This window comes from Notamacropus eugenii, chromosome 2, assembly GCF_028372415.1.
Source record: "Notamacropus eugenii isolate mMacEug1 chromosome 2, mMacEug1.pri_v2, whole genome shotgun sequence".
Taxonomy (NCBI): Eukaryota; Metazoa; Chordata; class Mammalia; order Diprotodontia; family Macropodidae; genus Notamacropus; species Notamacropus eugenii.
The window spans coordinates 4,648,658-4,711,694 of record NC_092873.1 but is presented as its reverse complement, the minus strand read 5'-3'; the positions used below and the strand labels follow the sequence as shown (position 1 = coordinate 4,711,694).

The 63,037-nt window shown below is 38.7% G+C and overlaps 3 protein-coding genes and 1 pseudogene across 3 annotated transcripts; all 4 read left to right on the top strand.

Annotated features, from left to right (window-relative positions):
- LOC140523365 (olfactory receptor 5B21-like) overlaps positions 1–1,013 on the top strand; it is a 5,951-nt pseudogene extending 4,938 nt beyond the window's left edge.
- Positions 1,014–13,111: 12,098 nt separating this feature from the next.
- Positions 13,112–22,981, top strand: LOC140522070 (olfactory receptor 5B21-like). The gene is made up of 3 exons (XM_072637111.1): positions 13,112–13,159; positions 15,171–15,315; positions 21,987–22,981. The coding sequence occupies exons 1-3, from the start codon at positions 13,112–13,114 to the stop codon at positions 22,979–22,981; spliced, it is 1,188 nt and encodes a 395-aa protein (XP_072493212.1).
- A 13,644-nt stretch (positions 22,982–36,625) lies between these two features.
- On the top strand, positions 36,626–45,473 carry LOC140523364 (olfactory receptor 5B21-like). The gene is made up of 2 exons (XM_072638277.1): positions 36,626–36,635; positions 44,506–45,473. Exons 1-2 carry the CDS (start codon positions 36,626–36,628, stop codon positions 45,471–45,473), a joined length of 978 nt encoding a protein of 325 aa, XP_072494378.1.
- A 15,988-nt stretch (positions 45,474–61,461) lies between these two features.
- Positions 61,462–62,433, top strand: LOC140522069 (olfactory receptor 5B21-like). The gene has a single exon (XM_072637110.1). It carries the CDS (start codon positions 61,495–61,497, stop codon positions 62,431–62,433), a length of 939 nt encoding a protein of 312 aa, XP_072493211.1. The 5' UTR covers positions 61,462–61,494.
- Positions 62,434–63,037: the final 604 nt, after the last annotated feature.

Below are 63,037 nucleotides of genomic sequence, written 5' to 3'. Positions count from 1 at the left end.
TAATGACCATATTCTGATTTCATGGGCATCCTTTTCTTTCTCCCCATAGGTAGGAGAAATAAGAAGGAACCAAATCTCCTGGGAAATGGCACTGAAGTGACAGAGTTCATTCTCATAGGTCTGACAGATGACCCCAAGCTTCATCTCCCACTCTTCCTGGTGTTTTTGTTCATCTATCTTCTCACCCTTGTAGGGAACTTGGGAATGATGGTGCTGATCCATTCTGACTCCCGCCTTCACACTCCAATGTACTTTTTCCTCAGTAATCTTTCCTTTGTAGATCTGGGTTACTCCTCAGCTGTAGCTCCCAGGGTGGCAGCTGCCCTCTACTCAGGAAACAAGGTTATCTCCTATTCAGAATGTGCTGCCCAGTCCTTCTTCTTTGCTGGTTTTGCCACAGTGGAATGCTACCTCTTGGCTGTCATGGCCTATGACCGCCATGCAGCTGTGTGTAAGCCCCTCCATTACACCACCACTATGACAACAAATGTGTGCATTTGCTTGGTCATTGGTTCCTATATCTGTGGCTTTGTGAATGCTTCCATTCATACAGGAGATACCTTCAGCCTCTCCTTCTGTAACTCTAATGTGGTCCATCACTTTTTCTGTGATATCCCCCCACTCCTGGCTCTCTCTTGTTTTGATGCCCATGTCAGTGAGTTGGTTGTCATCTTTGTTGTTTTAATGTCTTCTTTACTCTCCTGGTCATCTTGATCTCCTATCTGTTCATTTTCATTGTCATCCTACGGATACATTCAGCTGAGGGACGCCAGAAAACCTTCTCCACCTGTGCTTCCCATCTTACTGGTGTCTCCATATTCTATGGGACAATCATCTTCATGTATTTACAACCTGGCTCCAGCCACTCCATGGACACTGACAAAATAGCATCTGTGTTTTACACAGTGGTGATCCCCATGTTGAACCCCCTGATCTATAGCCTGAGGAACAAGGAAGTAAAAAATGCCCTTAGCAAAATGATCAAACAGGTGAGGCTTTCTAGTAATGTTTAAACTTTCCAGCAAATAGAGCAATTTCATCTCTGGCATTACTAAGTGGTTTTGACTGAATGGGACTGCATTTCTTCATCTCTAAATTGGAATGGGATTGGACTAGAGTACCTTTGATTTCCCTTGTGGGTCTAGATGAATGATCCTATAAATCCTATAAATGACCTCACTGAAGCAAGAATGAGAAGTCCCTCCACTGCCATAGATTTGTAAATCATGACCAGTCTAAGACTTAATAGTTATGTCCTAATGTTTTTCCTGGGGCAACATGGAGTTTAAATGACTTGATCAGGGTCCCAAAGCAAAGCTACCCCAACTTTTCTGGACTCCAAGCTCAGCCCTCTGTCTACTACACAAGACTCTCCTTACATGTAAGATTAATTAGGCAAAAAACAAGAACCGTATTCATCAGACCTTCCTAACCATCTACAGTCTTGAGGCCTGAAATTTCTACACTTTTTACTCTGGCAAATCATAGAATAGAGACACCAATAATTCATATAATTGAGATATATGAAGCAAGAAGAATAACAGCTTATGGAAACTCAAGAAGAGCTTTCAGCTGTGTCCAAGGCACAGGGCAGATCAGTGCAGGCTGGCAGTGGTGATGTGTGTTCAAGGAAGAAAGTGACCTGGAGCAAATACATTGGTAGAATCCAGGAATTATTTTGCCACTTATACTCTCCAGTGAATGTGTTTTCCAATTCAGCCCTGCTAGAATCTGTGCATCTGAAATTAGGGTTAAATATCTTTGCTACATGCCAACCCAATGTTGCTTCATATAATTCTTTTTTAGGACTTCAAAACATCTGTCCATAGTCTGTGCCTGCTTCAAAACCTCATTCTAAGTCCTTATTCAGAGTTTGGTATCTGGAGTAAAGCTCATTTTCCTCTGCATAAAATCATTCCCGTTGAACTTTCTACTAACGTGCTGAGCTGGATTTGTGATAGGGGTATGGAAGGCTCTTTCTTGGACAGGAACTCTGTAGGCTAGAACATTAGGGGAAAATCTAATTAACTGCCACCATAATAGCAAACAAAAGTATATAACAATGAGATTTGCAAACTATTTTCCATTTATCTCATTTGATCTTCCACTAGCTGCGGTATAGGTGCTTTTATTATAATAATAAGGTCCAATTTAATAGGAATAAATGTCAACAATGATTGGCTCTTTGTATGGTTCTTGATTATCCGGAAAGCCCTCTAAAACCATTATCTTGTTTTGAGTCTACCACCTTTGTGAGGCAGATATTAGATACACTCACAACCCCATTTCATGTTAATTATACTCATTTTATATATGAGGACATAGAGATTCAGCAATGTCATAGGATTATAGATTTGGAGCTGGAAGAAATCTTAGAGGTCATAGAGTTCCACTCCATCTCCCATCTCCAGATGGTGAAACTGAAGCTTAGAGAGATTAAGTGATTTGAACATGGTCACATAACTAAAGTCTCTGAGATAGTCTGAAAAGAAATCTTCTTTACTTCAAGTCCAGTGCCTTGTCCTCTTTGGCATCTTCCTTCTTATCTCCTCTCCTTCTTTACTTTTGATTTCCCTGATCTACAACACCCCATGTCCTCTACAAATGCAGATCAGATAGTGCCCTCAGCTCAAAACCTTAGAGAACTGTCTGAGATCAAGCACATTTCCAAGAGGAATTTGAATCACAATTTTCCTGACTTTGAAGTTTTCTTTCTCCACTCCATTATGCTGCCCATCATGATTATTAACACCATTAAAAATGTAAAAATCCCCATATTACAGATACAAATTCCAAAAACTCCAGTCAATGATCAGGACTAGAACTGGAGCATCAGCACAGACAGAACTATCCTCCCAAATGCTCATACAAAATATTGACTCAGAAAGATTTTATGGATATTTTCAGTAGATGTCATAATAAAGAAAACTCATAACTTCCAAACTACATGGAAAGAAAAACTTTTCAAAGCCAGATTCCACAAGGAAGAAATCAAAACCACATGGGAGCAGAAAGACAAGTATGTCATTTCCTTCATCCTGGCTGCTACTGGAGGCAACGTAGAAATACCTTCTGTGAGTCTAAAGAAGATGAGTTTATATAATAGCACCTATATTTAATTACAAGAAATAGTCATCTAATCTGGTAGCATAATGGTTCACCAAATATTAAAAGTCAAAGCATAGTGGTAGGGTAACAATTGATATCAGGACCTTTCCTGAGTTCAACAGTACATAAAAATAAAAATGAAATAACTATAATATCATACATGGGTTCCCAGTTCTCCTAATTTGTTGTTCGTGGAGTATGGCCATTGGATAGAGAACTGGGCTTGAAGTCAGGAAGACCTGAGTTCAAATCCTGCCTCAGACATTTACTAACTTTGTGACTCTGGGTAAGTCATTTAACCTATATCAATCTCATTTTCATTATCTATAAAATGAGGATAATAACAGCACCTGCCTCCTTTGGGTGGTCATGAGGATCGAATGAGAAAAAAAATTATATATGTAATATATATATCTTCTATAAAAACACTAATGGCATTTACATAACTCTTTAAAGTTTGTAAAGCACTATGTACATGAAACCTATATATATATATATATATATACATACATACATACATATATGTTCATATATAAAGAAAGACCCTTTCATGTACACATACACACACACACAAACAAACATGTATTAGCACTAGAACCCCAGGGTTATTGGAAGGATCAAATGAGATCTTTAAATATACATGTATGATATTATTTTAATAATAATATACAATATATAATCTTATGTGAGATTACATATCATATGTAACAATGTATAATACTATGCAATATATAATTATAGATAACAAATAATCATATATCATATACATCACATGGTATAATATCATATGATACATATAGAATCTGATATCTCATCTATCTATCTATCTATCTATCTATCTATCTATCTATCTATCTATCTATCTATCTCGTTTGATCCATACAATATACCCTTGGAAGCACGTGCTATTATTACATATACATGGTTATATAGTAAGCCAGATGTTGGCAATAGTGTTTTGCAAACGTTAAAATGTTATGTAACTGCTAACTATTATTTTTTTCAGAAAAGAAAAATTGATCAATACTATGCCCAGAGGTCTACAAAAATGTGCATACCTTTTGACCTAGCAATACCACTTCTAGGACCGTATCCCAAAGAGATTGTAAAAACAGACAAAGGACCTACACATACAAAAATATTTATAGCATTTGTAATTATAATATTATAATCTTTTTGTGGTGGCCAAGAATTAGAAATTGAGAGGATGCCTATCAACTGGGGAATGGCTGAATAAGTTGTGGTATATGAATATAATGGGATACTATTGTGCCATAAGAAATGATGAACAGTCAGACTTCAGAAATACTTGGAAAGACTTATTTGAATTTATGCTGAATGAAATGAGCAGAACCAAGAGAACATTACACACAGTAACAGCCACAGTATATGAGGACTGTTTCTGATAGACTTAGCCCTTCACAGTAATGCAAGAACCTAAAACATTCCCAAAGCACTCTTGAGGCAAAATGCCATCCACATCCAGAGAAAGAACTATGGAATCAGAATGCAGAATGAAGCAGACTCTTTTCTCTTGTGTCATGTTTTGGTTTGGTTTGGTTTTTCTCATGGTTTCTCCCGTTCATTTTAATTTTTCTATGCAACAAGACTAATGTGAAAATATGTTTAATAAGAATGTAAGTTTAGAACCCATATAAAATTGCATGCCATCTAGGGGAGGGAGGGGGGAAGGAGGGGGAGAAAATTTAAAACTTGTGGAAGTGATTGGTGAAAACTGAAAACAAATTAATTTAATTAAAAAAGAAAAATTGATAATTGATGTTTCTTCATGGCCCTAATGCATCTAATCTCCATCTCAAAGAAAAATAATCTACTATTTTTCCCTTTTGGAAGGCCTTGAGTTTGCTGTTTTATACGAACAACTGGCATTAGTTTTAACCCAGAACATCAGGCAAAGCTTTTCCATTCACACCTCTGGTCAAAACATTAGGCTGAGTAAATATAAACTCTTCCAGGCCTTTGGTTTCAGCAGGCAGATTTGACAAGGTCATCCAAGAGTGATTCTCCAGGGAGATGCTTGAAAATACAGCCTTCACACAAACCTGTTAGCTCGCACCAGCTGGAATTAGCCAACCCTATTCCACATACACACAATGACATGTAGGACTCTTTTGCTCCCATCCATCAAGAATTCTGTTCATTTTCAGATCCCTGCTGCATCTTGATGTTATCTGCTCATTCTAATTAGCTGCTACCAGGAGGCAGAGGACAAGTTGGAAAAGTACCTGCCTATTAAGATAATAATGACTTGGTGATTTAATTCCCAAATCCTGCTACTGTACTGCTGTGGTTTTATACTTGAAAGAGTATGAGTAAACATGTTGGGAGAGGTAATGCTGAATTGTGCATCTCATTCATGAACTGACTGATGAAACTTCTAATTTATCTCTAACCCCAAATATTTGAGGATTTCGATAGTAGAGAAATAAGAAGCTAATTCTTATTTTTAATTACACACAGCCATAAGAAGCCACTTAGGTGCACAACACCATAGAGAAAGAAATCATAAGACTGGCTTGGGTTTGAGTCTTGTCCCTTCCACTTAGTAGATGTATGTCCTTAAGCAAGACCTTTAACCTCTCTGATACTCAATATTCTCATCTGAGCCTTAGTTTTCACAATGCAACAAGCAAGGAGGTAATGGTTAAATAAAACAAATATATGTGAAACATTTTATACTTTTTTCTTCTTGTTGAGAATAGGTCTCAATGGGTAGACATCGAGAAATCTGAGACTCCACGTTGGAATTTTCAGTAGTGGGGTTTTTGAAAGCTCTTTCACAGGAAGAAGACTGATTGTGTGTAGTGAAGTCACATCCTGGAGAGAATAGAGAGCCACATGAGATTGAACAACAGGTTCAGGGAGGGAGCTTTTGTGGTCATCTCTTCCACAAGCCAAGAATCTTTAAGGAGTCCTTTCATGACAACTATAACTTTAAGCATGGGGCCTTGCATATTTCGATTCCTCTTCAGTCCACCACAGGCCCCATCACTGTCTAAGGTCCATTACCTGGAATGCATAGAAGCCACTTTATTACAAATGGGAGGTTTAGCCTAGGTATCTCCTATATTCAAGAAGATGTAGAATGGCCAGTCAGCCAACAAGCATTTATTAAATACATGCTATGTCTAAGTACTGGGAATACAGAGAAAGATAAAAAATATGTCCATGTCCTCAAAGGAGCTCACATTAAAAAGAGGAAGGCAATAGACAAACAGATATGCACATATAAGATACATACAGTATCAATGGGAAGTAGTCTCAGAAGGAAGGTACTAGCAGTAGAAGAAATGGAAAAAGACTCCTTGTGGAAGGTAGGATTTGAACTGAGAATAATGACTCTAAGCAAATTCCAGAACAACAGAATCCACAATAATACAAGGTGAAACAATTTTCTAGAGGAAGACAAGTTAGAAGATCAGCAGGAAAGGTTTGTTGCACCTGGGTGAGAGAAGAAAGCAGTCTTGCACAGGTCATGCCAATGCAGACTGAGTTCCAGCAAACCAGGAGCAAAGCCTTGTGAGCCACCGAATCAACATTCACAGTAGCTGCTTTCAGAGGTATCAGCCCACAGAAAGTAAAGAGGTTTACCAAATGGTCAGAAGAGATTATAGGGTTCTCTGCTTTGCCGATACTTGGATCTGGGTCACAGTTCTGGGTGGCAGTCCCAGGGCAAGAAGGAGCACTAGCACAGCAGAGCTTGCTATCACAGTTTAGGGGGGGAACATTTCTCACAGTTTCAGGGCAGAAAAGGGTGCTTGTGGTCACTCACAGATCCCAGACCCCAGATCAGGAGAGGAGTAAATAGCTCTCCTTTAGATCATACCAGCTTGGAAGAGCTGAAAACTTACAAGTTCCTAGAAGTTTCTCTGAAAACAGCTAGAAAGCAGCTAGAAAGAAACAATTTGAGTATTGTGGAAATACAATCAGGATAACACAGGGTCTGGCAGCTTCAACATTAAGGGACTGCAGGGCTTGGAATGGGATATTTCAGAGGTCAAAGGAACTGGGATTGAAACCAAGAATCACCCACCCAGCAAATCTGAGTATAATACTTCAAGGAAATAAAAGGTCATTCAATGATATAGAGGACTTTCAATCATTCATATTGAGGAAAAGACCAGATCTGTATAGAAAATTTGACTTCCCAAGACAAGAATCAAGAGAAGCATGAAAAGGTAAACAGGAAAGAAAAATCATAAAAGACTCTTCAAAGCTGAACTGTTTACATTACTATATGGAAAAAAATATTTATAACTCTTGAATTTTTTCTCAGTATTTGGGTAGATGGACAGATTGTACACACACACACACACACACACACACACACACACACACACATATAGATAGAGAGTATAGGGTGTGTTGAATCAGAAGAGATGATATCCACACACAAAATAAAATAAAATAAAATAAAATAAAATAAAATAAAAACAGGAAAATACTGGGAAGGGAAAGGGAAAAATGGAACAGGGCAGGCTATAACTCATAAAAGAGATAAGAAAAATCTTGTTCAATGGAGGAGAAAAGGGAGAAGGGGAGATGGGAAAAATGAAGCTACTCTCTCCACATGTGGCTGAAGGAGGGAAAAACATGCTCACTAAATTTGATATGAAAATTTATATCACACCACAGGAAAGTTGGAGAGAAGGCAACAAGTGGGGTGAGGGGAATGTTAGAAAGGAGGGCAAATGGGAGAAGGGAGTCACTATATAAGTACTTTCGAGAAGGGACAAAGTCAGTTGTGGGGGGAAAAACAAGGGGGGATAGAGTAGGACAGAGGGCAATATAATTAGTATTACAAGACATGATTATTATGGAAGTCTTTTGCAAAACAACACATATTTAGTCTGTATTGAATTGCTTGCCTTCTCAGTGGGGCTGGGGAGGGAGGGGAGAGGGAGAGAAGTTGGAATTCAAAGTATTAGAAACGAATGTTGAGAATTTTTATTGCATATAATTGGGAAATAAGAAATACAGGGAATGGGGTATAGAAATTTATCTTGCCCTACAAGAAAAGAGAGAAATTGGGGATAAGAGAAGGATGGGGTGTGATAGAGGGGAGGGTACATTGAGGGAAGGAGTAATGAGAATGCAAGGTATTAGGAAGTGGGGGAAAGGGAGTGATGGGGAGAAAAATTGGACATGTTACCAACTGAGGTAAAAGCAATTAATATTAAAACAATTGGCTGAATTAATTGCTGAGAATAAACCAATGACATCTTTAGTTTGGGGAAAAGAATTTTAGTCTAAATTTCCTAGAAGAAGGTAACCTTGGGTAAAATTTGGCATTGATGGAAAAGTTAAGGTTCTAATGGTAAATTTGATTTTATGATTGCTATTTAATCAGAAACTAGAACATGTATAGAAAGGTATATTAGCCACTTAAGACTTGCCTCAAAAGATGTTCCTTAGCCAAAGTGAAATTATAATCATATTTGAAACCTGGTTATTGGAACCTTCCATTTTTAGAAGCTATGGGACTATTAAGTGACTATTCTTCTGAGTCTAACTCCAGGTATGGATAACAAGACAGGTGGTCTGAGCTTCCAATCCGTGATGCCAGGGAGCTGGTGAGATGCTGGTATGAACTGCAAAAGGTGATCTCATGGGAAGGGTGGGAGAGTGGATGTTTAGCCTGGACTGAGGTAGGATTCTCCTGACTCAATTTCCCCACTGACACCTGGCAGACTTTAAGCCTGACTGAATGCAAGTGGACAATCTAATCCTGCCTGGAACTGACATGAAGTTGGGGAGATGTTGTATCCCTGCAATGTCCCTACTCTTAATGGCAATTTCCTATAGTCAAAAGGTTTGTAAGCTTAATACCAGATCTATTAAACTATAGATTATTGGTAGGGGAACATCTGAGGTTAAGTCTAAAATTAAGCTATTAGGCATAGGATTTTAGACCAGTAACAATAAGTTAGGGTCCTTTAATTCTTAGTAATATTGTGGAGACAATTAGGTCAAGAGCTTGTGAAGTTAGTAACATAAATATTATTTGTGTCTCAGTTGGTTAGTGTTTAAAAAAGTTCTTTTGTGGTCCATATTGTAAATGCTTTAAAAAGAAATATCACCTGACCAAAAGTTTGAATTATTTTATCTGTTACAAACTGTGTTAAAAATGAAAAATAAAATTAAAAAAAAGCTAAAAAAAATGAAAAGAGCTGCACAAATGCCCTAAAACTTGGGGACAGTGTGCTCTTCACCCTGGAAGCAGAAGAGTCCAAAGTCAAATAATAGGCTGGAAAAATAAGCAAAGAACAGAAAAAAATCTAATCACAGAAAGTTTCTATGGTGAGAAGGAAGATCAAAACGTTCACTCAGAAGAAGATATAGAAGTCAAAGTTCCTACATCCAAAGCCTCTAAGAAAATATGAACTGGTCTCAGGCCATGCAAGAGCTCAAAAAAGATTTTGAAAATTAAGTGAGAGAAGTCGAGGAAAAGTTGGGAAGAGAAATGAGGATACAAGAAAATCATGAAAAATGAGTCAACAATGTGGTAAAGGAGACACACACAATACTGAAGAAAATAACAGCTTAAAAAGCAGACTAGACTAAATAGTAAAAGAGGTCCAAAAAGCCAATGAGGAGAAGAATGCTTCAAAAAGCAGAACTGACCAAATGGAAAGGGGGACAGAAAAGCTCACTGAAGAAAATAATCCCTTAAGAATTAGAATGGAGCAAATGGAAGCCAATGACTTTACAAGAAATCAGGAAACAATAAAACAAAACCAAAAGAATGAAAAAAAGAAAACAAGGCGAAATATTGAAAAACAACTGATCTGGAAAAGAGATCCAGGAGAAATAATTTTAAAATTATTGGACAAAATGAAAGTCATGATCAAAACATGAGCCTAGACATCATCTTTCAAGAAATGATCAAGAAAAGCTGACCTGGTATTTTACAACCAGAAGGTAAAATAGAAATGAAAAGAATCTGCCAATCAGCTCCTAAAGGAGATCCCAAAATGAAAATTGCCAGGAATATTATAGCCCAATTCCAGAGCTCCCAGGTCTAGGAGAAAATATTGCAAGTAGCTAGAAAGAAACAATTCAAGTATCATAGAGCCACAGTCAAGATAACACAAGATTTGCTAGATTCTCATAAGATTAGAGGGCTTATAATATGATATTGTGGATGGCAAACAAACTAGGATTATAACCAAGAATAACCTATCCAGCACAACTGAGCATAATCCTTCAGGGAAAAAAAACCGACATTCAATGAGATAGAGGAAAACACCAGAGCTAAATAGGATATTAGACTTTCAAATAGAAGACTCAAGAGAAGCATAAAAAAGTAAAAAGGAAGGGGAAACCATAAGGGAATAAGGCTAAACTTATTAATAAGGTTAAACTGTTCTCATTACCTCATGGAAAGATGATACTTGTAACTCACAGGAACTCACAATTACTGAGGCAGAATGAAGGAGTATACATAGATGGAGGGCATGGTTTAATATGAAGGGATGATATCTAAAAAGTAAGTGAAATAAAATTAATAAATGAGAGAAATGTACTGGGAAAGGGGGAATCGGAGACTAGAATAGGGTAAATTATCTCACATAAAAGAGGCAAGAAAAAGCTTTTACAGTGAAGGGGAAGATGGGTGAGGTGAAGGAGAGTGAGTGAACCTTACTCTCATTAGAATTGGATCAAAGAAGGAATAGCATACACACTCAAAGGAGTACAGAAATCTATCTTACCTTGGAGGAAAGAAGGAGGAGAAGGGAATATGAAAAGGGATAGGGATGATAAAAGGGAGGGTGGATTTGGGAAGGGGGTAGTCAGAAGGAAAGCACTTCTGAGGAGGGACAGGGTAAAAGGAGGGAGACAATAGAATAAATGGAGAGGGGGGATAGGATGGAGGGAATTACAGTTAGCAATAGGAACTGTGAAAAAAAAATTGTAACAAATTTTTCTGATAAAGACCTAATTTCTCAAACATATAGAAAACTGAGACATATTTATAAAAATAAGAGCCATTGCCCAACTGATAAATAATGAAAAGACATGAATAGTTTTCAGATGAAGTAATCAATGTTGTCTATAGCCATATGAAAAAAAAAATCCTCTAATTCACTACTGATTGGAGAAATGCAAACTAAAACAATTCTGAGGAGCTATCTCACACTATTAGGCTAATACTGGCTAATAGGACAGAAAAGGAAAATAAAAGATAGTGGAGGAGATATGGGAAAAAATGAGATATTAGTGCCCTGGTGGTGGAGTTGTGAACTCATCCAACCATTCTGTAGAGCAATTTGGAACTATGCCCAAAGGACTATAAAACCGTGCAAACTCTTTGACCTAGCAATATCACTACTATGTCTGTTTCCCAAAGGACCTATATATACAGAAATATTTGCAGCAGATTTTTCTGGTGGAAAAGAATTGGTACCCATCAATTGGGAAATTGCTGAACAAATGGTCATATGTAATTGTGAAAGAAGACTGTTGTGGTATAAGAAAGGATGAGTAGAAGGCTCTCAGAAAAAACTCAGAGAGATTTATATGAACTGATGCAAAATAAAATATACTATGTACAAAATAATATTGTAAGATGAATGACTGTGAATGACTTAGCTATTCTCAACAATACAATGATCAAAGAGAAATTTGAAAGGACTTATGTTGAAAAATTCTTTTCATCCCCAGAGAAATAGCTGATGTATGTGAATACAGACTAAAACATATTTTTTTTACTTTATTGTTCTGGAAAGTTTTTTTTTAGTTTTGGTGTATGTTTTCTTTCACAACATGATTGTTATGGAAATGTTTTGCAATTTGCACATTGCTTGCCTTCTCAATGAGATGGAGTGGGGAGGAAGACATGGAAAGAATTCAGAAATCAAAGTTTTAAAAATGAATGTAAAAAATTGTTTTTACATGTAATCGTGGAAAAATAAAATCATAAAGAAAAAAGAAAACAAAAAGTCATGAGTAAGGATGTGATATTAAAGGAAAAATTTGGTGTAGTATATTAAGGAATAAACTGGGAGCAAGGAGACTATGGGTCTGGTCCTGGTGCTGCTGCTCCTAACTTCCTTTGTGACCTCAGGCAGCTCATTTCCCCATTCTTGGCTGTAGGTTTCTGTCTCTGTGAAATGAAGGGATGGCTTCTTAGTTCCCTTTAAGTTTTCATGGGATACAAGACTTTACTTGGAATCAGAAAGACCCAGGTTCAAATCCTACCTTTGACCATTACTAGCTATAGTATCATGGGTAAATCATTTCACCACCATAAACCTCATTTTCCTTGCCTTTAAAATAAGGATGCCAGTTCCAACTATCTGGGAATGGTGATAAGTTTAACAATTGGTTCTCAAATTGTTTCTATGCTCAGCACATTTTTAAGTTTAAACTATATTCTTACTGTTTTCTTCATCACTTTCTTAAGTCTAGACAACCAACAAAATAACAATACAAGGGCAGATTTGAAGCATTTGCCCAATATCACAAAGGAAGCTGGCAACTTCACTAGGAACAGAGTCATGGTCTCCCAGCTCCCGGTTCAGTTCTTAATGTCCTAGCCCATTCCAAGTCTTAGACCATTGCCACTGGTCAGATTACTCTTCATTGTTTTTCCTGGGGGCTCAGATAGAAGAATGGACATGTCAAGGTCACACATCTACCCATTACTCCTCTTTTAAAAGCAGGGGTTGACCTAGCCCTAGATAGTCTAAAATTCCTTCCAGTACTGACATCATATGACCAGATGACTGGAACCTCTTGGCAAATATCAAATGCTGAGGACTGATCAGTTCTGGCATGTGTACAAAGTAAAGAGAGGCATAGGTGTAATTACTGCTCTAAGTGAAAATGATCTACCTCTTCCTCCCAAACAATGCCATGCCTTCATTGTTCCTGGCTTTGATTAGAGAAAAAAATACACCTTCTTTTTTTTTGTACAAAGATTATGGGTCTTGGAGGCAAAGAGCTCAGGGTTGGTCCATGGTGAGACTTGGGGAGTAGAATGGCGCTTAACAGCAGAGATGAGATTTGGGCTAGTCTTGAAGAAAGGGTAGGAATCAAAGGACAAGAGAGGATGGGGCAGGCATGTCAGAGGACTGGCAAACAAATTTCGTCAGAATGTGCATTTATAGAATGCTGGTTGGAGGAAGTTGGGAGAAGAAAGAAGGTTATAAGAGTGGGCCACTCTGGCAGGAGTCAGATGATCAATACATTTTTCAATATATTAATTTTATACATAATTACAGGAATGTTTCCTTCAAACTGAGTCTATTTGAAAACTGATTCTCTCTTGAAAATACCCAAGGACTATGTCCCCATGGAGTTCTAGTGAATTTTTATAGATAGTCTGGCATGATCCCAACAATGAACCTGAATTCCATCTTGCACATTTTGTTGTGACTTCCTGTAAGTGGAGACTTAATTATGGAAGCCACAGCTCTGTTGAATTAGGCTATGGGACACCTGGTAGTCCTTGAAGTTTTAAGTGTGGACAGGATGAGCCAGTAGATTTGGTCAGTGGATCTGGTCTGTCAAACTAATGACTAACCAATGAGGCCATTTAGAAGCCAGTAATGTCTGAAACCTGTCCTACAGATCAAGTCTGATTGTGGGAATTTTCATCCAAAGCCTTTGTAAAACACCCATCTACAGAGACATTATGGACAGCATAGAAAATTGATATAATTTCCCTATAGATAAATAGGAGAGGATCAAATATCTTAAGCAGTTGGATTCAATAAATGTTTGAAATTCTAATATGAATACTTATGTTAGGGTAAAAAAAAAGCCAAAGTACACATCTTAGAAGAATAGTTAAGAGGTTCACAATTTGTTGTTTTTCTCAAGAAATGAAGAAATGGGATGTGAAAGGAGGAAGTCTCATACATTGCATAAAGGATTAAATTTATTGGCAGAGATTAGAATCAGGGTCTTGAAACTACCTGGCTGTGTGACTTTAAGTAAGTCATCTGTCTGGATCTCAGTTTCCCTATCTGTAAAATTAGGGGTTTAGATTAAGTGATTTATCTTCTTAATATTCTCCGACTATGTCACCTTCAAAGTACTTTGTGGATGTAAAGTACTGTATAATTTTAATCTGATGGACATCGGGCATCTTCTTTGTACATTTCATTTGTTGGGGATGGTGTTAATTCTACTAAACAATTGAAAACCAATTGATAAAAGAGTTACTTCTTGATATAACCTGATTTGTGAACAGGGGAGTGGGGAGAATACTGGACAAACTATGTGCCCTTGAGCTCTTTTTTTTCTGGATCTCAGTTTCTTTTTTGTAAACTGAGAGGCCTGGACTAAATAGGTATCAAAGGTCCCTTTCATCTCAGATCATAGAGCATAGAATGTCAGAGGTAGAAGAGACCTTTAGATATGTGATCTGGGAGACACCTTAGAACATAGAATGTTGGAGCTGAAAGGGACCTTAGAATATAAACTATGGCAGGTCAAAGGTCCCTTCTAGTTCTATGGTCCCATGTCCCAAGGTCCTTTAAAGTTCTATCATTTTTCATTTTAAGACACATTTGGTTTTAACATGCTATGACTATGATCATATAATCCTTCCTCCTTCATCTATGCTTTTCAGTCTCCCTCTGTGCAACAGTTAGGGTTCCATCACCCTGGATCCCGAGAATTAACAGTTTAATTGCTTGTGCTAATTATAAACAAAACTCTGAACCTGGAGACTCAACCATAAGAGACCTCTGCCCCAGAGGACTGAAGTACATAGACATATGCAAGTTTTTGTCTGATCTCAGCCCCAGTGATCAGTGGTGTGTGCCTCTCCTGCCCTGGAAACCCATAGCAGGTCCACCTTAGCTTGTACCCTGATGCCTACCTCCACCCCATAGCAACTTAGTTTAGGTCAAACCATCTTGCTAGTACAACCTGCGCAAATATTTTGATATCTGAAACCTCTTGATGATCAGAGACATTCTGACTCATCTGTGCCAAAAATTCAAATTCAGGGTCTGACAAAGAATGTACATTTTGCAAAGATTGTTTTTATGTTTTTAAGACTACCTTCTTTTCTTGACCTTGGAAAGCATCCTGGAAAACTGAGACATTTGCCATCTGAGAGCTATGAATCTATCTCTTTGCTGGGCATAGATCCCTTCATTTTCATACCAGTAGGTGGAGGCCCCTGCACGTTAACCATCACAGAAGCCTCCCAAATTCTCATGGAGTCAGGTATGTTGGTCCTAATAAACAACCATTAGTGGGCAGTAGTCACAACCTAGGTAGAAGAGGCTCATAGATGGGAGCCAAAAGTTTCCCGACTCATTCTTAAACAAAATACAGAAAGAGCATTGGTTTTCAAAAATTTTTTAAATTTATCTATTTATTTTTATTTTTCACCTTTCATTTCCACAAGATTTTGAATTCCAAATTTTCTCCCCATCTCTCCCCTCCACCCGCCCCAAGGCAGGATGCATTCTGATTGCCTCTTCCCCAATCTGCCCTCCCTTCTATCACACCCCTCCCTTCCCTTATCCCCATTTCAACTATCTTCTTGTAGGGCAAGATAGATTTCTATACCCCATTATCTGTACATCTTATTTCCCAGTCTCATGTAAAATAAATTTTTAGCATCTATTTTTAAATATTTGAGTTCCAACTTCTCTCCTCTCCTCCCTTTCCACCCATCCTCACTGAGAAGGCAAGCAATTCGATACATTTTATACATTTGTAGTTATGCAAAAGCTTTCATAAAAGTCATGTTGTGAAAGACTATTTCCCTCCATCCTATCTTGTCCTCTATTTACTTCATTCTCTCTTTTGACCCTATCCCTCTTCTAAAGTGTTTGATTCTCATCATCCCCTCCTGCCATTTGCCCTCCCTTCCTTCATTCCCCCACACACCCCTCTTATCACCTTCTCCCCTACTGTCTTGTAGTGTAAGATATATGTTATTCCCTCCTTAAGCCAAGTATGATGAGAGTAAGGTTCACTTTTTCCCTCCCTCTTCACCTCCATTGAAAAAGCTTTTTCTTTCTCTTTTGTGTGAGAGATAATTTGCCCCATTCTGTTTTTCCCTTTATCCTTCCAATATATTCCTCTCTCACCTCTTAATTTTATTTTTTAAGATATGATCCCTTCCTATTCAACTCCAAATTATCCTCTTCCAGATATACCCTAGTTTACCAATTATATTCCTAAAATATGATGCCTCACCTTATGCCCTCTGTCTCTATGTATATAATCCCTCCAACTATCTTAATACTGAGAAAAGTCTCAAGAGTTACAAATGTGATCTTTCCATGTAGGAATGGACACAGTTCAATTTTAATAAGTCCCTTATGATTTCTCTTTCCTGTTTACCTTTTCATACTTCTCTTGATTCTTGTGTTTGAAAATCAAATTTTCTATTCAGCTCTGGTGTTTTTGTCAAGAATGCTTGAAAGTCCTCTATTTCATTGAATTTCCACAATACTTGAATTGTTTCTTTCTGGTTGCTTGCAGTATTTTCTCCAGGTCAAGGAGAAAAATTCAAAGAAAGCTTTGAAATTTCTTTACAATATTCCTAGGAGTTTTCATTTTGGGATCTCTCTCATGAAGTGATTGGTGGATTCTTTCAATATTTATTTTGTTGTCTGGTTCTAGAATATCAGGGCAGTTTTCCCTGATAATTTCTTGAGAGATGATGTCTAAGCTCCTTTTTGTTGATCATGGCTTTCAGGTAGTCCCATAATTTTTAAATTGTCTCTCCTGGATCTATTTTCCAGGTCAGTTGTTTTTCCCATGAGATATTTCACATTGTCTACTATTTTTTCATTCCCTCGGTTTTGTTTTATAATTTCTTGATTTTTCACATAGTCACTAGCTTTCATCTGCTCCATTCTAATCTTTAAGGAATAATTTTCTTCAATGAGCTTTTGGTTTTCCTTTACCATCTGGCCAATTCTGCTTTTTAGGGCATTCTTTTCTTCATTGACTTTTTGAATCTCTTTTGTCATTTGGGTTAGTTCATTTTTTAGTGTTATTTTCTTCAGCATTTTTTGGGGGTCTCCTTTAGCAAGCAGATGACTCATTTTTTATATGTTTCTTGCATTACTCTCACTTCTCTTACTTGATTTTCAAAATCCTTTCTGAGCTCTTCTATAGTCTTCCTCCCTCTGTAATGGGTTCTTTCTTGGGGTATGTGAATTTAAAAAAATATATGTATTTTAGTTACTATATTTCCCCATAATTGCTTTTTTTTGTAGTTCTATGTATTTTATTTTATGAATTTAAAAATATTACTCTAGAAATGAGTTCATAAGCTTCATCATATTGCCAAAGGTGTCCTTGACACCAAAAAATATTCAAAACCTCTATCCTATAGGGTCCCACCCCTTTGCACTCTACCTTCATTCCAAATGCTCAACCAATGGTCAGCTTAAGGACATCTTTCAAACTCTTCATCTCACCTTCATTGGAAAGGCAGCACCTGTAAGTAAAAGTCTTAGTACCTAGGATGGAAGAATTTCTAGATAATTTGGAGCCTGTCTCACATTATGATCTTGTTAAACTTTCCTAGATATCCTTTCCCCCTTTTATAGGACCCATGTTTGCCAATAAACCCTCATCAGAAATAGCATATTTCACCTGTTGAAGACTTGTACTCAGATTTTGTTGTTTGTCCTTAGTTCTCAAAGAGGACCATGATATCAGGAAGATGATATGACTTATAAGTGATTTGGTTTTAAGTGAGGGAGGTTTGTGTCAAGTCACCAGGTCATCCCTTTTCTCTCTGGAGCCATCTGGGTCCAATGTCAAGATGGAGATGGCCCCATCTTTTTTTAAGTCGAGGTCTTACCAAGTTCTCATTTTGAGTGAGACAATTGCTATTCAGCGATTATGGCTGATTGAGAAATTAGCCACAGAATGGCCCCTTTTACCTAATTAAAAACATAATCTGAGAGGAGAGTTTCTGACCAAAACAGAAACAATTACTAGTTACATGCACTGGGAGCCACCAGGCACCACTTAGATGACTACTAAGGGGTACTTGGTCTGGAACCTATTATTGGCCAATCAATGAGAGCCAGAATGAATTGGGTTTAAGGCATGGTCTTTAAGAAAGAAATCTAGCTAGTAAACTTAGTTTCAGCCATCAAAATTTCCATTCCTTTGGGCAGTGTACCCCCAGATAAAGGCATGACACCCCATGTGGAGAGAGAGGAAGGAGGCAAGTGAAAGGGAGAAGGAAGGATATAAGAGGAAGGAGAAAAGAAGGAAACAGAAACAGGAAGAAATGAAGGAAGGAAGGAAGGAAGGGAGGAAGGAAGGGAGCTGAGTTGCCCAAGGAGAAATGGCATTTGGGTCCCCAGTGGGTAGCTTGGACTATTCCAACAAAGTTGTTGTTTGTCCATCATTCTTGAAGAGGACCATGACATCAGAAGATGATGCCATGACTTGCAAGTGAATGGATTTATGTGAGGGAGGACTGTGCAAGGTCACCTGTCTTGCTTTTTCGGCCAGAGTTACCTGTGCCCAGTGGTAAGATATAGATCAGGATGCCTGGAGATGGTCCCTACTTGAACTCAGATATAAAGTCCTGAATCACCCAGCTATTTTCCCCATCCTACATCCAGTCCCATTTTATTAGTTCAGCTATGGTATGATCAAGTTCTTTTTAAAGATTTGTTATAAATTCTTTGTTTAGTGAATCTATTTTGAATTTTGAATATTTCTTGAACCTAGATTTTTTTGATAAATATGTATCTAATATTATTATCAAGATTTTGTTGTGACATAAAAATAAGCAAAATAGCTGAAAACAACTATTGTTATTTTATCTTCTTTTGAATCTTTTTAAAATTTTTTGATATTGTTAATTTGATGTGGTTCTATGAAATTAGCTAACATTTTGCCTCTTTTATTAGTGTTTTCAAAACAGTGACTTGAGAATTTTACTTACAAATACTACAATTGTTTTGAATTTTGCTATTTCTTTAATATTTTTATTCTTGTGCTTAGTTTTTTTAAATTGCACATCCAGTTCTATTCTCTCTCTCTCTCTCTCTCTCTCTCTCTCTCTCTCTCTCTCTCTCTCTCTCTCTCTCTCACTCTCTCTTTCTCAATGTATAAAATATTTGACATTTTCCCTTCAGTTCTATTTTAGCTATTCCTCATCTTCACCTTCTGACTTCCCTGTCTTCCTTCAATTTCAGCTAAAATGCCACCTTCTGTAGGAAGCTTTTTCTGATCCTCCTTAATACTAGTGCCTTCTCTCTGTTGAGTATTTCTAATTTATCCTGTTTGCACATAATTGTTTGTATGCTGGCTCACCTGCTAGATTGTGGTCTTTGTAACCCCAGGGCTTAGCACACAATGTGTCTGGCACATAGTAGGTACTTATGAAATGTCTATTGACTCACTGACTTCAGGCTGAACGACTCTCAGTATCTTTTTCCTCTGAATACTGATTTTGATATCCATTAAGTTAATTTCACAGGTATTACAACCATTGGTCCTATTGGGGATACCCATAATGATTTCCCTTGGAGTCTTAGCCCATGTACAAATGGTCTTTTTTAAAAAAAATCTTACTACCAGCTAGTAAAGTTATTTCTTTTTCCCTCTCTAGTATCCTCCCAGAATCACTACCCAGATTTCTCTCTTCTGCCTTTCATTTGGGATCTTTTATTAATGCAATATAGTGTGGAAATATTTTCACATCAGGAAAGCACAGAGTACCATGGATCAGGGGCCTTTAATATTAATGATTGTTGGATGATGATGACAGTCTGTGGGTCTAGAGCTCCAGAAACAGTCACTGTCTCTGCCCCTGCTGCTGCTGTGGCCACTGTGGGTTCCTCCACCCCCTTCCCCCTCTGCCACCCTGGAGCTGGGGCCTGACCACTCCACTCTCCCTCACTGGTCCCACAGGCCTTTTCCACTGACCTTGCAATTTGTTCTTGGTGTTTTGGGGTCCTGAAGTCTTGAAACTGGCACAGGTATGAGAGATTCAGAATCCCCTAGGCCTGTGCCTGTGCGGCCTATGCTGGACTGAGCCCTGCCCCCTATGTGGCACGATAGACACTTGCCTATGACTTTACAGGCTGTCTTTGACTGGAGATTTGCTTAACTCCCTCATTCTGTGGGTTCTGCAGCTCCAGAATTTCTTTAGAGCCATTTTTTATTAGGTATTTGACTGGGCTTGGGAGCAACATTCTAGAAAGTTCCTACTGTTATTCTGCCATCTTGGCTCCTCCCTGTGACTTTTTTTTCAGTAGATTAGATTGTAGCAATTTCAGTTAATATGTTGTAACGGTCAGTTTTAGCTAAAGGAAATTGCTCAATTAAGAGTCAAGAAGAGTCTTAGAAACCCATTTACATTGCACACAAAATGAGGTTCCTGACTTTTTTGGAATATTTCCAGTTCAGTATTCCTGACCCACATTTGGGAATGGTGGCCATAGTAAATCCATCATGAGATACCATTGTTAATATGGAGATAGGAAGCATGATGTCTCCTCTGAGCTTTTATTAGGCACAAAGATATCTTGATTTACTACCAGAAAAGTTACCATGTAGAAAAAGTTATAGTAGAAAGAGCACTGGCTTGGGATTGGGAGGTCTTACTCCTTAAAAGTTGTGTGACCTTGGACAAATCCCTTAGTCATCCTGTTCCTCAGTTTCCATAGCTGTCAAATGGAGATGCTATCAGCTGCCCTACTTACCTCACAGCTATTGTGCAAAGTCAATGAGACAACATCATATGCTCTAAGATCCCTTTTCCTTTTTCCACCAAAGGACTTAACATTGTGTATTTCATAGAGGTCTTAAAATAAGAGAACCTGGGTTCAAACAGTAGTTTTGAAACTTAGCAAGTTTCTTCTTAATGGGCCTTGGTTTTTTTCTACAGTACAAGAAAGAGTCTAGTTGGACTAGACACTCTCTTCTATCTCTACATCCTGTAAGCCTTTATTATTAGCAACAGTATGACTTAGACAAACTCCATAAAATAGACAAAGAATTCCCTGAAGCCAATCCACTGAGTGGAGGTTTTCAGGCTAGAAGTTCACTGTGGCTGCTTTAGAGTATCCCCAGCCTTCCACTCTTTCTATGGAAGTCTTATAACCAGCAAAGCTTTAATATATCTCTTGCTCTCTTTCCCATCCCACTGTCATTCCTTCCCTAAAGTACGAAGGAATGAAATTTCAAGGGTCCCTTTTTTTAGGAGTAGAACCCTAGTCTGCCCATCCTGTCACTTCATTTTACCCTGTGAGTAATAGCATTGTGCCTCAAACAGAAAAAGGGGAGAGCAGAGAGCTCAGCTGGAGTGTAATCCTGGGGAAACTCTTGCCTTCTTTTTCTCTTTGAGGCTTCTTCTTGCTAGTTGGGGAGCAAGACCATTGTAGTTATCAGGAGAAGCACTATTCTGGGACATTTAGATTTCATCGCTGATAAAAGGAAAGGAAGAATGTCCTGGTAGGCTTCAGTGCTGCTGGTTGAGGTAAGCACTGGGGAAGAAGTTTGCTCTGGGAGGTTCTTGCCTTGTCCCTTTTACTTTTCCACCTTGATCCCACCCTGCTTTTAGCTGTACCTAGAGATCAGTATAGCTACAGTCAAAGAAAAGGCACAATTCCAAGGGAAAAAAAAAATCACATAGAAAATAAAACTTTGTTTAAAATACATTGTTTTAAATTAGGAGTAAGATCTTTCCTAATCAGTTAACTCTCCCCCTGGTGGTAGAGCTTAGAGCACTGACTTTTCTGAATAAAATTTCCATACAACTGTTATATGTTTCATAGAATAACAACCAGGTAGAGAGCATAGACCAGAATCAAAGATGTCTGCTTGAGAATAACAGCTAGCATTTATTTAATACTTGAGATTGGCAAAAACTGTATATTTTCTCATTTCAAACTCAGTCTTTATTTATGATTTTCTCCTCATAGGTAGGAGAAATAAGAAGGAGTCACATGTCATTGGAAACAGCACTGAAGTAACAGAGTTCATTCTCTTGGGACTGACAGATGATCCCAAGCTTCATCTCCCACTCTTCCTGGTGTTTACGTTCATCTATCTTCTCACCCTTGTAGGGAACTTGGGAATGATGGTGCTGATTCATTCTGACTCCCGCCTTCACACTCCAATGTACTTTTTCCTCAGTAATCTTTCCTTTGTAGATTTGGGCTACTCCTCAGCTGTAGCTCCCAAGGTGGCAGCTTCCCTCTACTCAGGGAACAAGGTTATATCCTACTCAGAGTGTGCTGTCCAGTTCTTCTTCTTTGTTGGCTTTGCCACAGTGGAATGCTACCTCTTGGCTTCCATGGCCTACGATCGCCATGCAGCTGTGTGTAAGCCCCTTTACTATACCACCACTATGACAACAGGTATGTGCATTTGCCTGGTCATTGGCTCCTACATTTGTGGTTTTGTGAATGCTTCTATCCATGCAGGAGATACCTTCAGCCTCTCCTTCTGTAACTCTAATGTGGTCCATCACTTTTTCTGTGATATCCCCCCACTCCTGGCTCTCTCTTGCTCAGACACCCACATCAGTGAGTTGGTTGTCTTCTTTGTTGTTGGTTTCAATGTCTTCTTTACTCTCCTGGTCATCTTAATCTCCTACCTGTTCATTTTCATTGCCATCCTAAGGATGCGTTCAGCTGAGGGACGCCAAAAAGCCTTCTCCACCTGTGCCTCCCACCTTACTGCTGTCTTCATTTTCTATGGGACAATCATCTTCATGTACTTACAACCTGGCTCCAGCCACTCCATGGACACTGACAAAATAGCATCTGTCTTCTACACAGTGGTGATCCCCATGTTGAACCCCATGATCTACAGCCTGAGGAACAAAGAAGTAAAAAATGCCCTCATCAAAATGATCAAACAGGTGAAGTTTTCTAGGAATGTTTAAACTTTCCAGCAAATAGAGCTGGAATTTTATCTGGGGCTCTCCTAGTTGGCTTTGACTGAATGGGCCTCAGTTTCTTCATCTCTATATTGAAGGGTGATTGAACTAGATGACCTCTGAGTTCACTTGTAGCTCTAGGTGGATAGTCTTATGAATCTTATGGTGTAACTTCAGTGAAGCAAAAATGAGAACTCTCTCCACTGCCATAGATCTAAAAATCATGGCTAGGCTATGACTTACTATTTAAGTCCTAATGTTTCTCGTGGGGCAACATGGAGGTTAAATGACTTGCTCAGGGTCCCAAAGGAAAACCAAATCCAATTCTGAATTCCAAGCCCTGCCTTCCATGTGCTGTTCCATTCACACTTTCAGTCCAGATTTTATGCTGGGTAAATATAAACTCTTCGAGGCCTTTGCACCTTGGGTAGCAGATTTGGCAATGCTCTCCAAGAATGATTCTCCAGTAGGTGCCTGAGAAAACATCCTTCACACAAGCCTGTGAGCTCACATCACCTGAAATTAGCCAGACCTATTTCACATACACACAATGGATTGTGGGACTCTCTTTGGTCCCATTCATCAAGAATTCTGTTCATTTCCAGATCCTTGCTGCATCTTGATGTTATCTGTTCAGTCTAATTAGCTGCTACTGGGAAGCAGAGGACAGTTGGAAAAGTACCTGCTTATTAAGATAGTAATGACTTGATGATTCAGTTCCCAAGTCCTGCTGCTGTACTGCTCTGGTTCTATGCTTGAAAGTATGTGAATATATGTGCTGGGAGAGTTAATGCTGAATTTTGCATCTCAGTGACTTGACTGATGGAATATGGAGTTCCAATTTATCTCTAACCACAAATATTTAGGAATTTTATTTGTAGAGGAACAAGAGATTAATTCTAATTTTTTTAAACTGCACACAACCATGATAAACTACTTAGGGGCCTAATGACATAGAGAAAGGAATCAGAAGACTGACTTGGGTTTGAGTCTTATCCCTTCCACTTTGCAGCTCTATGTCCTTTAGCAAATCTCTTAACCTCTCTGAGACTCAATATTCTCATTTAAGCCTTAGTTTTCCCAATGTGACCAAAAAGAATGATGCCTGCTCTACTTAACAACATCATAGAATCAGGGTGAAGGTTAAATAAAACAAATAGATGGGAAACATTTTATGCTTTTTTCCTACTTTTTGAGAAGACTGAGAGTCCAAGTTGGCACTTTCAGTAATGGGGTTTTTAAAAGTTCTTCTGTGGTAGGATGACTCATTGTGCATGATGAAGATGAATCCAGGAGAGAGTAGAGAGCTCCATGGGACTGAGCAGCAGGTTTAAAAAGGAGACTTTTATTATCCCCTCGGCAACAATGCAAGAACGTGTAAGGAATCATTTCATGGGGATGACAGCTTTCAGCAAGGGGTCTTGCATATTTTCATGCCTATGCAGTCCAGCACAGCCCTCTTTCACCCTCTAAGGTCCATCACCTGGTATGCACAGAAGCCGCTTCATTACAGCTGTGGTTTACCCTGGGTATCTCCTATATTCAGCTAGGGGAATGTCATGTCAGCCAACAAGCATTTATTGAACACATGCTAGGTGTAAGTATTGGGAAGCCAAAGAAAATAAAAATATGTTGATGTCTTCAAAGGAGCTCATATTAAAAAGGGGAAGACAAGAAACAGATATGTACATATAAGATATATATATAGTGGCAATGGGAGGTAACCTGAAATGGAAGGTATGGGGAGTGGAAGAAACTGGGAAGAAGCACCTTGTGGAAGGTAATATTTGAATTGCGTCTTGCAGGACATCTTCCAGGACAGGCAGGAAGCAGAGATGAAGAGAGTGCATTCCAGGTTTGTTGGAATGAAATGTGAAAATGTACAGTCAGAAGAAACCAAAGAGGTGGAACCAAGATGGCACAGTAAATGCAGGGGACTTGCTCATGCTCTCCTCCAAATACCTCCAAATACCTTTGAGTAATGACTCTAAAGACATTCTAGAGCAGTTCAAGCCACAAAAACAAAGAGTAAAGTAATTTTCCAGCCTTAAACAACTTAAAAGTTCAGCAAGAAATGTCTGTTGCACAGGGTGAGAGAGGAATGCAGTCAATCTTAGGTCACACCAGTGCAGACAGTGTCCCAATAAGCCAGGAGTAGGTCTCAGTTACTGAATCAATGACAACAGTAGTGGTTTCCATACTTGACCCAAACACCAAAAAACAACTTAGAATGTTAGTAGGAAAGGTCTGTTGCACCTGGGTAAGAGTGGAATGCACTCCAGTGCAAGCCACACCTGCACCAGCAAACCAGGATCAGGCCTTGGGAGTCACTGAATTAGTACTTGCTCTCAGCCCACAGACAGTAAGGAGGCTGAACAAATGATCAGGAGATTACAGGGGTCTGATAGCGCTGAGGCAGGACTCTATTGCTTTGCTCATACTCAGATCTGAGTCACAGTCCTGGGTGGCATTCTGAGGACAAGGAGGGGTACTAGAACACCAAAGCCTGTTGCAACCATGGAGGGGGGACCTTCTTCATAGTTCTAGGACAGAAAAGAGTGATTGTGGTTAGTCACAAACCAGAGCACAAGACAGAACAGTAGTAGAGACACCTTCCCTAGATCATATACCTTGGAAGAACTCAAAACTTACAGGTCCATAGAAGTTTCTCTGAAAACAGCCACACAAATACTGTGAAGGTTGGGATGATGTGCTCTTCACCCTGGAAGCAGAGCCCTACTTTACCAAAGAGTTAAAAGTTGAGCAGTAAGCCTGGAAATGAGGAACCCATAGAGAAAAATTCTAACCATACAAAGTTAGTATGGGCACAGGGAAGATCAAAACACTCACTCAGAAGACAACAAATTAAAGTTACTACATCCAATGCCTCAGAGATAAATATGAATTGGTTTCAAGCCATGTAGAGCTCAAAAAGGATATGGAAAACCAAGCAAGAGATGGAGAGGCAAATTTGAGAAAAGAAATGGCAGTGATATAAGAAAGTCATGAAATCTGTGTCAACAGCTTGGTAAAAAAGACAGAAAAAAAGTACTGAAGAAAATAACATCTTGAAAAACAGAGTAGGCCAAATGGTAAATGAGGCCCCAAAAGCCAATGAGGAAAAGAATGTCTTAAAAAGCAGAATTGGCCAAATGGTCAAGGACCTACAAAAGCTCACTGAAGAAAATACTTCTTTAAAAGTTAAAGTGGAGCAAAGGGAAGCTAATGACTTTATGAGACATCAAGAATCAATGAAAAAAAGCCAAAAGAATGAAAAAAATAGAAGACAGTATGAAATATCTAATTGGAAAAACAAAACAAAACAAAATAATTTTCCTGGAAAAAAGAACCAGGCAATTATTGGACTACCTGAAAGTCATAATCAAAAAAGAGCCTAATTATCATCTTTCTAGAAACCATAAAGTAAAACTGCCCTGATATTCCAGAATCTGAAATAAAATAAAAATTGAAAGAAGCAGCTGATCACCTCTTGAAAGAGATTCAAAATGAAAACTGCCAGGAATATATTAGTCAAATTCCAAGGCTCCTAGGTCAAGTAGAAAATACAGCAAGTAGCTTGAAAGAAACAATTTAACTATCATGGGGCCACAGTCAGGATAACACAAGATGTGGTAAATTCTCCATTAAAGGTTTGGAGTATGATATTCTGGAGGGCAAAGGAACTAGGATTACAATCATGAATCCCCTATCCCACCCAACTGAATATGGGAAAAAATGGCTATTCAATCAAATAAAGGACTTTAAAGTATTCCTCATGAAAAGACCAGAGATGAATAGGAAATTAAACTTTCAAATAAAAGACTCAAGAGAAGCATACAATGGTAAACAGGAAAGGGAAATCACAAGGGATTTAATAAGATTAAACTATTTACATTTTTAGGTGGGAAGATGATACCTATGACTCATAGGAATTTCTTCATTACTGAGGCAGAAAGGTGTATTTATATATAGAGAAAAAACAAAGGTGTAAGTTGAAAAAGAAGGGATGATATCTAAAATTAAAAAAATAAAATTTGGGATAAAGAGAGAGGGATACTGGAAGACTAAAAGGAAGACTAAATCGAGGTAAATTGTCTTACATAAAAGAAGCAAGAAAAAGCTTTTCTAGTGGAGGGGAATATGGGGAAGGTAAAGGAGAGTGAATAAACCTTACTCTCATCAGAAATGCTTCAAAGGGGGAATAAAGTACACAATCAATTGGTTATAGAAATCTATCCTATCCTACAAGAAAGTAGGAAGGGAAGGGGAGAAGAGAAGGGTGAAGGTCATAAAAGGGAGAGCAGACTGGCAGAGATGATAGTTAGAAGCAAAACACTTTTGGGGAGGGATAAGGTGAAAGGAGAGACAGAACAGAAGAAATTAGGTGAGGAATAGGATAGAGTGAAATCTAATTAGAAAGAGTAATTGTGAAAAAAATTTTGAAGCAAGTTTCTCTGATAAAGGCCTCATTTCTTAAACCTAGTTTGAGTAAAATTTATAAAAATTAGAGCCATTCCCCAACTGATAAATGATGAAAAGATACATTTCCTATGTCTTCTACTTCTTATTAGATCAAGTAATCAAAGTAATCAAAGCTGTCTGTAGTCATATAGCTAAATGCTCTAATTCACTATTGATTGGAGAAATGAAAACTTAAAACAGTTCTGAGGTTCTGCCTCACATTATTAAATTAACTAATAGGACAGAAAAGATGAAATAATGGATTATGGAGGGGAATGTGGAAAAAATGAGACCTTAATGCACTGGTGTTGAAATTGTCAACTGATTCAATCATTTGATAGAGCAATTTATTACTATGTTCAATGGACTGTAAAACATGCACACTGTTTGAAGTAGCAGTATCACTACTAGATCTGCATCCCCAAAATGATAAAAAATCAAAAAAGAAAAAGCACCTATATGTAAAAATATTTATTGTAGATCTTTTCTGGTGGCAAAGAATTGGAAACTGAGGGGATGTTCATTAACTGGGGAATGACTGAACAAATTTTGGTAAATGGCTGTGATGGAGTACTATTGTTATATAAAACATGACAAGAAGAATGCTCTCAGAAAATCCTGGACTTGCATGAACTGATGCAAACTGAAATATACTATGTACTAAATAACAGCTGTATTGTAAGATGAACAGTTGTAAATGACTTAGCTTTTCTTAGCAATACCATGATCTAAGACAATTCTTAAGGACTTATGATGAAAAATGCTGTCTATATGCTGCCAAAAAAAGAGCTGATGGTATCTGAACACACATTGAAGCATAAGTTTTTTGCTTTCTAAAATTGTTCTTGATGGTTTTATTTTGTTTTTGATCTATGTTTTCTTTCACAATATAATAATTATGGTAATGCTTTGCATGGGTACTCCTGTATAACTTAAATCAAATTGTTTTCAGTAATGTGGAGTAGGCAGGGAAGAAAGGAGAGGATTCAGAACTGAAAGTTTGAAAAATGAATGTAAAAGATTGTTTTTAAATGTAACTGGGGAAAAATAAAATTCTAAAGAAAAAAAGAATAAAGGGGACAATGCAGAGTTCGGTGTTACAGTGTGATATTAAAAGAAAACCTTATCACCTACCCAGCAAAACTGAGTATAATACTTCAGGGGAAAAATTGGTCTTTCAATGAAATAGAGGATTTTCAAGCATTCTTGATGAAAAGACCAGAGCTGAAAAGAAAATTTGACTTTCAAACACAAGAATGAAGAGAACCATGAAAAGGTGAAGAGCAAAGAGAAGTCATAAGGGACTTTCTAAAGTTGAACTGTTTACATTCCTTCATGGAAAGACAATATTTGTAACTCTTGAAATATTTCAGTATCTGGGTAGTGGGTGGGATTACACACACACACACACATGCACACATGCACACATACATAGAGACAGAGTGCACAGAGTGAATTGAAGAGGATGGGATCATATCTTAAAAAAAATGAAATCAAGCGGTGAGAGAGAAATATATTGGGAGGAGAAAGGGAGAAATGGAATGGGGCAAATTATCTCTCATAAAAGAGGCAAGCAAAAGACTCATTAGTGGAGGGATAAAGAGGGGAGGTGAGAGAAAACATGAAGTCTACTCTCATCACATTCCACTAAAGGAAAGAATAAAATGCACACTCATTTTGGTAGGAAAACCTATCTCACAATACAGGAAAGTGGGGGATAAGGGTGGGGGGGATGATAGAAGGGAGGGCATGGGGATGAGAGTGCAATTTGAGGTCGACACTCGTGGGGAGGGATAGGATCAAAAGAGAATAGAAGTAATGGGGGACAGGATAGGATGGAGGGAAATATAGTTAGTCCTATACAACACAACTATTATGGAAGTCATTTGCAAAACTGCACAGATTTGGCCTATATTGAATTGCTTGCTTTCCGAAGGGAAGGTGGGGAGGGAGGGAGGTAAATAAGTTGGAACTCAAAGTGTTAGGATCAACTGTCGAGTAATGTTCTTGCCACTAGGAAATAAGAAATACAGGTAAAGGGGTATAGAAAGCTATCTGGCCCTACAGGACAAAAGAGAAGATGGAGACAAGGGCAGAGAGGGATGATAGAAGAGAGAGCAGATTGTTCATAGGGGCAATTAGAATGCTTGGTGTTTGGGGGGGGGGAGGGGATAAAAGGGGAGAAAATCTGTAACCCAAAATTTTTGTGAAAATGAATGTTAAAAGTCAAATAAATAAATTTAATTATTAAACAAAAAAAAAAGATAAAAGAAAACCTTAGCACAGTAGTTTATGGAATGGACTGGGAGTTTGGGGAACACGGTTCTAGTCCTGGTGCTGCTGTTGCCAACTCCCCTTGTGGTCTTGGGCAACCTACTTCACCTTTCTTGGTTTTATGTTTCTGTCATCGCAAAATGAAGTGAATTGTTTCTGAGTTTCTTTCCAGCTCCAGAGGATGCAAGGGTTTACTTGGAATCAGAAAGACCTGGCTTTAAATCTTTTCTCTGACCCTTACTATTTGTATTGTCATGGATAAATCATTTCAACTCCTGCTTTTAAGTTTAAAGTCTATTCTTAACATTTTCTTCATCACTTTTTAAGTCTAAACAATCAACACAATAATAATACAAGGGCTTATATGAAGCATTTTCCCAAGGCCATAAAGATAGTTAGTAACAGCACTAGGACCAGACCCATGGGCCTCTTCTCCAAGTTCAGTTCTTACTCTCCTAGCCCATTGGAAGTCTTTGATCATTGCCTATGGGCAAATGGTTCTTCATTGTTTTTACCTGAGTTCTGATAGAAAACTGGATATGTCCAAGGTCATACATCTCTTTTATAGGTAATGACAAGAATGTTGCCTTCTAATTGAGCCAAGCTGAAAGCTGATTCTCTTGGGAGAGTACCCAATGATTATGTCCTTATGGAGTTCCAATGTATTTTTATAGAAAGTCTAGTGTGAACCCAGCAATGAGGCTGAGCATAGGAATTCCATCTTGTATATGTCCTTGTGACTTATTGTAAGTGGAGTCTTAATTATGGGAACCATAACTGTGCTGAATTAGGCTGTAGGAGACCTAGTAGTCCTTGAAGTTTTAAATGTGGACAGGACAGGCCCAGGTTTAGTGGATTTGGTCTGTCAAACTAATGACTAACCAGTGAGACCACTTAGAGGCTAACCATGTCAAAAACCCTTAGAAGTCAAGTCTGATTGTACAAATTTTCATCCAAAGCTTTTGTAAAATATCTGTCTACAGAAACCTTATGGATAGCTTGCAAAATTGATATGATTTCCCTTTACAGGGATGGGAGAGTATCAAATATCTTACCCAGTTGGAGTCCATATATGACTGAAATTCAAATCTGAACGCTTATTTTAGGGTTTAAGAGAAACCAAAGTACACATTTTAGAAGAAGAGTTAAAAAGTCTACAATTTGATGTTTTTCTCCCACCCGTACATGGAAAGCAAGGTGTTTCAATCAAGATGTTTGACCTGTATTTTATCTGTTGACAGAAAACCAGTATCTTGACAGGTTAGAAAAGTGGGTTTATGTTAGCATGATGGGATATAATAGGATTTAACTTGGAGTTGAAAACTTCAGTTTCAAAAAAAGATCCATAAAAACAAGTTAGGGAGGTCTTCTTAGAAGTTTATTTGAAAAAGATCTCAGGATTCTGGTAGATTGTAAGCCCAATGAGGCCACAATGTGGTATACTTGAAGGCAATGCTGGACAACTGTGAGAAGGATAATTTCCATGGATAGAGAAGTGAAAATATCAACATATTCTTCCCTAGTCTTATAACATCTTGAGTATCACACAGGTATCATATTTTAGGAATATAATTGGTAAACTAGGGTATATCTGGAAGAGGATAATTTGGGTGGTAAGGTCCCTTGAGTTAATGTTACATGGAAGGAAATGGAAATGCTTACTTTTCCCTCAACTGTGGTCTTCCTCACCCTCAGCCCTCTTTTTCCCTGGTTTGGCAAAAAGAGGACTTTATCACTGTAGTTCTATTTTTTTCATTCTTTGATTTTGTTTGACTGGTTCTTGATGTTTCATAGAGTTATTATTAGCTTTCACTTGCCCAATTCCAGTTTTTAATGAATCACTTTCTTTAGTTATCTTTTGTGTCTCTTTTTTCATTTGGTCAATCCAACTTTTCAAGGAGTTCTTTTCTTCACTGTACTTTTTTCCTTTTAGTCAATTCTATTTTTAAAGAAATTGTTCAATTTTTATTCTACCTCTTTTATTTGACTTAAAATCCTTCTTGAGTTCTGCCAAGAAGGGTTTGTAGGTTTAAGACCAGTTCAAATTTCCTATCAGGTTTCAGATGTGGTTATATTGACCATGTTGTGCTCTTCTCAATTTGTGTTTTTATATTATCTTTCACCCAAATATTTCTCTATGGTCATTGTTTTTCTTTGATTCTTCTTCCTCACATTGTTTGCCTTTTTCTAGGCTTTTAAATCTGATCTCTACTTCTGGGACCCAGAGGGCATTGTCCCAGATTTCTTGTGTTAGGTGCTAGGGGCCTGATTACTGATTTTCTGTATTGCAGCCTCAGGTGCTGACTGCTGGATATCATAGTGCTGGTAGTTTGGTACTGAGCTGGAGCTGCTGGTGGTGGCTGGTGTGAGTATGATGTTGGCACTTGCCTGCTTCTCCACCCTGGGGATCATGATCTCCTGCTGGTCCTATGAGGTGGGGATTGCAGCTGGCTTGCTGGACTATCTTCCATCCTGTGCCATTCCCAATGAGTGACAGCAAGGGGGACATTTCTCATTAATCCCCCTAGCCTCCCATGCTAAAACACTGCTGCTATACCCCATCTTTCTGTTGGCTCCACTATTCCAGGATTTTTTCTGGGGCAATCTTCTCAGGGTTTTTCAAAGTCTGTAAGGGAGGTTAAGAGTGACTTATTTCTTACTCCACTCTTTTAGATCCCAGAAATTTACAGAGGTCCCTTTGTTGCTTTTAAAAGAGGATTTTGAACTCCCGATCTCTTAATTGGCTTCTTTGAATTGTCCCTGAAAATCCATCAGCTGGTAGCAGTTCTTTTTTTAAGAACAAATCCATAGTGGAAATTGAGATGAAGAAAGGCTATGCCTTATCCAAGAGAAACTTCCTGAGCATTCCATGAAAGGAAGAAAAGGAGTTTAAGCAATGAAGAATTGTGAGTTGCCCCTTTGACTCATGTGTCCCTTAAGCCTGAGTCTACTTTCCCCCTGGACTCTCTAAGTACCTGTATGATAACATGTTACTGACTTTGAGGGAAATATTTTGTACCAACTATTCTTATCATATTAACTTAGTAAATTATCCCTTTCTAAAAGTTAATTGAGATTAAGTGATATCAATTGATAATCATTAGAGGAAACACACTGATGGGGGCTTGCGAGCAATAACTTTAAAAACCAGTCCCTCAGTGCTAACATGAGCCCTGGGGAGACATAGTAGCTACACTCTAAGACTTAACTTGTAAGGGTGAGTATGAATAGGAGTTCTGAGCACATGCTATATGTATGAAAAACAGAGTTCAATACAATAGAACAGATGTCAGAAACAAAGTGATACTAAATATACAAATGAAGGATCTAGAAAATAAGAGATGAAAAAGCTACTTGAATTAAGATGATTATCTTTCATAATAGAAGTACCAATGTGAACGACTGAATACTCAAAGGAATGAAGACAACAGATGGTTAGAGTGATCCAAGGTTGAGCCTTGGCTGAGAATTATTAGGGGCATAACAAAAGGACTAGGGATTCAAGAGAGGCAGACAGTGTAGGATTGAATTGTCTCATCAAGGAGTCAAGACAGGGAGAAGAGAAGAGATTGGCTAGTGCAGGGGAGATGGCCTGTGAATGGTCAAGGGATTGGAGACCACGATGTGAATGAAGAGTAGAATTATGTAAAGGAAGATTGAGGGAAAGTATAAGAGCCAATAGGTTATGGTTGGATAAAGGAATTTCAGAATTCTTGACCTTGCACGAGTAAATTTTGGGCTTATGGCAAAATCAATGATATGGCCATCTTTCTGTGAGGCAGGGTGATGAACTTGGTAATAGGAAGTGATTAGGTTCAGAAACCAGGTGTTCAGGATAACTGAAAGAGAATCAATATGAATGTTCAAGTCTGGTGATATGAGGTAAGAGTTGAGGAGGAGAGAAATCATTGTAAGTCAGGCATCAAACTCTTTAAGGGAGGAGGGAGAAGGATCTGGGAATTTGTAGATAATAATTTCAGGATTTTGATTGAGTGTAGAAATGAATATCATGAACCTTAGTGGAAGTGAGGCTATTGAGAATTGGAGAAAGAAGGAGAAAGTGAAAATGGCAATGAAGAGTAAGGAACATTCTAACTCCCCTTCCTCAACCAGTGAGCTGAGGAGAATGAGAAAAGCTGCAGCCAGCATTGCAAAGTGTGACCAAGAAAGCTGTGTCATTAAGAGTGAAACCAGGTTTCAGCATAATGGAATAGACAGCAAGAATGGGAGAGGAAATGTTTTAAGATAATGGGAAGTTTGTTGCCTATGGAACAAGCATTCCAGAAGGCAGTGAAAGGGCTGGGTGGAGTGAGGATTAAACTTTGGGGTGGAGGGGTTAAGGAGGGTGGCAATAAGAAACAGGGTAGTAGGGGGTGTGGCACAGCATTTGGATGATGATTTATAGGAGTTCAGAGGTCACTGGGATATGAAGATTATTTCCAGGTGAGAGAATGATCCTCATTGAGTGGAGAAAACCACTCTTCTGTACTCAAAAAACAGGCACAGCAGCAGATGGATGCCTGAAGTCAAGGGGATAATTGCTCTTTGTTTTGAAGGGTTTTTGGATTGATAATGAAATTATGAAAGAGGATTAGGTATGCCCAGTTCTTTGAGTACTGGCTAGGAAATCCCACGGTGGCTGTGGGAAGTAGGCTGCAGCTTTTGAGTCCAAGTGGTGAGGGGATGGGTAGGGGAATGGTATGGGAAAGAGGTTCAGGATGGGGAGACATGAACAATATTACTCAGAACCATGGATTAGGGCTGGGAGCACTTGGCAGCAAGAAGCTGGTGGGAATTAAAAAGCGCTAGGGGACAGGAGTCTGAGGTCTCATTTTTACATGTTTTTGGTGGATAGGGGAAAGAGAGTAACTGTAATCTATGCCACCTTGAGGATAGTTCATTAACCTATTGAAATCACCTCTAAGATGTTGGTAAAACTTTAAAGTTAATTGTCTACACTATCTCAAAATTATTAGCACCTTTTTTGCATTCTGCTTGTCTGAAATTTGTGTGGAATTTACATATCACATGACCAGGAACCTTGAGGAGCCATACCTAGATGTTTTCTGCTGATTCAGAACACATTACCAGGATGTGAACTTTGGGTAATGTATGCTACACTTTGTAAATTATGATCCTTTGATTTGGGGGACAGTTTGTATATGACTTCCAAATTCCCCTTTGTAAATCTAATTGTATCTTTATAATGGCTACTTATAAACTTACTCCATTGCCTGGGGCAGGGACTGTCAGGGGGACCAGAATAAGATACAATTTACAGGCAGTTCTCCACATTCCAGTTGAGAGACTGGGCTAGAAGGAGAGGATAGATATTGCCTTCTATGGAAAGGGTTGCTTTGGGGGACACTGGAGGGATACAGCTCCCAGCAGTCTTTGCTCAGGGACACACTGCCTACAGCAGGAGTTGGAAGGCCCTGGGTCCTAATTCATGTTGTAGCGGGTGAGTAGTGTCTAAGGTCTTGTCTTCTGAGATGTCTGGTGATGAGGGAGTAACAGGAAATGGTAGATTCCCTTCCTCCTGTTTCCAAGCCCAGTGATCTATCCCCTGAGCCACCTAACTGCCCTAGGGTTGTTATTACAATCAAGAAATGAAGACAAGGGGTATGAAAGGAGATGCATTAGACAGAGGATTAGATTTAGTGGCAGAGACTAGAATCAGGGTGTTGAAACTTCCCCTGTCTGTCTGACTTTGGGTCATTCATCTGTCTGGGTCTGTTTCCCTATCTATGAAATTAGAGGTTTGGACTAAGTGATCTATCTTCTTAATATTCTCTGACTATATCACATTCAAAGTGCTTTATTGATGTAAAGTGTTCTAAAGTTTTAATCTACACATCATTATACATCTTCCTTGTAATTTCATGTTTTTGAGGTGTTTATTCTACCAAACAATTGCAAACCTGTTGCTAAAAGAGCTCCTTCTTGAGATATCCTGATTGGTGATTTTTAGAGTAAGGACACTGGACAAACCACGTGCCTTTGAAGTCTTCTTTCTGGAATTTAGTTTCTTTTTTGTAAATTGAAAGGCCTGGATTTAATCAGAACCAAAGGTAACTTTCAGTTTAGATCATAGAGTATAAAATGTCAGAGGTAGAGGAGACGTTAGAATATAGAGTGTGTGAACTGGGAGGGACCTAAGAACATAGGATGTTGGAGCTGAATGGGAGCTTAGAATGCAGAACATAGAATGTCACAGATTCTTTCTGGTTCTAACGTCCTATTTCCCAAGGTCATTGAAAGTTCACTCATTTTTCATTTTAAGACACAATTAGGGCTAACTATGATACTTCCTGGTTCATCTATGCTTTTCAGTTTCCCTTTGTGCAACAATTAGGGTTACATCACCCTGCATCTTGAGAAATCACAGTTTAATTGCTTTTTTAATTGTAAACAAAACTTTGAACTTGGAGATTCAACCCTAAGAGACCTCGGCCCCAAAGGACTCAAGTACATAGACATATGCAAGTTTCTGTGTGATCTCAGCCCCTATGGTCAGTGTGATGTGCTCCTCCTGCATTGGAAACTCTTGTAGGACCATCTTAGCTTCCATCATGCACCTATGACCCACAGTAACTGATTTTAGGTGAAAGCATCTTCCTAGTACAACCTGTAAAATATTTTGATATACGAAACCTCCTGAAGATTAGAGACATACTGACTTACCTCTGTCAAAAATTCAAATTCAGGGACTGACAAAGAATGCACTTTGCAAAGATTATTATTATATTTTTAAGTTCACTTTCTTTTTTGACCTCAGAAGCATCTTGGAAAGTTGAGACATTTGCCTTCTGAGAGCTATGACTCTAACTCTTTACTGGGCATAGATCCTTTCATTTTAAGACAGTAGGTGAAGGCACCTGCAAATTAATCATCACAGAAGGCTCCCAAATCCTCATGGAGCCAGGTATGTTGGCCCTAACTAGTAACTTTTAGTGGGCAGTAGTCACAACCTAGGTAGGAGAAATGAGAAACTTTCTGGGAGACAGAAGCTTATAGATGGGAATAAAAATGGTCCCAACCCACTCTTTTTTTTTTTTCTTTTAAATTTTATTTTTCAAGATATACTTAACAATCATTAAAAACTACAAACATTTCAATATACAAAAGATAGTATCACATAACAAATAGTAAATTTCTGTTGTATACAGTTTGGATATTTTAAAATATATGTATGCAAGTAATATGTATTTATAATCTATATTTTTTATATACCTGTGATATATGTTCAGATAACCATACAAATTTATTTCAATCTATATGTAAAATTTGACAAGATAGTAACAAAATTGTTCTACTTGTTTAGTCCCCTTCAGAATTATTTTGGTTCTTTTTACTGTGCATTTCTTTTCTTTTTCTTTTTGAAATAATTTGTAAAAATTTATTTATTTTTAATTTTCAGCATTCATTTCCACAAGATTTTCAGTTCCAAATTTTCTCCCCATCTCTCCCCTTCCCCCACCCCAAGTCTCGATGAATTCTGATTATCCCTTTCCCCAATCTGCCTTCCCTTCTATCACATCCCTCCCTTCCCTTATCCCCATCTTCTCTCTTTTCTTGTAGGTCAAGATAGATTTCTATACCCCATTACCAGTATTTATTTCCCAGTTGCATGCAAAAACAATTCTCAACATTTGTTCCTAAATCTTTGAATTTTAACTTCTTTCCTTCCCTCCCTCCCTGCACATCCCCACTGGGAAGGCAGGAAATTCAATATAGGCTATACATGTGTAGTTACACAAAAGACTTCCATAATAGTCATGATGTGAAAGACCACTATATTTTCCTCCATCCTGTCCTGTCCCCCATTTACTCAATTCTCTCTTTTGTCCTTGTCCTTCCACAAAAGTGTTTACTTCTAATTATTCCCTCCTCCCATTTGCCCTCCCTTCTATCATCCTCCCCACAGCCCATTTATCCCCTTCTCCACTACTTTCTGTAGTGTGAAATAGATCTTCATACCAAATTGAGTTTGCATGTTATTCCCTCCTTAATCCTAATGTGATGAGAGTAACCTTCACTTTCTCCTTCTAATCTCCCACCTTTTTCCCTCCATAGAAAAAACTTTTCTTTCATCCTTTATGAGAGATAATTTGCCTCATTCCATTTCTCCCTTTCTACTCCCAAGCCATTCCTCTCTCACCTCTTAATTTTAATTTTTTAGGTATCATCCCTTCCTATTCAACTCATCCTGTGCTCTCTGTCTGTATGTATACAATCCTTCCAACTACCCAAATAATGAGAAAAGTCTCAAGAGTAGCAGATATTATCTTTCCATGTAGGAATGTAAACAGTTCAACTTTAGTAAGTCCCTTATGATTTCTCTTTCCTATTTACCTTGTCATGCTTCTCTTGATTCTTGTGTTTGAAAGTCAAATTTTCTATTTAGCTTTGGTCTTTTCATTAAGAATGCTTGGAAGTCCTCTACTTCATCAAATGACCATTTTCCCCTGAAGTGTTATACTCAGTTTTGCTGGGTAGGTGATTCTTGGTTTTAATCCCAGTTCCTTTGACTTCTGGAATGTCATATTCCAAGCCCTGTGATCCCTTAATGTAGAAGTTGCTAGATCTTGTGTTACCCTGATTGTATTTCTACAATATTCAAATTATTTCTTTCTGGCTGTTTGCAATATTTTCTCCTTGATCTGTGAACTCTGGAATCTGGCCACAATATTCCTAGAAGTTTTTCTTTTCACATGTCTTTCAGGAAATTATTGGTAGATTTGTTCAATATTTATTTTACTCTTTGTTTCTAGACTATCAGGGCAGTTTTCCTTGATAATTTCATGAAAGATGATGTCTAGGCTCTTTTCTTCATCATGGATTTCAGGTAGCCCCATAATTTTTAAATTGTCTCTCCTGGATCTATTTTCCAGGTGTTTTTTCAATGAGATGTTTCACAATGTCTTCAATTTTTTTCATTCGTTTGGTATTGTTATTTCTTGGTTTCTCATAAAATCACTAGCTTTCATCTGCTCCATTCTAATTTTTAAAGAACTGTTTTCTTCAGTGAGTTTTTGAACCTCCTTTTCTCTTTGGCTAATTCTGCTTTTTAAAGCATTCTTCTCCTCATTGACTTTTTGGACCTCTTTTGCCATTTGGGTTAGTCTATTTTTAAAGGTATTTTTTTCTTCAGCATTTTTTGGGTGTCCTTTATAGCAAGCTGTGGACTCGCTATTCATGATTTTCTTGCATCACTCTTATTTCTCTTTCTAATTTTTCCTCTGCCTCCATTACCTGATTTTTAAAATCCCTTTGAGCTCTTCTACGGCTTGAGGCCATGGCAAATTTACTTTGGAGATTTTGGATGAAGAAGCCTTGACTTTATTGTCTTCTTCTAATGGTATGCTTTGTTCTTTCTCATCTGAAAAGATGGAAGAAAATACCTGTTCACCAAGAAAGTAACGTTCAATAGTCTTATTTTCCCCCCATTTTGGGGGCATTTTCCCAGCCAGTTATTTATCTTTCTAGTCCTTTGTCAAGTGGAGGGTATATTCCAGGGACCTGTAAGTTCTCAGTTCCTCCAAGGTGGCATAATCAAGGAAGAGGAATTTATTCCTTTCCTGACCTGTGCTCTGATCTGGGACCAACTGCAAGCTTTTCTGCCCAGGCTCTGTGGGTAGGGTTCCCTCTCCACATTCGCCTCCAACTCCACTATAGCAGTGCTTCTCCTTACTCCCTGCTGCCACTTCGAGCTGAGATTCAAGTCAGCAACCTGATTCCCCCAGGGTCTTTAGGCCAAGAGCTCCAAAAGAGTCACTGCTGCAGTGACTTCCTCCACCCTGGGGCCACGGTTAGGGCAGGACACTTCTGCCTTCTCACCCAGGTGAAAGAGCTTTCTCAGTGACATTTGAAGATGTCTCTGGTGTTTGTGGGTTGAGGAATCTAGGAACCACAGCTGCTACCTGGATTCTGTGCAGCCCTGAAGCCTGCTCCAGTCCTGCCCCTGATATGCTGCATGACCAAGACTGGGCTGTGCTCCATGGATTGTGCTCTGCTCTGAGCTTGGTGCAATAGAACTTTCCTGTTGTTCTTTCAGGCTGTCTTGGGCTGGAAATCTCTTTCACTCTGTTGTTTTGTGGCTTATCCTGCTCTATAATGCATTTAGAGTCATTTTTACAGGTATTTTATGGGCTTTGGGGGCAGAGCTACAGCAGATCTGTCCTTCTACTTCGCCATCTTGGTTCTGCCCCATTCCCAACCCACTCTTAAACAAAATATATCCTGAAAGCAAAGCAAATTGATGCCACAAAATTCTGGGATCTGGAGCAATTCCCACTGTCCTGCTCCTGCCACTAGGTAGAAGGGAGGCAGTTAGGAGCAGCGGAGAGAAGAAGATGACTTTCCAGCTTGCACTAAGAGACCTAAGGGCTGGTTTCTGTGATGGAGGCACTTGCGACGGCTGAAATTTTGTCTCTGCTTCCAGTGTCTTGCACTTAAGTAGTCCCCCAAAAAATATATGTACAATTGGTCCAATCCCATAATTTTAGAGATGATAACTCTGAGATCAATGGAGAAGTCACTTGCTCATGGTTACACATCCAGTTTAGGGCAGAGACAGAATTAGAGCTCATGTCTCTTGACTTCAAAGCTTGGACACTGTATCACAGATGCTTCTTGGACTTGCTTTCCCCTGTAATTGGTTCTTTATTATCCTGGGCTCTGTGAATTTAAAATCTATCTATCTATGTTTCTATGTATCTTTCTATTGATTTATTTTAATAACTATATTCCCTACAGTTGACTTTCTTTCTAGTTTTATATGTTTTACTTCATACCTTTAAAGACATTTCTGCGAATATGATTTCATCACATGTCCAAAGTGTCCATGACACCAAAAAAGGTTAAGAACCTCTGTCCTCTAGGGTCTCACCGCTCCTCACTCTCCCCTCATTCCAAATACTCCACCAATGTTAAGCTTAAGGCCATCTTCCAAACTCCTGACCTCACCCTCCTTGGAATTGCAGCAAGTATGAGTAATAGTGTGAGTACAGAGGGTGGAAGAATTTCTGGATATTTTGGGCCCTATCTTACATTATAACCCTGTCAAACTTTCTTATATTTCATTTAACCCTTTGTAATGCCCTTCTTTGCCAATAAATTCTGGTCAGAAGCAACATTTCTCATTGGTTGAAGATTTGAATTCAGATACTAAGTCCTCAACCACTCAGGTATATTCCCCAACCCACTTCCAGCTCCACTTTGTTAGTTCATTTATAGCCTCAGCAAGTCTTTTTCTTAGATCAGTTATAGATTCTCATTTTTTCATGTATTTTGAATATTTCTTGAATATAGTTTTTTTTAGAAATATTCATTCAATATTATTGTCAAGATTTTTCTTGTTGTAAGATATAAAATGAAGCAAAACATCTGGAAACAGCTACTTTTATTTTGTCTTTTGAAATTTATTAATTTTTTGTACTGTTAATTTTATTTGTTTCTAAGAAATTAGCTAACACTGAGTATTTTATTTATTTTTTCAGAAGAATTACTGATAATTTCACTTACAAACACTATACTTGTTTTCAAGTTTAGTTATCTCTTTAATATGAAGGATTTTATTCATGTGCTTACTTTTTTAAAAAAATTGCACACCCAGTTCATTTGTCTGTTCTCTGTTTCTGTCTCTCCATCTCTTTGTCTGTCTGTCTTTGAATGTATAAAATGTTTAAAGATTTTCCCTTTAGTTCTATTTTAGCTGCTCCTTATCTTCACCTCCTGACATCTCTGGCTTCCTCCAAGTTCAGCTAAAATTCCACCTTCTATTGGAAGCCTTTTCTGATCCCCCTTAATGTCAGTGCCTTCTCTCTCTTGATTGTTTCCAATTAATCCTATTTGCACACACCTATTTCCATGTTGTCCCTTTCGTTATACAGTGTAACAGACTTTGCCTTTGGTCTTTGTGTCCCCAGGGTTTAGCACACAAAGTGTCTGGGATGTAGTAAATGTCTTATGAAATATCTACTCAAGCAGTGACTTCAGGCTGAATGACTCTCAGTATCTTTTCCTTCTGAAGATTGACTGACATCCATTAAGTTCACTTCACAGGTATAAAAAACATTGGTCCTATTGGAGACATTTAAGTTCTATGGAGGTCCTATAAGGATCCCAAGGAACCTTAGTCCATGTACACATAGACTCATTTTTTTTATCTTACTACCAGCTGGCAAAGCCATTTCTTTCTCCTCCTCTAGTATCCTACTACATCACTACACAGATTTATCTCTTCTGGCTTTCATTTGGAATCATTTATTAATGCAATAAAGAATGGAAATAACTTCACATCAGGAAAGCATTGAGAGTACCATGGATTAGGGACATTTAATATTAATTGCTATTAATTAATGATGAGGATGATGAGAGTCTGAAGTGGGATAATTCGATAAGGTGATTCTGTAGCAGATATGTAACTGTTTTTTTCAATTGATTAGATCAGAGCAACTTCAGTTTATAAGAGAAGGTGATCAATTTCAGCAAAGGGAAATTGATCAATTAAGAGTCAAGAAGAGTCTTGGAAGCCCATTCACAATGCATACAAATTAGGTTTTTGGTTTTCTTGGAATATCCCCATCCCAGTATTCCTGCCTCATATTTGGGAATGGTGACTGTGGTAAATTTCTCATGAGATATCATTACTGGTGTGGAGACAGGAGGAGGCAGGATGTCTCTCCTGAGCATTTTTAGGCTCAGAGATAACATGATTAATGAGAATTATTTTTCTTCTGCCTATACTTACCTCACAAAAAAGTTACTCTGTGGTTATGTAGAGAGAACATTGAGTTGGCAGTTGGGAGGCCTCATCTCCATCCCTTAAAAGCTGTGTGACCTTGAACACATCCCTTAGTCAGCCTGTTCCTCCATTTCCTTAGTTGTCAAATGGAGATGTTATCAGCTACTCTACCTATCTCACAGTTATTGTGGGAATCCAGCAAGAGAATAGCATATACTTTCAGATTCCTTTCCCTTTCTCCACCAAAGAGTTTGCAATGTGTATTTCATAGAGGTCTTATCATTACAAAATCTGGGTTCAGATTCTAGTTTTGCTATTACCAAGTCATTTTTTTCAGGGCCTTGTTTGTTTTTTTTTCCTCTACAATAGAAGGAAGTTTCTAGTTGCACTTGGCACTCTTTTCTAGTTCTAAATCCTGTAAACTTTTATTATTAAGAAGAGTGTGGCTTGGATAACCTTCATAAAATAGACAAAGAATTTCCCCATGACAGTCCACTAACTGGACATTTTCAGGCTAGGAGGGGACTGTGGCTGCTTCTGAACACCTCTAACCTTTTACTCTTCCAGTGTGATTCTCAGAACCAAGAAAGTCATTAGAAACTCTCCTGCTCTCCTTCCCATTCCGCTGTCATTCCTTCCCTAATTTCCAAAGGAACGAATTTTCAAGGGACTCTTTCTTAGGAGCAGAACCAACCCTAGCCTGACCATCCCCCAACTTCATTATGCCCAGAGAGCAGGAGGCTGGAACTCACCTGGAGTTTGGTTCTGGGGAACCTCCCTCCTCATTCTCTCTGAAGCTTCTTATTGCTAATCAGGGAGGAAGGGAATTGTAGTTATCAGGTTGAATCACCATTCTGGGACCCTTATATTTCCTTACTGATCATGGGGGATGAAGCCCTCCTGGCAGCGTTCAGTGCTGCTCTCTGTGGTGTAAGGTCTGGAGAAGAAGGGAGCTTCTTGCCTTGTCTCCTTTACTTTTCCACCTTGGTCTCACCATACTTTCAGCTCTACTTAGGGATCAGCTTACCTATAGTCAAAGAAAAGGCATAAATCCAAGAGAAAGAATCACATAGAATATAAAATTCTGTCTAAAATACTTTGGTTTTAACTAGAAGTTACATCTTTCCTCAATCAATTTAATCTCCTGGTAGTGGAGATTGCAGCACCGGCTTTTCTGAATGATTTCCATCCATCTGTTATATGTTTCAAAGAATAGTAGCCAGGCAGAGAGCATGGACTAGAATAAAAGAGGTCTACTTGAGAATAACAGCCAGCATTTATATAATCCTGGAAGTTTGGCAAAGAGGTTTACAAATTTTTTCTCATTCTATCCTCACTTTTCATTCATTATTTCTTGCAGCATAGCTCTGGAAAACCCAGCTTTGAACAAGCCTGTTGGGATTCAAATGTAGCTACCTGACTATGCCTTCAAACCCAAACCCCTCTGGCTGTCACTGATTGGTCAAAAACAAGCCCCAGCCCAAGCCTCACTTGGTCATTGTTTGGGATTTGTGGGCTCAGAGTGAGCGTAAATAGTATTTGTTTCTGTTCTGGATAGAAACCCTGAGTATCTTCCCCTTCAAGGAAGATTCTTTTGAGAAAGAAAATTAGACCATCTTTTACCTCCATTCTTCTGTATCCTTTAATCACTGAATGGGTGTTGCCTCAGAGAAATTGAAATCTGGGAAAGGCCATAGCTTAAAAAGGCCAAGGTCTCCCCCTTGATTAGGACATCACCATTCTTGCTGACATGTCTTATCCCTGGATTCTGATGACTCTGGTGGAGAGAGTGAGGTTGAAGACTCTGCCCAGCTTGGTCTCACTTACATCCAATTTTCTTCCTCCTATATATTTTACTTCCTTTGTCCAAATTTTGTATTTATTAAGGTGTATCCATATAATTGTCCCCATCAGAATGCAAGTTAAGGCCAAAGAGAACTAGGGCTGTTTAGTTTTTCTTCCTGTGTGTTGGTGTTTAATGACTGCCTGTCAAATGAAAAAATATCCATATGTGATTTCATGAGCATCCTTTCCTTTCTGCCTATAGGTAGGAGAAATAACAAGGAAACACAGGTCATGGGAAACAGCACTGCAGTGACAGAGTTCATTCTCTTTGGTCTGACAGATAACCCCAAGCTTCATCTCCCACTCTTCCTAGTGTTTTTGTTCATCTATCTTCTCACCCTTGTAGGAAACTTGGGAATGATGGTGCTTATCTATTCTGACTCCCGCCTCCACACTCCAATGTATTTTTTCCTCTGTAATCTTTCCTTTGTAGATGTGGGCTACTCCTCAGCTGTAGCTCCCAAAGTGGCAGCTTCCCTCTACTCAGGGAACAAGGTTATCTCCTACTCAGAATGTGCTACCCAGTTCTTCTTCTTTGTTGGCTTTTGCACATCAGAATGCTATATTCTGGCTGCTATGGCCTATGATCGTCATGCAGCTGTGTGCAAACCCCTCCACTACACCACCACTATGACAACGAGTGTGTGCATTTGCCTGGTCATTACCAGCTACACCTTTGGCTTTTTCAATGCTTTCATCCATGCAGGAGAAACCTTCAGCCTCTCCTTCTGTAACTCTAATGTGGTCCATCACTTTTTCTGTGATATCCCCCCACTCCTGGCTCTCTCCTGCTCTGACACTCACATCCTTGAGTTAATCAGCTTCTTTGTTATCGGATTCAATGTACTCTTTACTCTCCTGGTCATCTTGATCTCCTACCTGTTCATTTCCATTTCCATCCTAAGGATGCATTCAGCTGAAGGACGCCAGAAAGCCTTCTCCACCTGTGCCTCCCACCTTACTGCTGTCTCCATTTTCTATGGGGCGCTGATCTTCATGTACTTACAACCTGGCTCCAGCCACTCCATGGACACTGACAAAATAGCATCTGTCTTTTACACAATGGTGATCCCCATGTTGAACCCCATGATCTACAGCCTGAGGAACAAAGAAGTAAAAAATGCCGTCATCAAAATGATCAAACAGGTGAAGTTTTCTAGGAATGTTTAAACTTATCATGAAATAGAGCAATTTCCCTTGTGGCCTTCCTGGTTGACTTTGACTTGATTGATCTCAGTTTCTTCATCTCTAAATTGAAGTGAAATTGGACTAGATGAGTACTCAGTTTCCTTGTAGCTCCAGATGGATATTCCTATGAATCTTGGTGTGTGACCTCACTGAAGAAAGAATGAGAACTCTCTCCACTGCCATAGATTTATAAATCATGGCTAGGCTGAGACATAGTACTTAAGTCCTCATGTTTTTCCTGGGGCAACATGGAGGTTAAGTGACTTGTTCAGGATCTCATTGCAAAACCAAGTCCAATTCTTCTGTACTCTAAGCCCTGCCCTCTATATGCTCTTCCATTCACTCTTTCAGTCCAAATTTTATGCTGAGTAAATACAAATTCTTTCAGGCCTTTATGCCTTGGCTAGTTGATTTGACAATACTCTCCAAGAATGATTCTCCAGGTAGGTGCCTGAGAATACATCCTTCAAGCAAACCTGTGAGCTTATGCCACATGGAATTAGCCACCTTATTCCACATGAGCACAATCACTTATGGGTCTTGTTTTGGTCCCATCCATGAAGAATTCTGTTCATTTCTGGATCCCTGCTGCATCCTGATGTTTTCTGCTTATTCTAATTAGCTGGTACCAGGAAACTGAGGACAGCTTGGAAAAGTACTTGCTTATTAAGGTAGTCATGACTTGGTGATTCAATTCCCAAATCTTAGTACTGTATTGCTCTGGTTTTATACTTGAAAGATTGTGAATATATGTGTTGGGAGAATTAATGTTGAATTTTGCATCTCATTATTGACTTGGCTGATGGAACTTTGAGTTCCAATTTATCTCTAACCCCAAATACTTGGGGATCTGAATAGTGGAGGAACAAGAATTTAATTCTTATTTTTACCTACACACAACCATGAGAAATCACTTAGGGGCCTAATGACATAATGAGATAAGAATCAGTATACTGGCTTGTGTTTAAGTCTTGTCCCTTCCACTTAGTAACTGTATGTCCTTTAGCAAAACCTTTAACCTCTCTGAGACTCAATATTTTCATTTGAGCCTTAGTTTTCCCAATGTGACCAAAAAGGATGATGCCTGCTGTACTTATCAACATCATTAAATGAGGGTGAAGGTTAAATAAAAGAAGTATATGCGAAGCCTTTTATGCTATCTTTTTCTTGTTGAGAAAGCTGAGAGTCCAAGTTGGCACTTTCAGTAGTAGGGTTTTTAAAAGCTCCTTTGTGGTAGGATGACTGATTGTGCATGGTGAAGGTGCATCCAGAAGTAAGTAGAGAGCACCATGGAACTGAGCAGCAGGTTTAAGAAGGAGGCTTTTGTTATCCAGTCTGCAACAACCCAAGAACGTGTAAGGAGTTATTTCATGGGAAACAACAGGTTTAAGCAAGGGATCTTTCATATTTTGATGCCTCTGCAGTCCAGCACAGCTCCCCTCACCCTCTAAGGTCCATCACATGGTATGCACTGAAGCCACTTCATTACAGCTGTGAACTTTAGCCTGGGTATTTCCTATATTCAGGAAGGGAAATTGCAAGTCAGCCAACAAACATTTATTAAACACATGCTAGGTGAAGTATTGGGAAAACAAAGAAGATAAAAATATGTTGATGTCTTCAAAGGAGCTCACATAAAAAGGGCAAAGCAAGAAACTGATAAGCACATGTAAGATACTTACACAGGCAATGGGAGGTAACCTCAGATGGAAGGTATGAGCAGTGGAAGAAACTGGGAAGAAACCCCTTGTGGAAGGTCATATTTGAATCTGCTAGGACATGCAGGAAACAGAGATGAAGAGAGAGAGCATTCCAGGTTTGTGGAACAGCCAGTGAAAATGTACAGAAAAAATCAGGGAGATGGAACCAAGATGGCGCCATAAGGCAGGGGCTCACTGAGGCTCTAGCACAAACAACTCTAAATACCTTTGCATAATGACTCTGAAGAAATTCTAGAGCAATACAGTTCGCAAAAACACAGAGTAAAGCAACGTTCTAGGCCTAGACAACTTGGAAGTTTAGCAAGAATTGTCTGCTGCACAAAGTGAGGGAGGAATGCAGTCAATGTGAGGTCACACCAGTGCAGACTCTGTCCCAGGAAACCAGAAGCAGGTCTCAGTATAACAGTAGTTGTTTCCAGACCTCTGAAACCACAAGCACCAAAAACAACTTAGAATGTTAGCAAGAAAGGTCTGTAGCACCTGGGTGAGAGTGGAGTGCACTCCAGTGCACGCTACACCTACACCAGCAAAGCAGGATCAGGCCTTGGGAGTCACTGAATTAGCAGTTGCTGTAGCTCTTCCTAGAGCTCTCAGCCCGCTGAGAGTAAGGAGGTTGAACAAATGGTCAGAAGGAGATCACATTGTGTCTGTTTGTTAGCACTGAGGCAGGGCTCTGTTGCTTTGCCCACATTTAGATCTTAATCACAGTACTGGGTGGCAGTCCAAGGGCAAGGAGGGGTATTAGAACACCAAAGCCTGCTGCAACCATGGAGGGAGACCTTTCTCACAGTTCCAAGGCAGAAAAGAGTGCTTGTGGTCACTCACAGACCAGAGCATAAGACAGGACAGTCATAAAAACACCTTTCCTAGATCATACACCTTGGAAGAACTCAAAACTTATAGGTTCCTAGAAGTTTCTCTGAAACCAGCCACACAAATACTGTGAAGCTTGGGTTAATGTACCCTTCACCCTGGAAGCAGATCTCCACTTTACCAAATAGTTAAAAGTCCAGCAATAAGCTGGTAAATGAGAAACCAACAGAGAAAATTTCTGACCATAAAAAGTTAATATGGGTACAAGGAAGATCAAAACACTCACTCAGAATATGAATTGGTTTTAGGCCACAGAAGAGCTCAAAAAGAATTTGGAAAACCAAGCAAGAGATGGAGAGGCAAAATTAGGAAGAGAAATGGCAGTGATACAAGACTGTCATGAAAACTGTGTCAACACCTTGGTAAAAGAGACAGAAAAAAAAGTACTGAAGAAAATAACATCTTGAAAACAGACTAGGCCAAACAGCAAATTGAGGCCTCAAAAGCCAATGAGGAAATGAATGACTTAAAAAGCAGAATTGGTCAAAATGGAAAAGGACCTACAAAAGCTCACTGAAGAAAATACTTCTTTAAAATTTCTTTAAAAGCAAAGGGAAGCTAATGATGTTATGAGAAATCAAGAATCAATAAAACAAAGCAAATAGAGTGAAACAAAATAGAAGACAATATGAAATGTCTAATTAGAGAAAACAACAACAACAACAACTTACCTGTAAAACAGAACCAGGAAATCATTAGAGTACCTGAAAGTCATTATCCTAAAGACAGCCTAGTTATTATCTTTCTAGAAATTATAAAGGAAAACTGCCCTGATATTCTAGAATCAGAATTAAAATAAAAATTGAAAGAAACAGCCTATTGAAAGAGATTCAAAACAAAAACTGCCAGAAATATTATAGCCAAATTCTAGATCTCCCAGGTCAAGTACAGAATATAGTAGGTAGCCCGAAAGAAACAGTTTAACTATCATGGAGCCACAGTCAGGATGACACAAGATGTAGTAGATTCTCCCTTAAAGGTTTGGCATATGATATTCTGGATGGCAAAGGAACTAGGATTACAACCAAGAATCCAGCCCAACTGAATATAATACTTCATGGGGAAAAAATGGCCATTCAGTCAAATAAAGGACTTTAAAGTATTCCTCATGAAAAGACCAGAGATGAATAGGAAATTAGATTTTCAAGTACAAGACTCAAGAGAAGCATAAAATGGTAATCATGGAAAGGAAAATCATAAGAGACTTAGTAAAATTAAACTGTTTGCACACCTACATGGGAAGATTATACCTATAACTCATAGAAACTTCTTCATTACTGAGGCAGAAAGGCATATATATATATATATGTGTGTGTGTGTGTGTGTGTGTGTGTGTGTGTGTGTGTGTGTGTGTGTGTGTGTGTATGTATGTATGTAGGCAGAAAACAAAGGTGTAAGCTGAATAAGAAAGGATGACATCTAAAATTCAAAAAATAAAATTAGAGATCAAGAGAGAGAGAGGGATGTACTGGGAAGATGAAAAGAAGACTACATTGGGGTAAATTATCTCACATAAAATAAGCAAAAAAACGCTTTTCTAGTGGAGGAGAATACAAAGGACTTGAATGAGAGTGAACAAACTTCACTCTCATCAGAAATGTTTCAAAGGGGAAGTAAAGTATATACTCAATTGGTTACAGAAATCTATCCTATTCTATAAGAAAGTAGGAAGGGAAGGGGAGAAGAGAGGGGGGAGGGCCATAAAAAGAAGGGCAGCCTGGGAAAAGTGGTAGTTAGAAGCAAAACACTTTTTGGGGAGGGATAAGGTGAAAGGAGAGACAGAACAGAAGAAATCAGGTGAGGAATAGGTTAGATTGAAGGAAGAGTAATTGTGTAAAAAAATTTTGAAGCAAGTTTCTCTGATAAAGGCCTCATTTTTTAAACATAATTTGCATGAAATTTATAAAAATAAGTCATTCCCCAACTGATAACTGATGAAAAGATATATTCCTACGTCTTCTATTTCTTATCAAATGAAGTAATTAAAGCTGTCTGTAGCCACAGAGCCAAATACTCTAATTCATTACTGAGTGGAGAAATGAAAACTTAAAACAGTTCTGAGGTTCTACCTCACACCTATTAAATTAACTAATAGCACAGAAAAGAAGAAATGACGGATGATGGAGGGGAATGTGCAAGAAATGAGACCTTAATGCACTAGTGTTGGAATTGTCAACTGATTCAATCATTTTGTAGAGCAATTTATTACTATGCTCAATGACCTGTAAAACATGCATACTGTTTGAGGTAGCAAAAAGAGATTAAAAAATCAAAAAGTAAAAGCACCTATACGTAAAAATATTTATAGCAGCTCTTTTCTGGTGGCAAGGAATTGGAAATTGAAGAGAAATTCATTAACTGGGGAATGGCTGAAAAAATTTTGGTATGTGACTGTGATGGGATACTATTGTTATATAAAACATGATAAGCAGAATGCTCTCAGAAAATCCTGGACTTGCATGAACTGATGCAAAGTGAAATATAGTATCTACTAAATAACAACTATGTTGTAAGATGAACAGTTATGAATTACTTAGCTATTCTTAGCAATATCATGATCTAAGACAGCTCTTAAGGACTTATGATGAAAAATGCTACCCATTGCCAAAGAAAGAGCTAATGGTATCTGAATACACATTGAAACATAAGTTTTACTTTTTGCTTTTTAAAATTGCTCTTGTCGGTTTTATTTTGTTTTTGATCTATATTTTCTTTCACAGTATGATAATTGTGGCAATGTTTTGCATGACTACTCCTGTATAACAAATCAAATTGCTTGTCTTCTTAATGACGTGGCATGGGCAGCGAAGAAAGGAGAGGATTCAGAACTGGAAGCTTTGAAAATGAGTGTAAAAAGTTTTTAAATGTAACTGGGGAAAATAAAATCGTAAAGAAAAGAGGAAAAAGGGGACAATGCAGAGTTGGGCGTTATAGTGTGATATTAAAAGAAAACCTTAACATAGTAGATTATGGAATGGACTGGGAGTTAGGGGAACATGGCTCTAGTCGTGGTGCTGCTGTTGCCAACTCCTCTTGTGATCTTGGACAATCTACTTCCTCATTCTTGGTTTTATGTTTCTGTCACCGAAAAATGAAGTCAATGGCTTCTGAGTTTTCCTTCCATCTCCAGAGGATACAAGGGTTTACTTGGAATCAGAAAGACCTGGTTTTAAATCTTTTCTCTGACTCTTACTAGTTGTGTTGTCATGGATAAATCATGTCAACTCCATAAACCTCCTTTTCCTTGCCTTTTTAACAAGGATAACAAGTCATATCAGTTTCTTCAACTGAAAAATGATGACAATCTTCTTTGGTCTCATGGAGCACATAGAATGGATGGGAGAATCAGATGAACTAACAGATGTCAAAGTGTTTTGTAACTCTAAAATTCAGTGTTAGATTGTGAACTTCAATTTCTTGGTCTATTAAATGAGCCCCATCTTCAGCTGTTTGTGGTGAGCATCAGTTGACCTCATGTATGATAACCTTGGTCAAGTCACTTCCTTTTTGGACTTCAGTTTCTTCATCTCTAAAATGACAGGGTTGGATTAGATGGTCTCTCATTTTTAATTTTCTGACACATTTGGGTCTAATATGCCATGACTATGATAATATGATTCTTTCTGGTTCATCTATCCTTTTCAGTTTCCTTTTGTGCAACAATTAGGGTTCTATCACCCTGCACCCTGAGAAATAACAGTTTAATTGCTTTTTCAGTTGTAAACAAAACTTTGAACTTGGAGACTTAACCCTAAGAGACCTTGGCCCCAAAGGACTCAAGCACATAGACATGTGCAAGTTTCTGATTGACCTCAGCCCCTGTGATCAGTGGGATGTGCCTCTCCTGCATTGGAAACCCCTGTAGGACCATCTTAGCTTCCATCATGCACCTATGACCCACAGCAACTGATTTTAGGTGAAAGCATCTTCCTAGTACAACCTGTGAAATATTTTGATATATGAAACTTCCTGAAGATCAGAGACAAACTGTCTCACCTTTCTCAAAAATTCAAATTCAGGGTCTGACAAAGCATGCACTTTGCAAAGATTATTATCATATTTTTAACTTCACTTTCTTTTTTTGACCTCAGAAGCATCTTGGAAAATGGAGACATTTGCCATCTAAGAGCCATGACTCTAACTCTTTGCTGGGCATAGATCCTTTCATTTTAAGACAGTAGGTGAAGGCACCTGCAAATTAACCATCACAGAAGATTCCCAAATCCTCAGGGAGACAGGTATGTTGGTCTTAATAAGTAACTATTAGTGGGCAGTAGTCACAGCCTAGGTAGGAGGAGTGAGAAACTTCCTGGGAGACAAAAGCTCATAGATGGGACCCAAAATGTTCCCAACCCACTCTTAAACAAAGTACTAAAGGAGCATCCCAAAAGCAAAGCAAATTGATGTCCACAAATATTGGGATCTCGGGCAATCCCCACTGTCCCTCTGCTGTCACTAGATCCATGAGAGGCAGCTAGGAGCAGTGGAGAGAAGGAGATGACTTTCTCAGCTTGCTCTAAGACACCTAAAGGCTGGTTTCTGTGATGGAGGCAGCTGTGACAGGGGAATTTTTATCTTTTCTTTCAGTGCCTTGCACTTAAATAGTCACCAAATAAATATGTAAAGAACTGATCCAATCCCATAATTTCAGAGATGATAACTGAGACCAAGGGAGAAGTCACTTGCCCATGGTTACACATCCAGTTTATGGCAGAGATAGGATTAGAGCTCATATCTCTTGACTTCAAAGCTTGGGCATTGTATCATAGATGCTTCTTGGACTTTCCTTCCTCTGTAATGAGTTCTTTATTATCTGGGGCTCTACGAATTTAAACTCTATCTATCTATGTTTCTATGTATCTTTCTATAGATTTATTTTAATGACTATATTTCCCTACTTACTTTGTAGTTTGATAGGCTTTACTTTATACCTTAAAAATATTTCTGTGAATATGATTTCATAGCCTTAATCACATTTCCAAAGGCGTCCATGACACCAAAAAAGATTAAAAACTTTTGTTCTATAGGGTCCCATCCCTCTACACTACCCCTCATTCCAAATGCTTAGCCAACGCTCAGTTTAAGGCCATCTTTCAAACTCTTGACCTCACCCTCATTGAAATGGGAGCAAGTATAAGTAAAAGTATGAGTACAGAGGGTGGAAGAATTTCTGGATAATTTGGGCCCCATCTCACATTATAATCTTGTCACACTTTCTCATATTTCATTTAACCCTTAGTAGTGCCACTGTTTGCCAATAAATTCTAATTATCTATGGCATCATCAAGCTTTTTCTTGGATCAGTTATAGATTCTTTATTTTGTTCATGTCTTTTGAATATTTTTGAATCTAAATTTTTAAAGAAATATTCATTCAATATTATTGTCAAGATTTTTCTTGTTGTAAGACATAAAATTAAGCAAAACATCTGGAAACAACTACTTCTACTTTGTGTTTTGACTTTTATTAATTTTTTGGATTGTTAATTTTATTTGTTTCTATGAAATTAGCTAACATGGACTATTTTATTAATATTTTCAAATTGTTACTGATAGTTTTACTTACAAACACTATACTTGTTTTCAAGTTTGGTTATCCCTTTAGTATTCAGAAATTATTCTCGCGCTTATTTTTTTTAAAAAATTGCACACCCAAGTCATTTGTCTGTTCTCTGTCTCTGTCTCTCCATCTCTTTCTCTGCTGTCTTTGAATGTATAAAATGTTCAGACATTTTCCCTTCAGTTCTATTTTAGCTGCTCCTCATCTTCACCTCCTGACTTCTCTGACTTCTTCCAAGTTCAGCTAAAATCCCACTTCTATTGGAAGGCTTTTCTGATTCCCCTTAACATCAGTGCCTTCTCTCTCTTGATTATTTCCAATTAATCCTATTTGCACATACCTATTTCCATGTTGTCCCTTTCGTTATACTGTGTAACAGACTTTGCCTTTGGTCTTTATATCCCCAGGATCTGGCACACAAAGTGTCTGGGATGTAGTAGGCCCTTATGAAATGTCTACTCAAGCAGTGACTTCAGGCTGGATGACTCAGTATCTTTTCCTTCTGAAGACTGACTTTGACATCCATTAATTTCATTTCACAGATATAAAAAACATTGGTCTTATTGGGGACATTTAAGTCCTATGGAGGTCCTATAAGGATCCCTAGGAATCTTAGCCCACATACACATGGAATCATTTTTTTTAAACTTACTACCCGCTAGCAAAGTCATTTCTTTCTTCTTCTCCAGTATCCTACTAAATCACTACACAGATTTACCTCTTCTAGCTTTCATTTGGGGTTATTTATCAATGCAATACAGAATGGAAATAATTTCACATCAGGAAAGCACAGAGAGTACCATGGATCAGGGACATTTAATATTAATTGTTGTTGAGTGATGATGAGAATCTGAAGTGGGATAATTCGATAAAGTGAATACATAGCAGAAATATGACTGGTTTTTCAATTGATTAGATCAGAGCAAGTTCAGTTAATAAGAGAAACTGGTCAATTTCCGTAAAGGGAAATTGATCAATTAAGAGTCAAGAAGAGTCTTGGAAGCCCATTCACAATGCATACAAATCAGAGTTTTGGTTTTCTTGGAATATCTCCATCCCAGTATTCTTAACTCATATTTGGGAATGGTGTCTGTGGTAAATTTCTCATGAGATAGTCTTGCTGTGGAGGAGGCAGGATATCTCTCCTGAGGATTTCTAGGTGCAGAGATATCTTGATTAAAGAAGATTATTTTTCTTCTACCTATATTTGCCTCACCAAAAAAAGTTACTCTGTGGCTGTATAGAGAGAACATTGATTTGACAATTAGGAGGTCTCATTCCTATCCCTTAAATGTTGTGTGACCTTGGACACATCCCTTAACCAGCCTGTTCCTCAGTTTCCTTAGCTGTCAAATGGAGATGTTATCAGTTACTCTACCTATCTCACAGCTCTTATGGGAATTCAACAAGATAATACCATATATTCTCAAATTCCTTTCCCTTTCTCCACCAAAGATTTTGCAATGTGTATTTCATAGAGGTCTTAAAATTACAGAATCTGGGTTCATATTCTAGTTTAACTACTACCAAGTCATTTTTTTTCAAGGCCTTGTTTTTTTCTACTACAGAAGGATGTTTCTAGTTGCAATTGGCACTCTTTTCTAGCTCTAAATCCTGTAAAATTTTATTATTAAGAATGGTGTGGCTTGAACAACTTCTATAAAATAGATGAAGAATTCCCCTATGCCAATCCACCAAGTGGAAATTTTCAAGCTAGAAGGGAACTGTGGCTGCTTCTGAGCACCTCTTACCTTTCACCCTTTCTATGGGAGTCTCAGAACCAGCAAAGCGTTAAAAACTCTCCTGCTTTCCTTCCTGTCCCACTGTCATTCCTTCTCTAATGTCCAAAGGAATGAATTTTCAAGGGTCTCTTTTTTTTAGTATTATTATTTTATTTGTTTTCAGTGTTCTACAATCACTTCCATACATCTTAGATTTTTTTCCCTCCTTGCTTCTTCCCTCTTCAAGATGGCATACAGTTTTATGTAGGTTCTACACATACATTCCTATTAAATACATTTTCACCTTACTCACGTTGCATAGAAGAATTAAAATGAATGGGAGAAACCATAGAACAAACCAAAACATAATACAAAAGAAAACGATCTGCTGCACTCTGCAACTGAATTCCATAGTTCTTTCTCTGGATGTGGAAGGCATTTTGCCTTAAGACGTCATTGGAAAGTTTTTAGTCCTTCATTTCAATGAAGTACTAAGTCTACCAGAAAAAATCCTCATACACTCTGGTTGTTGCTGTGTACTAACTTCTCCTGGTTCTGCTCCTTTCTCTCAACATCAGATGATATAAGTCTTTCCAGGCCTCTCTGAAGTCTTCCTGTTCATCATTTCTTATAGTCCAATAGTACTCCATTACATTCATATAACACAATTTTGTCAGCTATCCCCCAATTGATGGGCATCCCCATGATTTCCACTTTTTGGTCACCACAAAGAGTGCTACTATAAATATTTTTGTACATGTGGGACCCTTTTTCATTTTTATGATCTCTTGGCCATACAGTCCTAGAAGTGGTATTGCTGGGTCAAAGGGTATGCACCTTTTTTTTTCTTTTCTTTTTTTTTTCCTTTACTTAACTTTTAACATTCATTTTCGCAAAATGTTGGGTTCCAAATTTTCTCCCCTTTTGTCCCCTGCCCCCACCCCAAAACACCAAGCATTCTAATTGCCCCTATCACCAATCTGCTCTCTCTTCTATCATCCCTCTCTGCCCTTGTCCCCATCTTCTTTTTTGTCCTGTAGGGCCAAATAACTTTCTGTACCACTTTACCTGTATTTCTTATTTCCTAGTGGCAAGAACAGTACTCGACAGTTGTTCCTAAAACTTTGAGTCCCAACTTCTTTTCCTCCCTCCCTCCCCACCTTCCCTTCGGAAGGCAAGCAATTCAATATAGGTCAAATCTGTGTAGTTTTGCAAATGACTTCCATAATACTCATGTTGTATAAGACTAACTATATTTCCCTCCATCCTATCCTGTCCCCCATTGTGTCAATTCTCTCTTTTGATCCTGTCCCTCTCCATGAGTGTTGACCTCAAATTGCTCCCTCCTCCCCATGCCCTCCCTTCCATCATCCCCCCCACCCTGCTTATCCCCTTCTCCCCCACTTTCCTGTACTGTAAGATAGGTTTTCATACCAAAATGAGTGTGCATTTTATCCCTTCATTTAGTCGAATGTGATGACACTAAACTTCATGTTTTTCTCTCACCTCCACTCTTTATTCCTCCACTGATAAGTCTTTTGCTTGCCTCTTTTATGAGAGATAATTTGCCCCATTCCATTTCTCCCTTTCTCCTCCCAATATATTTCTCTCTCACCCCTTAATGTCATTTTTTAAAGATATGATCCCATCCTATTCGATTCACTCTGTGCTTTGTGTGTGTGTGTGTGTATGTGTAATCCCACCTACTACCCAGATACTGAAAAGTTTCAAGAGTTACAAATATTGTCTTTCCATGTAGGAATGTAAACAGTTCAACTTTAGTAAGTCCCTTATGACTTCTCTTTGCTGTTTACCTTTTCATGCTTCTCTTCATTCTTGTGCTTGAAAGTCAAATTTTCTTTGCAGCTCTGGTCTTTTCATCAAGAATGCTTGAAAGTCCTCTATTTCATTGAAAGACCAATTTTTCCATTGAAGTATTATACTCAGTTTTGCTGGGTAGGTGATTCTTGGTTTTAGTCCTAGTTCCTTTGACTTCTGGAATATCCTATTCCACGCCCTTCGATCTCTTAATGTAAAAGCTGCTAGATCTTGTGTTATCCTGATTGTATTTCCACAATACTTGAATTGTTTCTTTCTAGCTGCTTGAAATATTTTCTCCTTGACCTGGGAACTCTGGAATTTGGCCACAATGTTCCTAGGAGTTTCTCTTTTTGGATCTCTTTTAGGAGATGATTGGTGGATTCCTTGAATACTTATTTTGCCCTCTGGTTCTAGAATCTCAGGGCAATTTTCCTTGATAATTTCATGAAAGATGATGTGTAGGCTCTTTTTTTGATCATGGCTTTCAGGTAGTCCCACAATTTTTAAATTGTCTCTGCTGGATCTGTTTTCCAGGTCAGTTGTTTTTCCAATGAGATATTTCACGTGATCTTCCATTTTTTTCATTCTTTTGGTTTTGTTTTGTGATTTCTTGGTTTCTCATAAAGTCATTAGCCTCCATCTGTTCCATTCTAATTTTGAAAGAACTATTTTCTTCAGTGAGCTTCTGAACCTCCTTTTCCATTTGGTTAATTCTGCTTTTTAAAGCATTCTTGTCCTCATTGGCTTTTTGAACCTCTTTTGCCAATTGAGTTAGCCTATTTTTCAAGGTGTTATTTTCTTCAGAATTTTTTTGGGTCTCCTTTAGCAGGGTGTTTACTTGTTTTTCATGCTTTGCTTGCATGTCTCTCATTGCTCTTCCCAGTTTTTCCTCCACCTCTCTAACTTGATTTTCAAAATCCTTTTTGAGCTCTTCCATGGCCTGAGCCCATTGAGTGGGCTGGGATACAGAAGCCTTGACTTCTGTGTCTTTCCCTGATGGTAAGCATTGTTCTTCCTCATCAGAAAGGAAGGGAGGAAATATCTGTTCACCAAGAAAATAACCTTCTATGGTCTTATTTTTTTTCCCTTTTCTGGGCATTTTCCCAGCCAGTGACTTGACTTCTGAATATTCTCTTCACACCCACTTTGCCTCCAGATCCTCCCAGCCAGCACTTGGGGTCTGAGATTCAAATGCTGCTTCCCAGCCTCAGGGCTTTGGGTGGGGGTGGGGCTGCTATTCAGTGTGTGATTAAGTTCAGGTGCTCAGGTCGGGGCAGGGCCTGCACTCAGGGCTCAGTTCCCTCAGGGAGTTTATGCAGAGACCTTCAACAATAGATCCAGGCTCCTGCCTCTTCTGGGAGCTCTGGTCTGCTCCCGCCTCAGCTGCTGCCTCCTGAGAGGGCCTGAGTTATGGGGACACCCCACTCCCCTCTCAACCCACCAAAGAGACCCTCTCACTGACCCTTGTCACCTGTGGGTGGAGGGACCCGTGAGGCCACTGGAGATTCTATCCCTGAAGCCTACTCGGATCCACTCCTCTCAGTGCTGCGTGGCCGAGGCTGGGCTGGGCTCAGCTCCCAGTCCGGGGCACGAAGGACCTTTTGAGAGAGGTTTTCAGGGCTCTCTGGAACAGAAATCTCGTCTGCTCCATTGTTCTGTGGTTTCTGCTGCTCCAGAATTTTTTGGGAGTTCTTTTTCACAGATATTTTATGGGCTGTGGGTTCGGAGCTAGCGTATGTGTGTCTTTCTACCGGTATGCACCTTTTTGTAGCCTTCTGGGCATAGTTCCAAATTGCTCTCCAAAATGGCTGGATCAGCTCATAGCTCCACCAACAGTGAATTAGTGTTCCAACTCTCCCACATCTTCTCCAACATTTATCACCTTCTGATTTTGTCATGTTAGCCAATCTGATAGGTGTGATGTGGTCTCTCAGAGTTGTTTTATTTGCATCTCTAATCAACAGTGATTTAGAGCATTTTTTCATATGACTATAGATAGTTTTGATTTCTTCCTCTGAAAACTGCTTGTTCATATCCTTTGACCATTTATCAATTGGGGAGTGACTTGGATACTTTTACATTTAACTCAGTTCTCTACATGTTTCAGAAATGAGGCCTTTGTCACAGACACTAGTTGCAAAAATTCTTTCCCAGTTTTCTGCTTCCTTCCTAATCTTGGTTGCATTGGGTTTGCGCAAAAATTTTCAGTTTAATGTAATCAAAAGTATCCATTTTGCATTTCACAATATTTTCTGTCTCTTGTTTAGTCAAAAATTCTTCCCTTCTCCATAAATCTGCTAAATACACTATTCCTTGCGACACTAATTTGTTTATATTATCAGTCTTTTTACCTAGATCATGTATCCATTTGGACTTTATTCTTGTGTATGGTGTCAGTCAAGGGTCTCTTTCTTGGGAGCAGAGCCAGCCCTAGCCTGATCATCCCCCAACTTCATTGTGCCCAAAGAGCAGGAGGGTGGAGCTCATCTGGAATTTGATTCTGGGGAACCTCCCTCCTTCTCAACGTCTCTGAAGTTTCTTCCTTCTAGTCAGGGAGGAAGGGAATTGTAGTTATCAGGTTGAATCACCATTCTTGGACCCTTATATTTCCTTACTGATCATGGGGGATGAAGCCCTCCTGGCAGCGTTCAGTGCTGCTCTCTGTGGTGTAAGGTCTGGGGAAGAAGGGAGGTTCTTGCCTTGTCTCCTTTACTTTTCCACCTTGGCCCCACCATGCTTTCAGCTCTACTTAGGGATCACCATAGCTATAGTCAAAGAAAAGGCATAAATCCAAGGGAAAGTATCACATAGAAAATAAAACTCTGTCTAAAATACTTTGGTTTCAATTAGGAGTTACATCTTTGCCTAATCAATTTAACTTGCTGGTGGTGGAAATTGCAGCACTGGCTTTTCTGAATAATTTCCATTCACCTGTTATATGTTTCATAGAATAACAGCTAGTCAGAGAGCACTGACCAGAATCAAAGAGGTCTACTTGAGAATAACAGCCAGCATTTATATAATGGTGGAAGTTTAGCAAAGAGCTTTACAAATCTTCTCTCATTCTGTCCTCACTTTTCATTCATGATTTCTTGAAATACAGCTCTGGAAAACTCAGCTTTGAACAAGCCCATTGGGATTCAAATATAACTATTTGACTATACCTTCAAACCCAAACACCTCTGGCTCTCACTGATTGGCCCAAAATAGGTCCCAGCCCAAGCCTCACTTGGTCATTGTTTGGGAATTGTTGGCTCAGAGTGAGTGTAAATAGTAATTGTTTCTGTTCTGCACAGAAACGCTGAGCATCTTTCCCTTCTAGAAAGATTCTTTTGAAAAAGAAAACTAGACCATCTTTTACCTCCATTCTCATGTATCCTTAATTCAGTGATTAACTGAAAGGGTGTTGCCTCAGACAAATTGAAACCTGGGAAAGGCCATAGCTTGAAAAGGTCAAAGTCTCCCACTTCTAGCACGAGTCTTCCTGACCTATGTCTTATCCCTGGATTCTGTGACTCTGGTAGAGAGAGTGAGGTTGATGACTCTGCCCAGTTTGGTCTCACTTACATCCAATTCACTTGCCAGTCAAGACATCACCTGCCTGATGTCCCCATTTTATAGATACGGAACATGAGACAGACAAACGTTACGTGACTTGCCCAAGGTTACACAGCTAGGAAGTGTCTAAACCAGATATGAACTCAGATCTTCCTGACTTCAGGCCTTCCTGGTGCTTTATCCACTGTGCAACCTAGCTGCTGAAAACACTTCAATTGTAAATGATTCAAGTTCTGATTTTGTTGGGGAAAGATCTAACTTCCTAAAAGAAATATATTTCAGATGAAATTTTATTTTCAATTTGATTTTTCACCTGCATTTACGACTTTTGTGCCCAATATCTCCATACTCCTTTGTCTCTTAAATGACAATTGTGGATTGATCTGCTTTTCCCTATAATTTCAGGAATGAACAGAATCTAGATGTAGGGAAAGCCATATCAACCACTTATTACATGAAGGTAACTGATGTTTGCATCTCTCTTCCTGCTATATATTTTATGTCCTTTGTCTAGATTTTGTATTTATTCAGGTATGTAAATGTAGTTGTCCCTAGTAGAGTACAGGCTAAGCCCAAGGAGGGCAAGCACAGTTTAGTTTTTCTTTCTCTGTCCCCAGCACATAGGGTAGAACCTGGCACATAGTAGGTGTTCGATCTGATTATCATATGAAGCACTGACTGCATCCCAATTTCATGAACATCCTTTCCTTTCTCCCTACAGGTACGAGAAATAAGAAGGAGCCACATATCATGGGAAACAGCACTGCAGTGACAGAATTCATTCTCTTGGGTCTGACAGATAATTCCAAGCTTCATCTCCCACTATTCCTGGTGTTTTTGTTCATCTATCTTCTCACCCTTGTAGGTAACTTGGGAATGATAGTGCTGATCCATTCTGACTCCCATCTCCACACTCCAATGTACTTTTTCCTAAGTAATCTTTCTTTTGTAGATCTGGGTTACTCCTCAGCTGTAGCTCCCAAGGTGGCAGCTGCCCTCTACTCAGGGAACAAGGTTATCTCCTTCTCAGAATGTGTTGCCCAGTTTTTCTTCTTTGTTGGTTTTGGCACAGCAGAATGCTACCTCCTGGCTGCCATGGCCTATGACCGTCATGCAGCTGTGTGTAAGCCCCTTCATTATACCACCACCATGACAACTGGTGTGTGCATTTGTCTTGTCATTGGCTCCTACATCTGCAGCTTTTTCAACGCTTCTATCCATGCAGGAGAAACCTTCAGCCTCTCCTTCTGTAGGTCCAATGTGGTGCATCACTTTTTCTGTGATATACCCCCACTCTTGGCTCTCTCCTGCTCGGATACCCATGTCATTGAGTTGATCAGCTTCTTTGTTATTGGTTTTAATGTCTTCTTTACTCTCTTGGTCATCTTGATCTCCTACCTGTTCATTTTCATTGCCATTCTAAGGATACAGTCAGCTGAGGGACCCCAGAAAGCATTCTCCACGTGTACCTCCCACCTTACTGCTGTCTCCATTTTCTATGGGACAATCATCTTCATGTACTTACAACCTGGCTCCAGTCACTTCATGGACACTGACAAAATAGCATCTGTCTTTTACACAGTGGTGATCCCCATGTTGAACCCCATGATATACAGCTTGAGGAACAAAGAAGTCAAAAATGCTCTCACAAAAATAATCAAACAGATGAAGTTTTCTAGTAATGCTTAAACTTTTCACCAAATAGAGCAATTTCCCTTGTGACCCTCCTAGTCGACTTTGACTTAATAGGTCTCACCTTCTTCATCTCTAAATTGAAGTGAGATTGGACTAGATGAGTACTCAGTTTCCTTGTAGCTTCAGATGGATGGTCCTATGAATCTTGGTGTGTGACCTCACTGAAGAAAGAATGAGAACTCTCTCCACTGTCATAGATTTATAAAACACAGCTAGGCTAAGACTTAGCATTTAAGTCCTAATATTTTTCCTAGGGTAACATGGAGGTTAAATGATTGACTCAGGGTCCCATTGTGAAACCAAGTCCAATACTTCTGTACTCTAAACCCTGCCCTCTATGTGCTCTTCCATTCACTCTTTCACTCCAAATTTTATGCTGAGTAAATATGAACTCTTCGAGGCCTTTATGCCTTGACTATCTGATTTGACAATGCTCTCCAAGAATGATTCTATAGGGAAGTGCCTGAGAATATATCCTTTACACAAACCTGTCAGCTTATACCACCTGGAATTAGCCAGCCCTATTCCACATGCACACAATCACTTGCGAGCCTTACTTTGGCCCCATCCATGAAGAATTCTGTTCATTTCTGGATCC

Coding starts and splice junctions, on each gene's coding strand:
- LOC140522070 (XM_072637111.1), top strand. CDS start 13,112: ATGGCGCTTAACAGCAGAGATGAGATTTGGGCTAGTCTTGAAGAAAGG. Junction 13,160..15,170: donor GGGCTAGTCTTGAAGAAAGG/GTAGGAATCAAA, acceptor GACCTTGGAAAG/CATCCTGGAAAACTGAGACA. Junction 15,316..21,986: donor CCAAATTCTCATGGAGTCAG/GTATGTTGGTCC, acceptor TTTCAAACTCAG/TCTTTATTTATGATTTTCTC.
- LOC140522069 (XM_072637110.1), top strand. CDS start 61,495: ATGGGAAACAGCACTGCAGTGACAGAATTCATTCTCTTGGGTCTGACA.